Source organism: Budorcas taxicolor, chromosome 19, assembly GCF_023091745.1.
Source record: "Budorcas taxicolor isolate Tak-1 chromosome 19, Takin1.1, whole genome shotgun sequence".
In the NCBI taxonomy this organism is placed as follows: Eukaryota; Metazoa; Chordata; class Mammalia; order Artiodactyla; family Bovidae; genus Budorcas; species Budorcas taxicolor.
The window spans coordinates 15994614-16066702 of NC_068928.1; positions in this window are offsets into that span (position 1 = coordinate 15994614).

The following is a 72089-nucleotide window of genomic DNA, read 5'->3' on the forward strand; positions in this document are numbered from 1 at the left end:
TGCTTTTCCTCGTCCCTGTACTTTTTCTTCTTAAGTCTTTGCTCTCGCCTTCCTTCCAGCTGAATTGCCCTCCTTCCAATAAGCTCCTAACATCTGTCTCTATTTTCAGTGTTCTAAATCAGGGGATAGCAAATGGCCAAATATAGCCCACTGCCTGTTTTTGTCGGTAAAGTTTTATTGACACATGGACACACCCATTCATTTCTGTATCCTCTAGGCCCGCTTTTATGCTGCTATGACAGAGTTGCGTAGTTGTAACAGAGACCATCTGGTCTGCAAAACCTAAAATACTGGCTGGCTGGCTCTTCATGAGAAAAGTTTTCTGACCCCTGTTCCAAGTGCAATGTCATTTTCTCAATGAAACCTTAATGGATCCCACCAAGTAACATTTATCTCACTTTCCTCCCAAACCTCCTAGTTCTTCCTTTTATGATTATGTTACTTGTCCTAATGGTTTTCTGTGTATATATATATATATACATATACATATACATATACATATATATATATATATATATATTTTTTTTTTTTTCCACCGCATCGCTTTGCCAGGGCATACAAAGTTACATTTAAAGACATCCCTTAAAGTCATTTGTAAAGTTCCAAAAGTAGGAAGCAACCTAAATGTTCAAGAGTAGCAAAAAGGCCAAATAAACTATGGTATAGCCTATGAGGTATTGCTGTGTGGCAAATAAAATCAGTTTCTCAAGATTTAATGGTTGGGGAAAAACTGTCTATCACATAAAAAATTTTTAGAAAAGCTTCTAATAATACAAGCCTACTTTGTAAGTTAATAAATAAATATACAAATTAAGAAGACTTGAAGGAAATCTATAAAAATCTTACTCTTCTCTGGGTAGAGGTTTATGGTTGACCTTCATTTTGTTGTTATCTTAGTTTCTATATTTTTCATAATAAGTATATATTACTTTTAAAACTAGGGGAAATCACTTCTTGGCCTTTTGGCTAAGATCAAGTGTAAAACCAGGAAAAAGTCCAAGTTATCAACACGCTAGCAGCTGACTCTCCTCTGGCTTCAACACATTCTAACACCATGGCGTTGAAAATTCACCTAGCCTCAGTTTCTTATCTCTGAAATATGGGGAAGTACAGCTTTCTTTGGAAAAGACCCTGATGCTGGGAGAAATTGAGGGCAAGAGGACAAGGGGGTGACAAAGGATGAGATAGCTGGATAGTTGGATGGTATCATGGACTCAGTGGACGTGAGTCGGAGCAAACCCCAGGAGACAGGAAGGACAGGGAAGCCTGGCATGCTGCAGCCCGTGGGGTCCCAAGAAGCTGGACACGACTTGGTGACTGAACAATCACAACAGTGCTTTTTCTTGCAAGGTTTGTTGAATTTTTGAAACAGTCTAGCAATTTCCAAAATGCCCTCCTCCCCAGCATGCCGCAGCATCTGGGCCATGGTGGTGAGCTGGGCAGTCTGGGAGTTTCCACGGGACCGAGTTGGCTCTTTGAGATCGAGGCGGAGCTGTGATGGATGGAGCAGAATGGTGCTGAGGCTGCCTTGAAGTCCAGGGCCAGCACACGTTTTAGCAGCCCAGCATGAGGAGGGCTGCCGTGAAGGGGGCCTGGTCCCCGAAGCCCCCAGCTTCACTGGTCCCATGCCTTCGTGCCTTTATGTTTCATTTTCACCCTGAACTTGCCGTTCCAGCCGCAGTGGTCTGGGGCCTGCCCGTCCACGCTCCCCACCCTGTGCTGTTTTCTCACTGCCTCCCGTCAGTCTGTGTTTGCCATTTTCTTTCTCCTTCCAAGTCACACCTTTATACTTCCACTGAAGTGTATTACTTTTTTTTTCTTTGCCAAAATCTTTCTGTTCCTTCCTGACTTGCTGAAAAATGTCTTTACTTGAACCTACGAGTAACATTTTTTCTGTATTCCTTTCTCCCATCTTTTTCTCCTCCTCTTCTTTTGTCAACATCCTTATTATCCCCTCACCCAATTATCAAGATAAGTGAGGGAAGGCAAGAGTAGATGATGGAGATCAGCAGAGAGGTTGGTCAGCTGGACTCAGGTGGTGGCAGTGGAGATGGAGAACAGTGGATAAGTTGTGCTAGAAAGAGATAGGCTCCACTGAAGTTACATATGGTGGAGATGAGGGCCAGAAAGGGGCTCTGATACACCCCAAGTGACCAAGGGACAGCTCAGGGAGTCTAGGTCTGTGTTCTTGCAATTCCTGGGAATATCCCAGTATCTGGATATATCACTCATCTGCCATGGCCCTTCCACCATGCGCCCCACCCCCCTCTATTCTATGTGCGCCCCAGGGATGTGGAGACATTGACCCACCTCACCCTATTCCTCCACCCAGGGTGATGTCTTTAACAAGGGCCTCCACATACCCAAGAAGCCAAGAGGGTACCCGCTGACTTCTGGACTTTGGAGAAACCTGTCACACCTGTCTTTGGCTTCGGAACTTGGTATTTCCGGAAATTCATTGAGGACTGGGCCATAAAGTTAGAGGGGTGTGTTTTGGACTGGGGGCAGTGGGGACAACTGTCATTAATTAGGTTAGTTTCTTATCAGCTCCATAAGAGCGGAATAGCAGACTCTGCCTCTGTGGACTGGCCCCAAGCTCAGTGGGAAGTCTGAGCCCTTAGCCCATGAGAATGCCTGAAGAGCAAGCTGGGCCTCATGGATTAAGCAATGAACTAGTGCAAGAGGAGATTAGCATTTGCTGAGCATGAACTATTGTGGTTTGTGAACTGCTTGTGAGTCCTTGATGACCAGGTGTGTTGAGTCTCATGGCCTTGTATCCTGCATGGTGTGATGGTGAATGGCAAACCATCCTGGGAGCAGGTTTCCAGCTCTGATGTCTCCATCCCATGCAGGACTCTGGAGGCCTGCGGAGCTCTCCCCTAGCTCTTGGCTTTCTTGGTAGAGATGTGGAAGCCCCACCTTAATGTGGCTACAGAAAGGTTACGCCTCAGCTCTGATTTCCTTTTTTTCTAAGAATTTTTTTTTTTAACGTGCACCATTTTAGAAGTCTGTATTTTATTTGTTACAATGTTGCTTCTCTCCTTGGACTGTGTGAATTAACCTTCTCTGGTTTCTAGAATGTACCATGAGGATATGCAGCTGTGGCTCAAGAGGGAGGGATAATCACATACCTGAATGGATGGAGCTTTGAAAGGTCTCCACCAGAGCTACCTTGAATCTTCTCTGCAATCTGATCATCTCTCTGGGGATGCTCCCAGATCCTTCTTGCTTAAGTATTCATCAAGCCTGTGAACTGAGGAATTTATGTCAAGCAAAGATGGAAATTGCTTTGCAAACTTTCCCAATATTAAGCTTATTATTCCCAGACTGTCCAAGGTTTATAGATGTCATCTATCAGATACCGTTTTTTTTTTTTTTTCTAGATTTTATTTTTACATTTCAGTCAGTACACCTACTATGGGGGCAAATCCTATTGCCGTTGAAAAAATTAGGAGATTGAGTCCCAGAGAGATTCAGTAATTTTATTTGAGGTTAGATAGACGATTGATAGTCATACTGGGATTCAGGCCTAAACCTAATTTCAAAGCCCCTGATTTTTCTTTTTAAAAATATAATTTTATATATTTAGTTTTGGCTATTCTGGGTCTTCACTGATGAGCTCTGGCTTTCTCTAGTTGGGGTGAGCGGGGAGCTACTCTTTGTTGCCGTGTACAGACTTCTGTGGCTGTGGCATGTGCCCTGAGCCATGTGAGATCTTCCTGGATCAGGGACTGAACCCGTGTCCCCTGAATTGGCAGGCAGGCTCTTAACTACTGGACCACCGGGGAAATCCTAATTGTCCTACCTTTGAAGCTGCCCAGGGTCTTCATATCTTTCTGCAAAATGGTTACCAAGCCGCTTCTTGAAGACTTGATATATTGGAAAACTCACTCCCTCCCCAGGTGGCCTATAGAGGTCAGTGTCTTGCTTAGGCCGATTAACAAGTGGCTGGTCTAGCTATCACCATCTATCACCACTAATAAGTGGTGGTCTTTGTCCTCCTTTTCCTCCCTTCTCTTCTTCTCACTTGACTTTGCATCCTTCTGTCTTGCCCTGGAGGGAGAGGCCCCTTGACTTCATTCAGGAAGGGCCCAGGTTGAAGATGCTGCTGGTCCTCAAGAAAATAGCCTAGGCTGGGAGCTCTTTTCTCCTTCCCTGAGCTAACCAGTCAGTGATATGCCCCCTGGTAATTTTTTTTTTTTCTAGTTTCAAGGCTTATTTTCGAGGTACTGTATTCAAGAAAGTGTAGATTTGCCATAGGAGAAATATAGGTGAGAGAAACAGAATAAAATGTCCATAAATATGTCCACATACCGATGGGCAGTTGATTTGTTTTACTGGAGTAAAATTGCTTTCCAGTGTGGTGTTAGTTTCTACCATACAATGAAGGGAATCAGCTCTATGCACGCATATGTCCCCTCTCCCTTGGACCTCGCTCCTGCCTCCTCCCCTCCACCATCCCACCCTCTAGGTCATCACGGAACACTGAGCTGAGCTCCCTCTGCCATGCAGCCACTTCCCACTAGCTATCTATTTAACACACGGTGGTGTATTTATGTCAGTCCTCTCCCAATTCATCTCACCTTCCCCTTCTCCCCGTGTCCACAATGTTCATTCTCTATGTTTGCGTCTCTATTGCTGCCCTGCCCTGGCAGTTGATTTTTGACAAATTTGCAACAAAATGCCTTGGAGGAAAACTGTACTGTTTTCAACAAATGATACTGGAAAAAGTGGATTTCCTTATTCTCTTTAACAAGAATTCCAATCCATAATTTGCACCATAACTATACAACTTTTATTTAAAAAAAAAAAAAGTATATAGGAGGAAGCGTTTATGTCCCTGGGGTAGCAGTGATTTCTTAAATGCAACACCAAAAGCATAATCCATAAAAGAATAAATTGATGCAATGGATTTCTTAAAACTTAAAACTCCACATGTTAACACATAGGTGATTAAAAAAATAGTGTCAGTTGTCTCAGTAACATTCTCTTTTTGAACAAAGGCAGTCTCCTGTGTTCCCAAAGACATTTTTCATTATATTTCTTTCTGTTGGATATTCTGGAATTATAGTAAATGGTGTTTTCAAATAGAGTTTTCTAATGATAAATCATTAGAAAACAAAGGCATAATTCATAATTGACATTGTTTACAGCAACCTTGCCAGATTGACTTACTCTTTTTAAAAAAGTTTATTGAAGGATATTTGATTTACAATGCTGTGTTTCTTCTGTACGGCATGATCACTTAGCTATGCATGCATATATATATATATATATAATTTTTATATTCTTTTCCATTGTGATCTGCCACAGAATACTAAATATAGTTTCCTGTGCTATATGTTAGGACCTTGTTGTTTATCCATTCTCTATATAAGAGTTTCCCTCTGCGAATCCCAAACTCCCCTTTCTTCCCTCCCCGCAACCCTGACAACCACAAATCCGTTCTCTATGTCTTATTTTTTAAAGAGCCTATATCTTATGTTTTTAAGAGCCTAGGTTTTTAGCATTTGCCTATTTCTATGGTGTACATGTTCCCAGCATAGCCAATATCAGGCTAGAGGCAGCATCACTGAAAGCGGAGTTGGGAGGCATACACGTGTGCTCAGCCTGTAAACTGTGTCTGACTCTTTGTGACCCCATGGACTGTAGCCCTCCAGGCTCCTCTGTCCTTGGGGTTTCCCAGGCAAGAATACTGGCATGGGTTGTCATTTCCTTCTCCAGGGGATCTTCCCAACCCAAGGATTGAACCCACATCTCCTGCACTGGCAGGCAGATTCTTTACCACTGCACCGCCAGGGAAGCCCACTATTGGATGGTGAAAGCAAGCAATCTATGCGGAAATTGTCACAGAAATTCAGCTCTAACAGAGAAGTATGTAAGATAGGAAGTCAAATGTCTTCAGCTTAAGTCACCACCTGGACTAATAACTGACCATTTTTCTTGAAGATAATTTCATCTCTTTCTCTCTAGATCTTCCTAGATCATATTACATATTAATTATGCATATTTTGGTAAAATGTGACCATATTAATCATATTACTTTTTAATCTGGATTTTCATTTGACAGCTTATCATGAACATTTCCACATTAGTCATTTAGAGATTACCTCATCCTTCATCATGGCAGCATATTATTCTACTGTGTGGATGTCCCGTAATTTATTTAATCAGTTTGATTTTTAACAACAGGTTATTTCCATTTTTTTTTTCAAAATCATAAACAGTGCTTTGATTATGTATTCAATAATCTCCTTTGGATATTTTTTTAAAATCAATTATTGGATCAAAGTGTATCCATACTTTTGATTGTCATACAACATGCTCTCCAAAATAGCTTTGCAATTTACATTCCCACTGATAATGTTCCACACTCCCATTAGGACTGGGTATTACTGATCTAAGTCATTTACTAATCTGATGGGTAAAAAGAATACTATTGTTTAAAAATTACTTTTCTTTAAATTTCTAGGAGGATGAAATCTTTTCATATGTCTATTGACTATTTGTCTTTTTTTCTTATTTTTTTTTTTTCTATTTGAAGCCCCATACTTGTGTATGTTCAGGCCTGTGTATCACTAGTTATCACTAGAAAGAGGTTCAGAGAGCAAGTGGTATCTACTCTGGTGTTTATTTTACCCAAGAAACCAGTTTTAGCTTTCTATTGTGTACTAGGTTTGGGATTGTTAAATACAAAGAAACATAATGCAAAGTTCCTATTCTTGATGGTACTGAAAATCACCAATGGGAGGCCGACGTGCACCCAGAACCCCGAGGATGTGGCCCGGCAGTTGCAGTGGCCTGAGGATGGCAGGGGCCAGTCTTCGAATTCGCAATTGAAATTCTGGTGCTGTCACTTCAGTTCTCTCGGAATTGAGGTTAGACATATAGGCTGTCCGAGAGCTAGGACTTGATAGTTAATAATTCTGCCTGTAACCCAGGAGATGAAGACACTGTCATTGTTTTCTGGGTGGTCTTGCTAACCTTTGATTTCAAGTTCCCCGGAAACTTTGCTAACCAGTGCCCTGCATCTCTACCTCCACCCCAAGGCAGTCCCCTTTGGCCATTCCATAGACCCCCCAGAACTCTGAAGAATGCTGCAGAAACACTGAGCACAGTATCCAGTTTGGTCCCCGCCAGTCCCATGTTTCTGTGATTTTCTATGACTCAACGATTCCTTTCAATAGGTGCCATGCTGCTGCTGCTGCTGCTAAGTCGCTTCAGTCGTGTCCGACTCTGTGCAACCCCATAGATGGCAGCCCACCAGGCTCCCCCGTCGCTGGGATTCTCCAGGCAAGAACACTGGAGTGGGTTGCCATTTCCTTCTCCAATGCATGAAAGTGAAAGATGAAAGTGAAGTCGCTCAGTCATGTCCGACTCTTAGCAACCCCATAGACTGCAGCCTACCTGGCTCCTCGTCCATGGGATTTTCCAGGCAAGAGTACTGGAGTGGGGTGCATAGATGATACCAACATAATCGTGGGGACACAACGCCTGCCCTCCAGGTGCTTATGGGCTGAAGAGCCTTTGGAAAATGCCTTGGCAGCCTACATGGAAGGATGTCAGTTGCTGGGCAAAGTTGGCTCTCGGCTCAGTGGTGGCCCCTCCACACCTACCTGCATCACGGTTCCCGGGCCAGGCTGCACATTAGAATCACCCAGGGAGCTTTTGAAAAGCTATGGAGATGAGGCCCTACCCCCAGGAGGTTCTGATTCAATAGGCCTGGCATGAGGCCCAGGCAGCAGTGCTTTGTAAGAACTCCCTGGGTGGTTCTTATGTGCAGCCAGGGCTGGGAACCACTTGCCTGCACAGATTACTGGGGGGATTTTCATAGAGATGGATGACTTCATTAGCTGGTGGTTCAGGACTGTTGCCTGTGTTGGTCACAACATTAACTCCATGGTTTGTCATCTCCTTAAGTCCTTTGAGGGCAGGGACTGTGACTTCACACTTGAGATGTTCATCTCTCAGCCAGGCTATACTCACGGTCCTTCTGTGGTTAAGATCCGGGTCTCAGGTTTCTTGGGCTCAGATGCTGGTTCTGTAATCTGACACCTATAGGACTGTGGGGAAAATACTTAACCTGCGTATGCCTCAGTGTCCTCACCTAAAGTTGCAGAAAATACTGTCTCAAGGGTATCGGTGGATTATATAAGTTTCTTGTATGCAAAGTACTTATAAGAGAGGATGATGGTAGGAAGCAGTCAGCAAACATTATTCTCATGACTTGGGAGAAGGAACTGTATTCAGTTCAGTTCAGTTCAGTTCAATTCAGTCGCTCAGTCGTGTCTGACTCTTTGTGACCCCATGAATCACAGCATGCCAGGCCCCCCTGTCTATTACCAACTCCCGGAGTTCACTCAGACTCATGTCCATCGAGTCCGTGATGCCATCCAGCCATCTCATCCTCTGTCGTCCCCTTCTCCTCCTGCCCCCAATCCCTCCCAGCATCAGAGTCTTTTCCAATGAGTCAACTCTTCTCATGAGGTGGCCAAAGTACTGGAGTTTCAGCTTTAGCATCAGTCCTTCCAAAGAAATCCTGGGGCTGATCTCCTTCAGAATGGATTGGTTGGATCTCCTTGCAGTCCAAGGAACTCTCAAGAGTCTTCTCCAACACCACAGTTCAAAAGCATCAGTTCTTCGGTGCTCAGCCTTCTTTACAGTCCAACTCTCATATCCATACATGACCACAGGAAAAACCATAGTCTCTCTTTTAGGGAAGAGCAAATCTGATTATATCATGGGACTTTCTTTAACCTTTATATTCTTTAGCTTTTGCTACAAGTTAATCACTAAAGGGATATTCCTGATAAGCTTGAATTAGACATAATGGCCCACCTCTGGGAATCCTTGCTCCCACTTGTGAATGGTGGCAGGAAGAAATGAACATGTCCCCTGTGGAGTCTGACCGGAACCAAGGAATGTTTGGTTTTAACACCACCACCACCCCCCTTCATCCCTGAGGCCCTGGATCCAGTATCCCATGCATAGTGGGTGCCCCTGGGAATGAGGACCACAGAGACAAGAGGGCAAGTCAGAAGATCTGGATTCCAGGGCTATCCCTTCTGACCGTTGCTTCATCTTTAAGATGGTTGTAATCTCCTGGTGGTAAACCTGACCAGGCGATTGTGACCGTCCAGGGAAGAGACACGTGCAACAACATACTATCAATCCTAAAAGGTTATGCTGCTCAGAATGTTTAGATCTCTGAAAAAGGCTCAGGGATGAATCTCACATAGGTAGCCTCAAGAAGCTCAGGCTCACTAGATGACATGTACAGAATGGATTTAAATATATGAGAAGTGTAGAGAGAGACATAAAGTAAATATAGTTTAGAAAGATACTATTTTCAGGTGAGGAAAGCTGAGAAGACGTCCTAGACAAGGAGAGAGTTGAATTAGGGTTTGAAAAAAAAAAAATAGTATTTGGCCATGCCTAGGTGGGTAGAGGTGTGCACACAGATGTGTGTCTGTATGTAAATGTCCATAGGACTGTGGGCATTTGTAGAGGGGTTTCTCGTGGCTACTGGAGGAGTGGTGACAGTGGACGTCAAGCTCCCTCGGAGTGTGGAAAAGTGGAAAGAAAATAGGCTTTGGAATCAGGCAGACTTTGGTCCTATTCTAGACATTTTCAAAATACTCTGCCCAGTACATTGTGAGGTTGCTGGTTCCAGCCATGGACACATACACTGTCTCTCTCTTTCCCTCTCTCACATTTGCAGTCTCATCACCCATTTAATCTCTTGTCAATTCTCATTTCCAAACAGCTCCTGAATTTTTACCTTCCCCTCCCTTCCATTGCTACTGCCAAGCACTGACCCTGACCTTAACTTGCAGCCAGACTCCATCACCGCCTTGGTTTCAAGGCTTGCCCTCTTTCTCCTTGCTTCCTCACTTCCAGTTGCTTCCTCCCTGCAGTTTTCTTTCTGTCGTACTATTCCTCTCTGGCAGTCACTGCATGGCCACAAGAATCTTTCTAAAAACCATATATCTGCTCACATTCGTCTCCTGCTAAAAGACCAGTAATGACTTGCCTTGTAGCCGGAATAGCATCAAGTCCAGTCATTAAACAGGCGCTGCCCACCTCCACAGCTTCACTTCTATTTTCCTAGGCATCCTCTCAGTGGGACTGAGCGGCGGCCAGCTTTACTCCGTCCCATGTCTAAATCTGGTCCACGCTGGCTTCTCTGCTTGGAATGCCCTTTCCTAATGTTTCCCTCTGGAATAATTTAATTGAATTATTTTAATAAATAAATTAATTGAATAATTTTAATATAGTAATATTAATATTACATATGAACAAGTAATATATCCATCTCTTCTTGGGTTTATTTACCTGTTTAGGCGAGCCTTTGTGAGGGCAATGTCCATCCATGACTTACCTGTTTCTCTATACAGGTCCAAGTACAAGGTCTGGCATGAATTAGGTGCTCAACAAAAACTTAATGATTAAGTGAATGAATTAATAAATGCATAGGTAGTTTTACTAATAACAAGAACTTCCACTCATGCTTTCTTCTGGAAAGGAAAAGGAGCCAACGATTACACATTGATTATCTGTCTAATCCACTCTTTGACATGTTCTCCCAAGGTAGTTTAATCATTCATCTTTGTGTTCAAAAGGCTGAAATCCTTTGGAGTGGATTTTCATAAGAATGAGTTGTTCAACCCCAAGACATGAAAGGAGCCCAGCTGAAGTTGAGAAACTCAGTATATCCTGCAACTTTTGCAATTTGAGGATCAGGTGAACAGTCAAAACATTCACTGAGGACATATAAGGTACTGATTCAGTAAGTACTTTGGTAGAGGAGTTGAGATAAAGAAGTTAAAAAGGCAGCTCCATTTTCTTGTCCTTCTATGTTTACACAGTGCAGGCCTTTGATCTGTATTGTTAAAACACAATACAGGATTTCCTGAAACAATCAGGGTTTCCCTGGTGGCTCAGTGGTAAAGAATCCACCTGTCAATGCAGGAGACAGGGGTTCAATCGCTGGTCTGGGAAGATTCTAGATGTCATGAAGCAGCTAAGCCCATGCTCCACAGCTATTGAGCCTGTGCTCTAGAACCTGGAAGCTGCAACTACTGAAGTCCATGTGTTTACAGCTTGTGCCCAGCAGCAAGAGAAGACATTGCATTGAGAAGCTGTGCAGCAACAAAGACCCAGCCCAGCCAAAATAAATAAATAAAATTATAAAAAATAAAAACAACAAATTTTAACCCAGTAAATTCAAAGGTCTACTAGGCTTTATTCAATGATTCAAAAATCAGTCACCATCCCCTCTAGTAATAATAGAAGAGTACTTCCATAGATTGTTCATGGGTTTGATCTGTGGTTTTTCTTTTTAACAATGGCCCCCTTTGGATCAGACTCTCAGCCTAACTGAGAGATGTGATCGCAATGTAAGACCTTGGCATCAGTCTCGGCTATGGCTCTGCAGCTCTGTTGATCTTTGGTGTGGTATTCACATGTCATGATGTGTTCGCTGAAACTGTGATAATCACTGGCCATGACTGCAGGTTCACAATTTTTAATTCATTCTCTTTGCTTCTGTTATGATGGTCCAGCCATGAGGAGATCATCACCCTGTTGATCAGCAGCTGCAAACGTGCATTTAAAGCTTTTGAGAGGGAACAGTGTGCTGGGGGATCGTTATGATAACTGTAAGCAGGATCACCCCCAATGTTTGGGGCGTACTGTGGAGCCACAGTGCTCGAGACTCAAACCAGTCAAAAAAAGACCCTGTCGAGGGAGTCACCCTTTGATGCCAAGCGTCTTGCTCAGTGATCTTCATGTAACTGAGTTTCAGCTTCCCCAGAAGGGTTCCTCCAGGTGTAGCAGGTGGTGTTGGCCTCCACACAGACCCCTCTTTGCTCAGCTAGAAGATAATCAAGAGCTGTCCTGTTATCAAGAACAACCTTGGCCAGAGAGTCTAAGGATCTTTGCTGGGCAGCACATCCTTTAGCATTGGTTTCTGCAATATATTCAGAAGTTAGGGAGAGACTTCTGATCATATTCTCACTTGTCCTTATATCTATCCATGGCTTTGCCAAAGGGAGAAATTCCTGAATCATAATGCCTTCTGAAAAGTCCTTTCTAGAACATTTAGCAGCATAGTTAGAAAACCTAAGAAGCATAGCGCAGCTGTGGCCCAGCCATATAGACATTTTTAGATCCCAGGAAAGTGATAACTACCATAGATAAAGACAAGATCTATTGGAGACACAAACAATTTCTGTCAAGGAAGTTCTGTCAGTGGACTCATTCACAGGAATTGCTGTTTACCTGCTCAAGCCAGAGGTCAGTCAGTTTCTTAGTTCATGGTAGAGGAAGTCTCCCGCTCTGAGATAGTCATCCTAAATTCCAGAAGTTACCCCACTTAGCAATGTCCTGGGAAATATGGATGGGGGTGTTATTTTTCCAGGGTATGCTAAAGGAGAAAAAGGAAAGAAGAAAGAGGTTTATGTTTAGCCAAAGTAGGAAGTCTTGATCCATTGTCTGGGATGGATCTGGTCTACCTGGATGTCAGCTACTTCTCTTCCTTGTCAGATTGATTCAGAGGTGTCTAGTTTGGTTCGTGTCCAGATGTCTGATGGGCCCCTTTTCACCTGTGAGATAAATATCCATGGTTCAAGTTCCTAGAGTTTGACTGTCATTTGGGTAGTCAGAAGAACCTGAAGAACCTGGCACAGTCCCTTCCAAGGAGATTTAAGGGAAACTTAGTTTTTAGTGATTCCAAATCACCAAGGTGGGAGACAGTTGGAAACATTAGTTTGGTGAGTCATAGCCAGATGTTTGAGGCACCTAGAAGAATTCAGGACCTAGTCGAGTTTACATGTAGGTAGTAAAACCTCAAAAATAATTAACAGGAAATAGAATGTAATATCTACAGTGGTGCAAACATAATTTTTCTCTCTACAGTTGCTCTTATCTTTTTTAACCAAAGATAATCACAGTAAAGCTAATTTGTTTATATTGAATTTGACCTGATTATTTATGTAAGTGCAACAAGAAAAGTGCCTGATCATGTAAGTTCTGTTTAGGACTGCTTTGCTGAAACGTTTCACAAGGATTCTCAAACTCCACCTGCAATACCATTTCAGTCAAAGCCTTGGTAATATAGTCAACGTCTCCAATTGTGTCAGCATGAAAATAATAATACTCACTGAGAGATTCTGAATTCTGGAGGGAGCCAGTACTGGGGGAAAGTAAACATTGCATCTTTGTTCACAAAAGTGTATCTTACTAAGTCGGTCGATAGCTTGAAAGATTTCCTTAAATGTGGGGGAAAAAAGGCATCAGCAATGCTATAAACCCAAGATCATGAAAATGATAACCACCCTCAGACTTCCCTGGTGGCCCAGTGACTAAGACTCTGTGCTTCCAATGCAGAGGGTGTGGATTCGATCACTGATGGGGGAACTAAGATCCCATGTGGCAGTTCAGTTCAGTCGCTCAGTTACGTCTGACTCTTTGACTCCATGGACTGCACCACGCCAGGCTGCCCTGTCCATCACCAACTCCCAGAGCTTGCTTAAACTCATGTTCATCGAGTTGGTGATGCCATCCAACCATCTCATCTTCTGTCTTCCCCTTCTCCTCCTGCCTCCAATCTTTCCCAGCATCAGGGTCTTTTCCAATGAGTCAGCTCTTCCCATCAGGTGGCCTAAGTATTGGAGTTTCAGCTTCAACATCGGTCCTTCCAAGGAATATTCAGAACTGGTTACCTTTAGGATGGACTGGTTTGATCTCCTTGCAGTCCAAGGGATTCTCAAGAGTCTTCAACACCACAGTTGTGACATGGCCAAAAAAAGAGAACCATCTTCATCAGTTCATTCAACCTCATATTATTAATTCTTGTTCTGCTCAAATCCAGTTTTTCCATTAGTCCTCTCGACCTTGCCTGATGATTGAGGATGATAGAAACAGTGACTAATCTAAAGAGTTTGCAAGATTTTTGTTCAAGTGCATATGATTTTCCCAATGAAGTAAGTTCCTTGATCACTGGAGACTGTGGAAGGTTTACCCTAAGTGAGAAACACATTTTCCAACAGGGTCTTTTCAGTATGAGGGCATTGGCCTTGTGACAGGAAAAAGCTTCAACCCATCAGGAAAATGTACATACAGCAATAAAAGCATATTAATCACCCACACTAAGTGGTAGTTGAATGAATTCCAGTTGCAGGTATTCAGAGGGTGCAGAAGAAGGAGGTCTGAGGGTCCTGTGGAACCAAAGGAGTTTTTCTGAAATGCGCTTGAGTAGGTAAGGAACGCAAAAAGCCAAAATATGGGAGGTTTGCCAGGGAGCTGGGAAGATCCAAGCAGCCGTCTTGGGTTTCTCATAGCCCCAACTGTTCATTTAGTTTACAGCCATTTTTTACCTATCTTGATTTCTCTGACTTGGGAGCAGACTGTTGCCATGTTACAAAGACGTCAGGATGGTAGAATCTGGCAACGAGTGGTCATTTTTTGCAGGAGCAATATGAACTTCATTCACGTGTACCACAGTCCTAATAGAGTCTGCTGCTGCTGCTTTTGCATAAAAGTCAGTGAAGTCATTTCCCTAATATTCAGGCTCAGATGGTAAAAAAATCTGCCTGCAATGTGGGAAACCTGGCTTCAATCCCTGCGTTGGGAAGATCCCCTGGAGAAGGGAATGGCTCCACACTCCAGTACTCTTGCCTGGAGATTTCCATAGACAGAGGAGCCTGGTGGGCTATACAGTCCATGGGGGTCACAAAGAGTCGGACACGACTGATGACTGACAGTTTCACTTCAATTTTGATAACAGCAATTTCAGATTTGTCAGATGTCCCATTAGTCCAATTTTCAAATACCACTTATTTAAAAAAAATTTTTTTTTTCTGATGAGTTTCATTTCAAAGTCACTCTTAGGTCCTGGAGAAGATAGGGGTAGGAAATCTTCATCTCAAAAATACAGACTAAGTGCAAAACACTTTCCAATGGCCTGATCTTTTGAAGCATTTTGAGAGGAATAGGTGAGATTTAGGGATTGGAAAAAAGAAAATGTTGAACTTTGAACTTCTAGAGACACACTTTTGATTCCTCAGAGAATTATAAGACAGAGAACTTGTGTTCCCAGTACCCTCTAAAGAACTGGGTTTTTATCTCTTTAATTTTTCAGTAGCCTTTTGCAACACATCTTTCACTGAAGCTCTTCCAGAATTTTGAAAACTTTTGGAGGCTTCTGAATACTGATTAAAATAGGTATTCCATCTGTTTGTTTGATTTGGGAGCCCTTGATTACCTATTTGGAACATTGCTTATAATGGCCATTGCAATTTCAGGTTATTTTTAGTAAAATGTTCCCATTTTGCTCTTAAAAAATTGTTTTAAAATTTTATTTTTTTAATTTACTTGTTGGCTGTGCTGGGTCTTGGTTGTGCTACATGAGCGTCTCTAGATGTGGCCAGTGGACTCTCCAGAGTGAACGGGCTCAGTAGTTGCAGAGTGCAGGCTTAGTTGCCCTGAGGCATGTGGATCTTAGTTCTCCCACCAGAAATCGAACCAATGTCCTCTACATCAGAAGGTGAATTCTTTACCGCTGAACCACCAGGGAAGCCCCCAAGGGACTATAGTTCTTAAACATAAACAAGTGTGCCAGAAGTTGTATATTCAACTCTTTGGATCCCCTTTAAAAACAAAAACAAACAAACAAACAAAACCTGGGACTTTGGGTTTCTGAGAGCCAAACTAATGATGAGGAGGGACTTGGGGAGCTGGAAGGTGGGTAAGTGCTCTACAGCCTTTAAATTCTTGATTCTACTCACCAATGTTTTCAACTTTTTTTTTTTTAATTTCTGAGAGTCCTATTAGCAACTAACCTTTATTTAATATCCACTTGAAGCCTCCCACTGGAGATCTCAGACTCAGTTCTCTCCCCAGTCCAGTTCAATTCTTGAGTTGGACCCAGTCCAGGTCCAACTGGTTCAGTTCAGTTCAGTCGCTCAGTTGTGTCTGATTCTTTGCGACCCTAGCAATCTCATCCTCTATCATCCCCTTCTCCTCCTGCCCCCAATCCCTCCCAGCATCAGAGTCTTTTCCAATGAGTCAACTCTTCACATGAGGTGGCCAGAGTACTGGAGTTTCAGCTTTAGCATCATTCCTTCCAAAGAACACCCAGGACTCATCTCCTTTAGTATGGACTGGTTGGATCTCCTTGCAGTCCATGGGACTATCAAGAGTCTTCTTCAACACCACAGTTCAAAAGCATCAATTCTTTGGTGCCCAGCTTTCTTCACTGTCCAACTCTCACATCCATACATGACCACTGGAAAAACCATAGCCTTGACTAGACAGACCTTTATTGGCAAAGTAATGTCTCTGCTTTTGAATATGCTATCTACGTTGGTCATAATTTTCCTTCCAAGGAGTAAGCGTCTTTTAATTTCATGGCCACAATCACCATCTGCAGTGATTTTAGAGCCCCAAAAATAAAGTCTGACACTGTTTCCACTGTTTCCCCATCTATTTGCCATGAAGTGATGGGACCAGATGCCATGATCTTCGTTTTCTGAACGTTGAGCTTTAAGCCAACTTTTTCACTCTCCTCTTTTACTTTCATCAAGAGGCTTTTTAGTTCCTCATCACTTTCTGCCATAAAGGTGGTGTCATCTACATATCTGAGGTTATTGATATTTCTCCCAGCAATCTTGATTCCAGCTTGTGTTTCTTCCAGCCCAGCATTTCTCATGATGTACTCTGCATAGAAGTTAAATAAGCACGGTGACAATATACGGCCTTGACATACTCCTTTTCCTATTTGGAACCAGTCTGTTGTTCCATGTCCAGTTCTAACTGTTGCTTCCTGATCTGCATATAGGTTTCTCATGAGGCAGGTCAGGTGGTCTGATATTCCCATCTCTTTCAGAATTTCCCACAGTTTATTGTGATCCACACAGTCAAAGGCTTTGGCATAGTCAATAAAGCAGAAATAGATGTTTTTCTGGAACTCTTTTGCTTTTTTGATGGTCCAGCGGATGTTGGCAATTTGATCTCTGGTTCCTCTGCCTTTTCTAAAACCAGCTTGAACACCTGGAAGTTCACGGTTCACGTAGTGCTGAAGCATGGCTTGGAGAATTTTGAGCATTCCTTTACTAGCGTGTGAGATAAGTGCAATTGTGTGGTAGTTTGAGCATTCTTTAGCATTGCCTTTCTTTGGGATTGGAATGAAAACTGACCTTTTCCAGTCCTGTGGCCACTGCTGAGTTTTCCAAATTTGCTGGCACATTGAGTGCAGCACTTTCACAGCATCATCTTTCAGGATTTGAAATAGCTCCACTGGAATTCCATCACCTTCACTAGCTTTGATCGTAGTGATGCTTTCTAAGGCCCACTTGACTTCACATTCCAGGATGTCTGGCTCTAGCTGAGTGAACACACCATCGTGATTATCTGGGTTGTGAAAATCTTTTTTGTATAGTTCTTCTGTGTATTCTTGCCACCTCTTCTTAATATCTTCTGCTTCTGTTAAGTCCATACTATTTCTGTCCTTTATTGAGCCCATCTTTGCATGAAATGTTCCCTTGGTATCTCTAATTTTCTTGAAGAGCTCTCTAGTCTTTCCCATTCTGTTGTTTTCCCCTATTTCTTTGCATTGATCGCTGAGGAAGGCTTTCTTATCTCTCCTTGCTATTCTTTGGAACTCTGCATTCAGATGCTTCTATCTTTCCTTTTCTCCTTTGCTTTTCACTTCTCTTCTTTTCACAGTTATTTGTAAGGCCTCCTCAGATGGCCATTTTGCTTTTTTGCATTTCTTTTCCATGGGGATGGTCTTGATCCCTGTCTCCTGTACAATGTCATGAACCTCCATCCATAGTTCATCAGGCACTCTATCTATCAGATCTAGTCCCTTAAATCTATTTCTTACTTCCACTGTATAATCATAAGGGATTTGATTTAGGTCATACCTGAATGGTCTAGTGGTTTTCCCTACTTTCTTCAGTTGAAGTCTGAATTTGGCCATAAGGAGTTCATGATCTGAGCCACAGTCAGATCCAACTGGTAACCACCACCAATTCCCATGGAACTTTGGGAGGAAAGGGCTGAAGAAGCAGACCTCAGAGGATGGAGGCAGCAGACTGATTCTAAACAGATGGAGAACTGCAGCTGCCACCAAGAGTTTCCGACATGGAATCTGGGGAAGAATTCCAAATGAGTGGGGAACCACAGCAGTTCCTAATATGCAATCCGGGGACAGAATTGAGGACTGGGGGGTTGCACCCAGAGAATTGTGGCCTGAAAAGTTAGGGCCTTGGCTCAGGGCAGAATCCTTTGCCAGCTCAGTTGGGCTCTGGGTAGAATTGTCTATCAGCTTTAATGACCTTATCCGTAAAAGAAAGCCAATTGGATCAGGAGGTCAAATGCGAAGAGAGCAGAGCTCAGACCACGAGGAAATCTCCAAGGGTCCTCAGAAATGGAGAGGAAGTCCCTGAAGTCAAAAGAGCTCATGAGGCTCCCTGCCTGTGTTTCCTGTTCTCCCTGAATGCTGTTGGAAGTTCACTTTGGATCCCACCACTGCAACCAAATATGCTTAAAAGTCAAATTCAGCCGAGTAAATTTGAAGATCTAATTGGCTTTATTCAATGATTAATGGATCAGGGCAGCATCCATCTAGTATAAAGAAGGGCACTCCGAAGGACTGTGCAAAATGGAAGATTTTTATAGGAAGAAGGGTGGGGCAAGGGAGCTATTAATATTAGCAAAAGAGAGGAAAGGATTATTTTAGGCCAGGGTGTCTTCTTTTTTCAGGGGAAAGGAAAGAATTTTATCTTGCAGATTGCTTCTTCTTTCATGGGGGATGGAGAAGGCTAGTTCCTCATTGGTGCTAACCAGAAAACTCCAGATTGACCAGTTATGAGTGTATTTCTGGGGAAGGTCAAAACTGCATTTAGGCTAGGTGTTAAATCTAGGTTTGGTATCATGGGTTTTGGCACAAGTCATGGCATTTTGAGCCCATGATTTTTCTCCTTAACAGCATTATGAATGCTTGGTTATTCCAGATCATATTCTTCACTTTTCATATTGTTACAGTCACAGATTTCTACTTGATCAGGCAAAGATGATATCTGAATTGATTTCCACCCCACTGTGATTCTTTGTCTATGGAAGACATTGCTTATCAACCACATCACTCCTTCCTGCCTGCCAGCACTGAATGTAGTTTCAGAATTTTCCCTTGCATGGTATATCAGGTCTTGAAAGTCATCATAGAACCATTCAACTTCAGCTTCTTTGGCATTAGTGGTTGGGGCAAAGACTTGAATTACTGTGATATTGAATGGTTTGCCTTGGAAATGAACAGAGATCATCCTGTCATTTTTGAGATTGCACCCAAATCCTGTATTTCAGACTCCTTTGTTGACTCTGAGGGCTACTCCATTTCTTCTTGCCCACAGTAGTAGATATAATAATCATCTGAATTAAATCCACTCATTCTGGTCCATTTTAGTTCACTGATACCTAAAATGTCGATGTTCACTCTTGTCATCTCCTGTTTAACAACTTCCAATTTACTTTGATTCATGGACCTAACATTCCAGCTTCCTAAGCAATATTATTCTTTACAGCATTGGACTTTACTTTCATCCATCAATATCCACAACTGGGTGTTGTTTCTGCTTTGGCTCTGTCTCTTCATTCTCTCTGGAATTAGTTTTCCACTGATCTCCAGTAGCATACTGGGCACCTACCAACCTGGGGAGTTCATCTTTCAGTGTCATATCTTTTTGCCTTTTCGTACTGTTCATGGAGTTCTCAAGGCAAGAATACTAAAGTGTTTTTTGCCATTCCTTTCTCCAGTCGACCACATTTTGTCAGAACTCTCCACTGTGACCTGTCCATCTTGGGTGGCCCTACATGGCATGGCTCATAGTTTCATTGAGTTAGACAAGGCTGTGGTCCATGTGATCAGTTAAGTTTGGTTAGTTTTCGGTGATTATGGTTTTCATTCTGTCTGCCCTCTGATAGATAAGAATAAGAGGCTTATGGAAGCTTCCTGCTGGGCTCCTATGATGATCTACAAGACCTTCTAGAACTAACACCCAATGAAAGATGTGCTTTTCATCATAGGGGACTGGAATGCAAAAGTAGGAAGTCAAGAGATACCTGGAGTAACAGGCAAGTTTGGCCTTGGAGTGCAAAATGAAACAGAGCAAAGGCTAACAGAGTTTTGCCAAGAGAACACACTGGTCATAGAAACCACCCTCTTCCAACAACACAAGAGAAGACTCTACACATGGGCAACACCAGATGATCAATACCAAAATCAGATTGATTATATTCTTTGCAGGCGAATGGAGAAGCTCTATACACAATCAGCAGAAACAAGACTGGGAGCTGACTGTGTCTCATATCATAAACTCCTTATTGCAAAATTCAGACTTAAACTGAAGAAAGTAGGGAAAACCACTAGACCATTCAGATATAACCTAAATCAAATCCCTTGTGATTATACATTGGAAGTGACAAATAGACTCAAGGGATTAAGATCTGATAGAGTGCCTGAAGAACTATGGATGGAGGTTCATGACATTGTACAGGAGGCAGTGATCAAGACCATCCCCAAGAAAAAGAAATGCAAAAAGGCAAGATGGTTGTTTGAGGAGGCCTTACAAATATCTGAGAAAAGAAGGGAAGTGAAAGGCAAAGGACAAAAGGAAAGATACACCCATGTGAATGCAGAGTTCCAAAGAATAGCAAGGAGAAATAAGAAAGCCTTCCTCAGTGATCAATGCAAAGAAATAGAGGAAAACAATAGAACAGGAAAGACTAGAGCTCTCTTTAAGAAACTTAGAGGTACCAAGGGAACATTTCATGCAAAGATGGACTCAATGAAGGACAGAAATGGTATGGACATAACAGAAGCAGAAGATATTAAGAAGAGGTGGCAAGAATACACAGAAGAACTGTACAAAAAAGATCTTAATGATTCAGATAACCACAATGGTGTGATCACTCACCTAGAGCCAGACATCCTGGAGTATGAAGTCAAGTGGGCCTTAGGAAGCATCACTACAAACAAAACTAGTGGAGGTGATGGAATTCCAGCTGAGCTATTCAAATCCTGAAAGATGATGCTGTGAAAGGGCTGCAGTCAATATACCAGAAAATTTAGAAAACTCAACAGCGGCCGCAGGACTGGAAAAGGTCAGTTTTCATTCCAATCCCAAAGAAAGACAATGCCAAATAATGTTAAAACTACTGCTCAATTGCACTCATCTCACAATCAACCAAAGTAGTGCTCAAAGTTCTCTAAGCCAGGATTCAACAGTACATGAACCGAGAACCTCCAGATGTTCAAGCTGGATTTAGAAAGGGCAGAGGCACCAGAGATCTAATTGCTGACATCCATTGGATCATAGAAAAAGCAAGAGAGTTCTCCCAAAAGCATCTACTTTATTGACTACACCAAAACCTTTGACTTTGTGGGTCACAACAAACTGTGGAAAATTCTGAAAGAGATGGGAATACCAGATTACCTTCCCTGCCTCCAGAGAAATCTGTATGCAGGTCAAGAAGCAACGGTTAGAGCCAGACATGGAACAACAGACTGGTTCCAAATCAGGAAAGGAGTACGTCAAGGCTGTATATTGTCACCCTGCTTATTTAATTCATATGCAGAGTACATCGTGCTAAATGCTGGGCTGGATGAAGCACAAGCTAGAATCAAGATTGCTGAGAGAAATGTCAAAACCTCAGATGTGCAGATGACACCATCCTCATGGCAGCAAGGAAAAACTAAAGAGCCTCTTGATGAAAATGAAAGAAGAGAGTAAAAAAGCTGGCTAAAAACTCAACAGTCAAGAAAATAATATCATGGCATCCAGTTGCATCACTTCATGGCAAATAGATGGGGAAACAATAGAAACAGTGACAGGCTTTATTTTCTTGGGCTCCAAAATCACCACAGATGGTGACTGCAGCCATGAAATTAAAAGATGCATGCTCCTTGGAAGAAAAGCCATGACCAAATTTGACAGCATGTTAAAAGGCAGAGACAATACTTTGCTGACAAAGGTCTGTCTATTCAAGCTATGGTTTTTCCATAGTCATGTATGGATGTGACAGTTGGACCATAAAGAAAGCTGAGCGCCGAATAATTGATGCTTTTGAACTGCAGTGTTGGAGAAGACTCTTGAGAGTCCCTTGGACTGCAAGGGGATCAAACCAGTCAATCCTAAAGGAAATCAGTCCTGGATTTTCATTGGAAGGACTGATGCTGAAGCTTTGGTGGTCCAACACTTTGGCCACCTGATGCAAAGAACTGACTCATTTGAAAAGACTCTGATGTTGGGAAAGATTGGAGGCAGGAGGAGAAGGGGGTGACAGAGGATGAGATAGTTGGATGGCATCACTGACTCAGTGAACATGAATTTAAGTAGGCTCTGGGAGTTGGTGATGGACAAGGAAGCCTGGCACGCTGCAGTCCATGGGGTCGAAAAGAGTTGGACATGACTGAGCGACTGAACTAGGAACTATACCGGGTAGCTATTGGTCTTCTGGTACCAATTTATCAGAGTAAATAAAGTACTATGAAATAAAATCCATTTTTCCAATCCTCTAGCACATCTTGAGGTATTTTTTTGGAGAAATCTGGGTCTTGGGAAGGTGGAGGCTGAATGCAAGGGTCACAGTGGAGCTGCTCTTCCTTGAGGTCCAGCCTCTAAGTGCTTCCTTAATGTCTGCTCACGGATGCCTCATGCCATGCTCTCTATGATGAACCCTTGGATGCCTTGTAGATTGTTGGTGTTTTTCTTTCTCTACATTCTCAATTGCAGTAATTTCAATATGCACCCAGTTTAAACACGCTAGAGACCTATTAGTCATCCCTGACACATCCAGTTTCTTTACCTGCACATTTACTTCACCAACAAATAGTATTAATTGCATTAATCAATACATCTTTCAAATATATGTCCTTCCAGTCTTACTATGATGCCTTCCCAGTGTAAGCCTTTATAATGTCTCTTCTCTTAACTGGTTAATATAATTACATCTTAGCTGGTTTTCTGGCTACTGTCTGTGCCTCTGTCTACTCCACTGCCAATACTTCAATGAGGTATCAGCTAATGGTACTCCTATGTATTTATCCATGGGTAACAAAATCATGTGTCCATGGAAAGAATGGTACAACATTCACAGCAGGTTTTTTCACAATGGCCCTAAATTGGAAAGAACCCAAATGTCTATCTACAAGTTAATTGACAACATATTGGGCATTTATCCAATGGAATACCAATCAGCCAAAAAATAAAAAGGCAAATTACATGCATAGAAATTTATCGATCTCAAAAACAACACGCTGAGTAAAAGCCAAACATAAGAAAAACATAAGAAAGCCAAACATAAGAAAACTGTATGATTTCATGGATATAAACTTTTAGAGCAATTAACTAAACAGATTTACAATTAAAAGGTGGCAAGAACAGTGTTTGCATCTTGGAATGGGGAGTGGGTGGTGTTTGACTGGGAGGGGACATGAAGGAACTTTCTAGGAAGTTGAAAGTGTTCTGTGAAAGGAATGTAGATTTCATTTGTCAAAATAATACAGCTAAGATTTATACACTTAATTGTAGTAAATTTTACCTTAAAAAAAGGAAACTAGAACTGTAAAAAATAATAAATTTGAGGAGAGTGGAGAGTGGGTGGAAGTATAGATGATTTAAGAATGGCAAAATGCTGATAATTATTGAGGTTGGGTGATGGGTGCTTAGGGGTTCATTATACTATTTTACTTACTTTTTATATGTTTGAAAATTTCCACAATAAAAGATTATTTGAAAGAATAGGTCAAATCATATCTCTTTGAAGTTTGAAGCCCTTTAATGACTTCTCATTAGACATAGAAAAAAAAAAAGCCTAAGTTATATGATTTTTTATGTGGTCCTGCCCACTTAGCATTCTGAACTCAACATTCAGAAAACTAAGATTAGGGCATCCGGTCCTGTCACTTCATGGCAAATAGATGGGAAAACAATGGAAACAGTGACAGACTATTTTTCTGGGCTCCCAAATCACTGCAGATGGTGACTGCAGCCATGAAATCAAAAGATGCTTGGTCCTTGGAAGAAAAGCTACGATCAACCTAGAGAGCATATTCAAAAGCAGAGACATTACTTTGCCAACAAAGGACTGTCTAATCAAAGCTATGTTTTTTCCAGTAGTCATGTATGGATGTGAGAGTTGGACCATAAAGAAACCTGAGCACTAAAGAATTGATGCTTTTGAACTGTGGTGTTGGAGAAGACTCTTGGACTTCCAACCAGTCCATCCTAAAGGAGATTAGTCCTGAATATTCATTGAAAGAACTGATGCTGAAGCTGAAGCTTCAATACTTTGGCCACCTGATACGAAGAACTGACTCATTGGAAAAGACCCTGATGCTGGGAAACATTGAAGGTGGGAGGAGAAGGGGACGACAGAGGATGAGATGGTTGGATGGCATCACTAACTCTATGGACATGAGTTTGAGCAAGCTTCGGGAGTTGGTGATGGACAGGGAAGCCTAGCCTGCTGCAGTCCATGGGGTTGCAAAGAGTCAGACATGACTCAGCGACTGAACTGCCCCCACTTGACTGCTGGCCACCTCCTATCTTCTTCCTCTCTCCTCTCTCCCTGTGCTCCAGTCCCACTGGTCCATCTGAGAGATACCTGAGTATACCAAGATTTTTCCAAAAGTGGGACTTTTGGATCTCTCCTCCCAGTTTTCACATGATTGTTTCTTCTCATCCTTCAAGTCTTCAAGAAGCACACCAAACTGACATCTTTCTTTCTTCTCTGTCTCCTCATTAGAAGACTGACTATGTAAAGACAGACCCGATGCTGCTCTTAGTTGTCATTTTATGCTGAATTCCTAAAACTGTGCCTTGTTTTCCGTTTTGTGAGTTTGCATGCACCAGTGAGTGTGTCCTTCAATTACCTCTTCTCGTGGAGCCCTGGAGTGAAGTGTGTCCTTTTATGTTGCTCTGACAGCAATAATTCACAGGCTCTGGGGCTGAGGATGTGGAATTAGTGCAAATGTCAGGTAGGATGAGACAGCTATCTGGGACATGTTTTAGGGTCTATCTGGCAGATGAGACTCTGAACTGAAACTCTGTGAGATTTCTCAGGTAGGAAAGTATTTGAATGGGATGCCGCTAGTGTGGGTTAATCAGCCCTCCCTTCTGCTGGGCATAATTTAGGAAGAAAGGGTGCTTTTCCCTCCCTGCTTTTCCACATTGCTTGGAAGGAGCACTGTCCTGGGAGCTGGGAGTACAAACCTTGCCCACCCTCTGCACTAACAGGCTTCATGTGTGCGTGCTGAGTCGCTTCAGTCATGTCCAACTCTTTGTGACCCTATGGCTCCCCTGTCCATGGGATTCTCTAGCAAGAATACTGGAGTGGGTTGGCCTGCCCTCCTCCAGGGGATCTTCCCGACCTGCATCTCTTACATCACCTGCATTCTTTACCACAAGCACCACCTGGAAGGCCAGCAGGCTTTATGGCTCTGGGTAAACAACAGCCTCTGATCTTTGATTTCCTTGTACTTTAAAAGGGGTACTTGACCCAGTTGTATTCCTTTTTATGGCTGAGTAATATTCCATTGTGTATGTGTATCACATTTTAATTATTCATTCATCTGTTGATGGATATTTAATTGTTTCCATGTCTTGGCTATTGTAAATACTGCTGCCATGAACACTGGGGTACATGTGTCTTTTTGTTTTGATTTGTTTTTTTAGTACAGCTACTATGGAGAACAATGTGGAGATTCCTTAAAATATTGCAAGTAGAACTGCCTTATGACCCAGCAATCCCACTGCTGGGCATACACACCGAGGAAACCAGAATTGAAAGAGACACGTGTACCCCAATGTTCATCGCAGCACTGTTTATAATAGCCAGGACGTGGAAACAACTTAGATGTCCATCAGCAGATGAATGGATAAGAAAGCCGTGGTACATATACACAATGGAGTATTACTCAGCCGTTAAAAAGAATACATTTGAATCAGTTCTAATGAGGTGGATGAAACTGGAGCTGATTATACAGAGTGAAGTAAGCCAGAAAGGAAAACACCAGTACAGTATACTAACACATGTATATGGAATTTAGAAAGATGGTAACGATAACCCTGTATGCGAGACAGCAAAAGAGACACAGCTGTATAGAACAGACTTTTGGACTCTGTGGGAGAGGGAGAAGGTGGGATGATTTGGGAGAATGGCATTGAAACATGTATACTATCATGTAAGAAACGAATCACCAGTCTATGTTCGATACAGGATATAGGATGCTTGGGGCTGGTGCACAGAGATGACCCAGAGAGATGATATGGGGTGGGAGGTGGGAGGGGGGTTCAGGATTGGGAACTCATGTACACCCGTGGCAGATTCATGTCAATGTATGGCAAAACCAGTACAGTATTGTAAAGCAAAATAAAGTAAAAATAAAAATAAAAATTCTGAACTGTCTTTTTGAATTATGGTTTTCTCGAGGTATATGCCCAGTAGTGGGTTTGCTATTTGCGGGGCAGGAATAAAGACACAAATGTAGAGAAAAGACTTGTGAACAGAGGGAAGGGGGAAGAAGGGTGGGACGAATTGCAAGATTAGGATTAACATATATACACTACTGTGCGTAAACCTGATAGCTAGTGGGAAGCTGCTTAACACAGGGAGCTCAGCTCTGTGCTCTGTGATGACATAGAGTAGGGGATGAGAAGGTGTGGGAGGGAGGTCCAAGAGGAAGGGGATATATATATATATACATTCCCTGTGGCTCAGCAGGCTTCCTTGTGGCTCAGCTGGTTAAGAATCTGCCTGCAATGCAGGAAACCTGGGTTCGATCCCTGGGTTGGGAACATCCCCTGGAGACAGGAAAGCCTACCCACTCCAGTATTCTGGCCTGGAGAATTCCATGAACTGTATCGTCCATGCGGTCACAAAGAGTTGGACATGACTGAGCAACATAGCTGATTCAGTTCGTTGTACAGCAGAAACTACACAACACTGTAAATCTATTATACTCCAACTGAAATTTTATAACGAGTATTCATTGATATCAGTGTTTCCCAAGTGAAATCATATTGTAGACCACGCATGCCTTGAGAGAGGAAACAAGAGAGCAAAGAGGGGAAGGGATGAGTGAAGTGCAAACACTGTTGATGAAGCAGGGGATAGAGAAGCAATGGAAATCATTTGGCTGATCGATCCATTATCCGCCGTTAGCAAACTGGACTAGAAAGCACAGAAGATTGTTTACAGAGCTAGTATTCTGTGGAGGGAACATCAGACTTACTCTTCTTTTTTCTCTGCAGGTCTGCAGCGCATACAGCTCCCTCAGTACAAAGAGATTAGCTTTTTTTTCTCTGAGTCCTTAGTTTTATTGTCCATTGTCTCCTAGGTTGGCAGATATAGCCTCTTGGGGGTGGAGGTCTTGTAGGTCCTTGAGTCCTTGTCAGAGAGTGATAGAGAAGGGACTTGGGGCAGAGCTTTTGTAGAAGCATATCTACAGCATCCATTCCATCTATCACATTTGTCTTTGACTCATTTGAGTTGCCCGACCTTAAAGGTGGATCGCTTCTGATGCTATGTCTGTGTATGCTGAAGCAGGCAGGATCTGGGACCAGACAGCCTGGGTTGGAATAATTCCAGTCTTCCCACCTCTGCGCTGTTTGACCTTGAATTGGTTACTTAACCTCTCTGCGTTTCAATTGCCTTCTTTTATTAAATCCTTCTGAATTAAATACTATCTGTTGCACAGGGCCATTGGGAAGATTCTGTGGGATGGTGCATATAAAATGTTTAGTAAACGATCTGGTATGCAGTCTGTACTCAGTAAATGTCACCTATTGTTAATATCGCTAATACTGTAGGATGTGGCCCAAACGGTGGTAATCAAGACTTTGACTCTGCTTATAAGCTGGGAAATCTTTTACTTCTCTTCAGATGCTGTATTTATCATCCAGAGTAACACAAGCAACAACAAACAACCACCCCCAGCTTTGCACATTTAGAGGCCATAATGGCAGGCGGTTCCCACCAGCCAAGACCAGGGAGGCTATTTCCATTGTCTTCAGCACAGGAGCTCTTAGAAGGTCTCATTTTTATGAGTGTGTAAAATGCCTTGTGGACACATTAAACTTAATATATGATTATAATAACAACAGAGCCTCCAGTCTGAGATAGAGGCAGCAACCCAGGGAGAACGAAATTTAGAGGCATAAAACATGGGAAGGAAATGTTATTTCACAGGGGTTGAGTGGTGGCTGAGACATGAAGGGAAGGGGAATAAAGGGCAGGGAGTGTGGTGAAGAGTTGGAACAGTAAGCCCTGCATAACAGTCTTATCCACCCCAACCTGGGGCTGGCACATGAGAACTAAGTATAAAATTGGAATAGACATGAGAGAAGATGGAGTGGGGAGGAGAAGGGAGAGGGGATGAGGCATAGAAAAGTGAAGTTATAACTCCTGGGCATATACCTGGAGAAAATCATAATTCGAAAAGATGTGTGGGCCCCAGCGTTCATTGCAGCACTGTTTACAACAGCCAGGACATGAAAGCAACCTAAGTGTCCATCAACAGATGAATGGATAAAGAAGATATGCCATATATATGATGGAATATTACTCAACCATAACAAAGAGCAAAGTAATGTCATTTGCAGCAACATGAATGAACCCAGAGATTATCATAAGTAATGTCATTTGCAGCAACATGAATGAACCCAGAGATTATCATAAGTAATGTCATTTGCAGCAACATGAATGAACCCAGAGATTATCATACTGAGTGAAATAAGTCAGACACAAGAAGACCAATACCATACCATATTGCTTATATGTGGAATCTAAAGAAAGGGTACATATGAACTTATTCACAAAAGGAGTCATGGATATAGAAAACAAACCTTTGGCTATGGTGGGGAGAAGGGAGAGAGAGGGATAAATGGGAGACTGGGGCTGACATATACATACTGCTGTCTATAAATAGATAAATAATAAGGGCCCACTGTATATCACAGGGACTCAATACTCTGTAATGACCTATATGGCAAAATAATCTAAAAAACAGTGAATATATATCTGTAACTGATTCACTTTGCTGTACACCAGAAACTAACACAACACTGTAAATCAACTATACTCCAATAAAATTTAAAAAAAAAGAAAAGTGAGATTAGAGGCAGAGTTAGACCTAGGGATGGGAAAACGGTTGTGTTGGGTAGTCACAGAAAGTGGTTGTGGGGATGCTGGGGAGGTGATAGACACCTTATCTGTGGGCTCCAGTGTGCTTGATTTACAGCCCAAAGTTTGGATTTAGGACCAACACAGTCACTGCCATTCTCTGTGTAGACTCTGGGTGGATTTACAATGAACAGTCTTTTAGGGGGCTTTTGGGCTTTGGGGAGGATTCTGGAGGCAGTATATCTGAGCAACAGAAATGATGTCGATAGAGGAAAAGTGTCAGCATTTTGGTCTTTGAGATTCTAAAACTGAGGATAAAGGATGATGGTTAATACCACATGCAGAGACAGTAGTAGAGCTTAAAGTGGTTCAAGGCTCAGAGGCAGCGAGGTCTGGAAGGGTCAGTAGGAGTTTATTAGCCGAAAGGCTGGGTTAGGCATTTTCCCCCTTATAAGCAGGCTTGGCTTTTGCACAGGACCATTTGCTGCCAGTGAATGAGTGAACACATGAACAAATGAATGACTGAGTTAAGAAGGAGAATGAGAGCATGACCTATTAGCCCAATTCTGTTCTCTTGATCCTGAGAAAGATATTTACATAACCAAGAGCCGGAAGTTTCTCAGGGCAATGATATTATTCAAATTTAATGCAGATTTCCAGCCACAGAAGGAATAATCAGCACACACACACACACACACACACACACACACACACACAAATGTGCGCTCACATCCTATCCAGAAAATACTAAATATTTAAAAATTCATCCTGAGGATTCCAAACTTTCTGTGGATTAAGCTTCCTCTCTCATTCCTTTTAACTTAGAGGGAAGACAGTCACCTTAACCTCTAGGGAATGATCTTCCAATTTGTTCACTTATTAATTTACCACGTATTCATTGAAGTGCTTGCTCTTTAAGAGTCAGGCATTGTGTCAGGTTCAGGAAATCCAAAAATGAAGGAAATAAGGACCTTCCCATTCACATGACACCCAGCTTTTTAAGAAGACTGTATCTGCATAATCACAAACCAACTGATAATTAGTCCTTACTGACATAGATCTTTAGAGTTAACACGGTGATTTCACATACATCGTCCTCTCTGATCCTTAGACCCTCAACCCCATTTTACAGGCAAGGAAATTGAGTCAGACAGAGGGAGGTTGTGAAACCCGAGATGCACAGCTAATAAGCGGCAGGGCTAGGACCACCCACGTGTTCTGATAACAGAGCCTGTGCATTTCCCATCTCCCGGTGAGTGTTGTAGGCTGCCAAGCTCTGGCGCTGGTGTTAAGTTTGGATTCACTAGAGGGAGATGAGCTGAGGGGATTAGAGCATTGCCAGTTTGCTTGATGCCATGAAGCTCCTCAGAGAAAGGGATTAGTCATGATGCTGCTAGTATCAAGCAAAATTTCGCTCCTCTGCTGTTCTCAGGAATTTGACTTCTCTGGATAAAGTTTCAGAAAAGAGATTACACAAAATGAGGAGTGTGTCTTTCCCTGAATCAGTAGTAGAGAGAGCAGGTTTGATTCATGAGAGTAAAGGCCCATCTGTAGGCTTCTCTGGTGGCTCAGTGGTAAAGAATCCACCTGCCAGTGCAGGAGACGTGGGTTTGATCCTTGGTCCAGGAAGATACCACATGCCACGGAGGAACTAAGCCTGTGCACCACAACTACTGAGCCTGTGTCTAGAGCCCGTGCTCTGCAGCAAGGGAAGCCGCAGTAATGAGGAGGCCAGGCACTGCAGCTGGAGAGCAGTCCCCGTTCACTGCAACTAGAGAAAAGTCCAAGTGGCAAGGAAGACACCGCACAGCCAGAAACAATACATAAATAAATAAATACGTAGCATAAAATAAAATCTCCATCCGCAAGCCCCAGTCACAACGCATCTCATCTGAGCCGGGAATCCAAGCATTTCACGGGCTGCCCTCCCCTGGAAATAGGAGGGGCTGACTGATGGAGTTCTACACGTTTTTTCATGTGTGTGTGATCATGAACACAACTCACATGTGCTCCCAGGTCATCTGGAAGCTACTTGAAGTTGGAGAGATGGATTCATACTTGCTCTTATGTCAAGAAGGAAACTCTTGACCAAAGACATAATCATTTATTTGCTCAGTCATGTCCAGCTCTTGCAACCCCATGGTCTGTAGCCATCCAAGCTCCTCTGAGATTTCCCAGGCAATAATACTGGAGTGGGTTGCCATTTCCTTCTCCAAGGGGGCATTTCTGGTGGCTCGGTGGTCAAGAATCTGCCTGCCAATACAGGAATGCAGGTTCAATCCCTGGGTCAGGAAGATCCCCTGGAGAAAGGCATACTATGTACTCAATAAAAGTCTTTTATGTTTAGTGAAATAGGAACTAAAAATGGATCGATTTTAGGAAAATTAAAATTCCTAAGTGGGCAGGAATTTCCCAACCCAGAACAAGTCTACAGGCCCCTGACATCTGAGCTCTGTATTCTGGTATTCAGACTAAACAAACAGGTTACTCGAGGAGTCTCTGTAGCCAAGCAACCTTGTGAATGACTGCATCAGCCCTCACACCCAAGGAGAAGGCCATTTGACAGTTTCATTATATGCACATGTTACAGACCTGGCATTTCCCCCGTGCATGCATCTAAAGCTGTGAAAAATAGCTCCGTTTTCTGCCCTGTTCTGATCTGGTGATGAGTAATCTGTCCTGCTATTTACACATTTCCTAGCAGTCATAATGTCCTGTCTGACAAGGAAAGGAGCTGAGTTACATTCTCTGCTTTGTCTTTTTGAATCCATTCTTTGCCTTCGAGGGCTCAGGCCCACGGAAACGTTACAGTGCTCAGTTTTGGGGTGGGGGTCCAGAGTCTAATCACGATGATACAGAATCCTTTCAATACCTTTGCTTCTTTGAGATACTTCTACCCAATTCTCATCCGTGTTAGATGCTTTTCTGTGGGCAGAACACTGTCAGGTGCTGGAGACTCAGATAGTTGGGGTCTCGACTTTGCTCTCCTGGTTCAGAAGGCAACAGGCAGCCAAACAGAAAATCTCACTGCGGAAAACACAGTGCTATTTAAGGTTAAAAATGATCACAGAAGAGGAAATAATTATGCGTATAGGGCTGATTTTCTGGAGGTTATCAGCATGGGATTCCTGGAAGAGGCAAATTCTCTCCTGTGTTTGAAAGGGTGAGTTGAATTGATCAGATGAATAAAGGTTGGGAGGAACTTTGTGCTTTATATGGGTATGAAATATTATGGTGGGTTGGATGGAGGAGGGACAGTCTAGGATTGTCCAACTGTCGGATCTGACTAGGGGATTGGAAGAACAGTGTTCTCAATGTGTGAGTCCTGCTGGGGGTCGTGGGTTTGCTCCTGCAGGAGTGGGAGGCGAGGGAGAGGTGGGAAGTGGGGAAGGATGGCGTGGGGGAGTGTGGAAGGAGGACTGGAGGAGGGCGAGATGTAGGGCAGGAGACGGCCCTCTGCCGACGCATCTGTCCCTGGGGTGCAGGGGCCGAAACTGTGGATCATCTGTCACCACCCTGGGGTTTCCTCTTGCCAAAAGCTATTGCCTACGAAAATATTTACCCTGGCATTTTCCTAAATAGCTTTCTTTTCTTGAAACATCACAGAGCACGATGCCCTCATTAGGAGGGACAATTCTGACCACACAGTCCCTTTTCTAGAATAATTTAAATTGGATTGAATTTTCACATATAATTGGAGTTCCCAGGTGCACTGGAAGTGTGCTAACTAAATGTATCGAAAAACAAGAAAAAAAACATTGGGTTGGCCAAAAACGTCATTCAAGTTTTTCTGTACCATCTTCTGGAAAACTCAAACAAGCTTTTTGGCCAACCCAATAGAATGATGTCCATGGTGCTTCTGGTCAAAACAGCAACCGCATGTCATCTCTTAACTGGACAGCATGCTGATGGAAGAGTGCACTCACCTAAAGCATCCTCACCTTCACCTGCAGCCTCCGTGACAACTCTTGCCAGCCAGGAGGGAAAGGAGTGATGCCCCAGATTTACAGGTGATGAAACTGAAACAGAGCAGTTAAATAATACACCCAAAGGCACCTAGCTGTTAATGCCAGAGCTGGGACTCAGACCCAGGTCTTCTGATTTCACATCCCTGTACTGAATGGTAGGACTTTACAGGTAAAAGGGGTTATGGGATGATAGGGGGTGGGCAGACTTAGCAGCAGTGATGGAAATAAATGAAATTGAACATCTAGGATTCTTTCCATTACTGTCTCCTCTTGGAAGCTGTATAATCCAATTTCTTCATTTTAAAATTGAGGATTCTTGAACTCAAAGAGGAGACATCATCTGTTTGAGATCATGCATGTTGGTAAGTTTTGAGTTTATTTCTTTGAACCAAGCCGGGGAAGTGTATAGAAAAATAATGTAGCAAGTTCAGGAGAGAGAATAGCAGGAGACCTCAAAATCATGACATTGGGGAACAGCTAAGGACACAAGGAAGATTTATCTGGCGGGCGAGTTATCTCAGGACAGATACGTGGTTAGACACGCTGTATGTGGCCCTGAGGAGGGTCCGCAAATCAAAACATGGACACTCCTGATGGATGGACTTGGAGTCACTGTAAGGAAAAGCTTTCTAGGAGTGACTGCCATCTAAACCCAGACCTGTTACATGGACACATGGTGAGTTTCCTGTTTTTGGAGGGATTCAAAACCTTAGTGGGAATACTATGTAAGATGTAAGCATGACTTGAGCTTGTCAAATGGCTTTTTCTAACCTGAAAAATCCCAGATTCTCACCTATCATTCATTGATTTACTAGGATATAAGCTCACTCCAGGGGCTTCCCTGGTGGCATAGAGGTAAAGGACCTCCCAATGCGGGAGACATAAGAGACACAGGTTCGATCTCTGGGCCAGGAAGATCCTCTGGAGGAGAGTGTGGCAACCCGCTCCAGTATTCTTGGCTGGAGAATCCCATGGACAGGGGAGTCTGTCAAGCTCCATAGGGTTGTAATGAATTGGAATGACTGAAGTAACTTAGCACACACACACATAAACTCACTCCCACTGGGGACCATGCTTGTTCCTTTAAAAAAAAAATTTATTTGTTTATTGGGCTGTGCTGGGTCTTGATGTAATACGATGTAACATAATGTGCATGAATCATCCCCAAATCATCCTCCCACTCCCGACCTGTGGAAAAATTGTTTTCCACAAAACCAGTTCCCGGTGCCTAAAAGGTTGGCAACAGCTGCATTAATGTATGGGCTCACCTGGTGGGTCAGCTGGTAAAGAATCCACCTGCAATGAAGACTTGGGTTCGATCCCTGGGTTGGGAAGATGCCCCGGAGAAGGGAATGATTACCCACTCCAGTATTCTGGCCTGGAGAGTTCCATGGACAACTACAGTCCATGGGGTTGCAAACAGTCAGACACAACTGTGTGTATTCTGTTCATACACACAGTAGGTGGTCATTAAATATATGCTGAACACATAGCTGTCTGTCTGTATAAGTGAGCAGTCCTGGTAATGGTCAGACTGGGAGCTGATTCGGTTTAAGGGGACCATTAAGAACATGGGCTTTGAGGCCCTGAAGACGTCAGTGTAAAGATCAGCTCTACCACTTTTTTAGTTTTAAAACATTGTTTAATATCTCTGACCTTTAGTCTTCTAATGTGTAAGAATGGGGGCAATAATTATGACCTGAAAGATTTGTTCTAAGGACTCAGTGAGGTAGCATAGATAAACTGTGCAATTCAATGACTGGCATAGAGGGTTTTCAAAAATTAGCTGTTTATGAATATTGAAGGGGGATTTGAATTGTGTGTGCAGTTTATAGGGGAGTAAATCCTATAGACCCTGAGCTGGATAAGGGATGCTGACCCCTCAAGCCTGGAGAAACTACTTGAGTCTGCTTCTCTTCAACAATAAAACACAACACAATCACCCATGAAAAAATGGTGTTAGCAACACAGGAGTTTTTGCTCTTGTAAGCCCCAGATGCTGTGTTTCCCATTCAGAACTACACAAAGCCCGTTTGTTTCCATGGTTTTCCATCTCTGGTCCTTTGAGTGAGAGTAGGGATGGGGAGAGTGAGGAGAGGAGGGAAGCACCAAAAATAATTGGGCATTTTTGGATGAAATTTTACTCTTTCGTGTTGGGAACCAAGCTGGTCTGGAGCCTGTGTTTGAGAGACACCTGCATGGACTCAGCCAACCAGCATTGACTAATTCCTGGGACAATACAGGCCATGACAATGAAAGGTCTTTGTAACAATAGATTTTCAGTGATCTGTTCTTCTCAGGTCCTGCTTACTCAGTACCCGAAGTCCCTAACCGTCAGCCAGGTCTCTCGCTGCTGGTGCTGGTCCTAGTAAGGTTGTATGCCTGCAGCTTTCCTAACTGGGACCTGTTTTGATTATCTGTTGCTGTGAAAATAAATAAATAAACCGCCCAAAGCATAGTGACTTAAAGCAATACCCATTTATTTACTCATGAATTGCTATACCAGGCAGGACCCAGCTGGATTTCTGCTCATCGTATCTGCTCATGTGGCTGCAGTCATCTGTCAACTCCTTTGGGCTTGGAAATCTCAGATGGCTTCTTTCACATGTGTATTGCCTCTGCTAAGATGGCTAGGACAACCAGGGGCTCACAGGCTCCTCTGTCTCCCCATTTGTTCTCTTGACCTCAGGAAGTGGCTCGGGGCTCCAAGGGGGCTGAGTTGGGAGCTTTCTGGTCTCCAAGACTCCAGACCCCACAATGGCATTGTCACTCCCTTCGCATTCTTTGGGAAAAAGCAATTCACGAGACAGTCGAGACTCAAAAGGAGACATGAATTCTTGATGGGAGGAGTAACCTGTGTATTCAGGGATATAAAGAATCGCCAGTGACCTTGCTGACACAGGAACTCCCCCAGTCCTCCCTTGATGCTTCCTTGATGCTCTTCTCACGTCCACGGCCAACCCTGCTTTCAGATAGTATAAATTCGTCCTTGCTGATGTCTTGCTCAGTGACCCTTGGAGCTTCACTTCTGAGTACTGTGTGATCTCTTCCATCCCCTCATTGGTAGCAGATCAAGTAGGAGTCCACAGTGAGGAAGCAGCTCGCCTAGAGGCGTGTAGATAGACTGGAGCCGCGGGACTGGCACCTACTCCTCTGGACTCCGCATTGCGTGGCAGTTTTGCAGTCAACTTCCTGGGAAAGGCTGAAGGTCAGTGAGTCCAAGATGGAGTTCCAGGACAGTCTCAGGAAGCAGAAATAAGACTCTCATCTTGGTCTTCATCTAAGAGTGTTAGTTCCTCTAGAACAAGCTGCTTCAGCATCTGGGTGTCTGACAGCTCAGAGCAGCCGTGGCTGATGTCTGAGCTTGCTTTGCTATGAGAGGGGAGGTGTGCTTCAGGAATAGGACCTGATGAGTCTGGTTGTGAAGGGGGATAGGGCGATGAAAGTGGCAGGGCCTACTTGGAGGCGGGGTGGTTTTCCCTGCTGTGATGGTGGCTAAGGCAGGGTTGTGTGGATTCTCAGGATCTAGAAGTATAAACGATGACTTCCTCATTCACCCTGATCCGCAGTCTCATTACCTTTGTTGTTGCTTAGTCACTTCAGTCGTGTCCGACTCTGAGACCCCGTGGACTGTAGCCCACCAGGCTCCTCTGTGCATGGGATTCTCCAAGCAAGAGTACTAGAGTGGGTTGCCATTTCCTTCTCCAGGGGATCTTCCCAACCCAGGGATCGAACCCATGTCTCCTGCATTGGCAGATGGGTTCTTTACTGCTAAGCCACCGGGAAAGCCCAGTCTCATTACCTATTTTTCTATCAAAATACTTTGAGCACTTTGAGAATCTTACCCTTGTCTGGCTTCCTGTCTGGCTGTGAGCTCCCTGAGGGCAGGGACTGCAGTGCTGTCCATCTTTGGACCTTCCTGTGCATCTCAGGACAGATTGAATGAATGGATGAGAACAACCCCAGAGATCGAGAGTGTGGAAAGGTCAGAAAAAGAGTGGTGGCCCAAGAGGAAGGCCCGGCTCAGTTGGCAGGACCTTGTGGCTGAGCACAACTCATTTGCTTCAAAGTGCATAGAGGCTCCTGGCCATGTGCTGGGACACTACTCTTCCAACCTGACGTGGTCTGCTAAAGGCCACATCCTCCAAGGCCTCCCCAAGTGGACATGGGGTGCAGAAGCCAACAAACAGTTTGAATTTCCCTTTCTGAGTCTCTTCCTGGCTCCCTTCAGCTAAGGCTCCCTGCTCTGACTCCAAGGAGGTATGCAGGTCAGCTGCAGGAACTGGGTTGAAAGCTCACCCCACTCAGGGACCCAGCCAGGAACGCTTGGCCCCTTTGGAAATGGGGCCCTTCTTTCCCCACTCCCCTCTCTGCCTCTAAACCTGTCACATCCTATTTGTAGCCCTGGAGATTAAAGACAGAAATTTGACTTTTTAATTTTATTATTCTTGTTCTCCCTTCCTGCTTCATTAGAACCATGTTATTGGGCCAAAAATATTGTGTGTGAATGATGCTCTGAGGCCCATCTGGAAGCCTGGATTCTCTGGGGATATAATTATGCTAAGCGACACTCACCAGGGACACTCACCAGGGACGGCGTGATTTCACTTCTACCTAGGCATCCTCAGCAGCCTGTCCCTTGGTTGTTGGAGTGGGACCGGCTGCTGCTGCCCCTTTTGGCCTTCTTCTTGGTGTGTGCGTGTTTTCACGGGTTTGACCCACTTTCATTTTGTCGGAGCTGTTGTGATAATTTACCGCATCTTTGTGTGTCTTCAGCAGGGAGGGTATGCATGCCTTTGAAATAGTAAAAGGTCACCCATAACCGAAGAGAAAGAGCCACTGCAGGTGAGGCGGGGCCTTAGCACTGTGTGCCTCTCTACCCCCAGGCTTAGGGCTTGACCCACTTCTGCTTTCACAACTAGACAGGGGAGGGAGCCTCAGTGGGACAGAGGGCACTGGGTTCTTGGTTCCAGCCCTGTCTGAAGGCAGAGGGCCCAGAGACATCACTGCTGCTGCTGCTAAGTCACTTCAGTCATGTCCAACTCTGTGTGACCCCATAGACAGAAGCCCACCAGGCTCCCCCATCACTGGGATTTTCCAGGCAAGAACACTGGAGTGGGTTGCCATTTCCTTCTCCAATGCATGAAAGTGAAAAGTGAAAGGGAAGTCACTCAATCGTGTCCGACTCTTCAAGACCCCATGGACTGCAGCCTACCAGGCTCCTCCGTCCATGGGATTTTCCAGGCAAGAGTACTGGAGTGACCATTGCCTTCTCTGAGAGACATCACACCAGGACCCAAACCACACCCAGGCTTTGGTCCATGCTCTAAGAAGCGTCTTACCTCCTGGGAGCCTCGGCTTTCCCCTCTAGGGAAGGAAACCAGTACCCCTCTCCTGGCACATCTTTTGAATGCTTGTGAGAAACCATTGCATTACTGAACATGAAAGTGTTTCGTGTCCATTCAAACACATGCGGGAGGCCCCAAGGGCTGTGCTTGGGTGAACAGGTCTCTCATTCTTGCCAGGACTGCCACCTTGCAAACCATAAATTATGAAGCACTAAACAAATGCAAGGTTGTAAAAATGTCTATATTTGAATTCATTTTGCATATGCAGGATGAGGAAAATTCCTGCCAAGCAAGAAGTGCCCAGGTGTACACTCCTAGGTGCACAACCTCAACCACCCTTTTTCCTTGTTCCTGATCATGTTATTGCTTGCCCCCATCCCACTCCATCCCACCCTGATTCCCATCCCCCATCTTCTGCCCTCTCCCCGAAACTGACATGACATTGTAAAGCATTATACTCTAGTAAAAAAAAAAAATTAAAAATCTGCTATAAAAATAAAGATATGCATTGTACACTCAAAACCAATCTTATTTATTAAAGCAAAGCTTGCAGATAGAAAAATGGAGAAACCATACATCTACAGTTCTAATGCATCATCACAAGAGGACACAGACATACGTAAATCATCGAGAGCAAGGAATCCAGTATCACCAGCATCCCAGGAGCTCAACCCTGTCTTCACTTCCTTTCTTTCTCCCTAAAAGTCACCAGTCCCCTGCGTGTGTGCATGTATGCTCAGTCACTCAGTCGTGTTCAACTCTTTGTGACTCTATAGACTGTAGCCCTCCAGGCTCCTCTGTCCATGGGATTTTTCAGGCAAGCATACTGGAGTGGGTTGCCATTTCCTCCTCCAGGGGATCTTCCTGACCCAGGAACTGAACCTGCATCTCCTGTGTCCCCTGCATTGGTAGGCAGATTTTTTACCACCTGGGAAGCCCACCGCTCTTCAAATGTATACTATTTTTAGATCTATTTTTAAGCTTTCTATATGCTGTGGATTTTTAAGTTTTCTACAAGCTGTAGATTCTTTTGTACCTAACTTATATATATTGTTGTTCCTTATTTGTGAGGATGGTCCATGTTGCTGCCTGTGACTGCAGTTTGTCATTACTGGGTAGTATTCTGTCACAGGAACGTACCCATATTTATTAATTCTACCATTGATAGACGTTTATACTATTTTCAGTTTGAGGCTATTATGATTAAAGCTGCTGTAAACATGTCTTCAAAAAACAGATTTGCTGAGTTCTAATTGGTGTAAATTATCAATAAATGGCACATATTTCAAGTGCACAATTTGACAAGTTTTCACACATTAATGATTCATATGTATAAAATCAGTGTGTGTGTATATAGATATATATATGTGTGTGTGTGTGTGTGTGATGAAAACATCACAACAATCAGGAGATTGGAGATATTTATAGTCCCACCCCTCTCAAAGTTCCTCATGTCTTGTAGTAATTCCTCTCTCCTGTCTACCCACTGCCAGGCAACTGCTGGTCTGCTATCCCCATATATTAATTTGCAGTTCTTGAATGTTATATAGATCAGTCAGTCCAGTTGCTCAGTGGTGTCCAACTCTTTGTGACTCGATGAACTGCAGCATGCCAGGCTCCCCCGTCCATCACCAACTTCTGGAGCTTGCTCAAACTCATGTCCATCGAGGCAATGGTGCCATCCAAACATCTCATCCTCTGTTGTCCCCTTCTCCTTCTGCCTTCAGTCTTTCCCAGCATCGGAGTCTTTTCCAATGAGTCAGTTCTTCCCTTCAGGTGGCCAAAGTATTGGAGCTTCAGCTTTAGCATCAGTCCTTCCAATGAATAGTCAGGGTTGATTTCCTTTAGGATTGACTAGTTTGATCTACTTGCTGTCCAAGAGACTCTCAAGAGTCTTCTCCAACATAAAATTTCAAAAACATCAATTCTTCGGCACTCAGCTTTCTTTATGGTCCAAATCTCATATCTGTAAATTACTATTGGAAAAACCATGGCTTTGACTGTAAAGTAATGTCTCTGCTTTTGAATATTCTATCTAGGTTTGTCATAGCTTTTCTTCCAAGGAGTAAGCGTCTTTTAATTTCATGGCTGCAGTCACCATCTGCAGTGATTTTGGAGCCCAAGAAAATAAAGTCTTTCACCATTTCCATTGTTTCCCCATCTATTTGCCTTGAAGTGATGGGCATGATGGGCATACCATGATCTTTGTTTTTTGAATGTTGAGTTTTAAGCCAACTTTTTCACTCTCCTCTTTCACTTTCATCAAGAGGCTCTTCAGTTCCTCTTCACTTTCTGCCATAAGGGTAGTGTCATCTGCCTGTCTGAGGTTGTTGATATTTCTCCTGTTTGTGCTTCATCCAGCCCAGCATTTCGCATGATGTACTCTGAATATAAGTTAAATAAGCAAGGTGACAGTATACAGCCTTGACATACTCCTTTCCCAATTTGGAACCAGTCCATTGTTCTATGTCTGGTTCTAACTGTTGGTTCTTGACCTTCATACAGATTTCTCAGGAGGTAGGTAAGGTGGTCTGGTATTCCCATCTCTTTCAGAATTTTCCACAGTTTGTTGTGATCCACACAGTCAAAATCTTTAGTGTAGTCAATGAAGCAGAAGTAGATATTTTTCTGAAATTCTCTTGATTTTCGATGATCCAATGCATGTTGGCAATTTGCTCTCTGGTTCCTCTGCCTTTTCTAAATCCAGCTGTAGCATCTGAATGTTCTCAGTTCACGTACTGTTGAGGCCTCTCTCAGAGAATTTTGAGCATTACTTTGCCAGCATGTGAGATGACTATAATTGTGCGGTAGTTTGAGCATTCTTTGGCATTGCCTTTCTTTGGGATTGGAATGAAAACTGACCTTTTCCAGTCCACTGGCCACTGCTGAGTTTTCCAACTTTGCTGGCATCTTGAGTACAGCACTTTCACAGCATCATCTTTTAGGAGTTGAAATAGCACAGGTGGAATGGAACTCATATAATGTGTATTGATCTTTGTGTAGATAATTGCCCTTAGGGTAATTATTTTTAGATGTACTCCTATTGATGTGTGTGTGTGTGTTTGAGTGTTCATAGTTTTTTGTTTTTGTTTTTGTTTTAATCCTCTAGTAGAACTCCGTTGTCTGGATATACCACAATTTGCTTATCATTCCCATGTTAAAGTCTATTTGGATTGTTTCCAATTTGGGGCTATTACAATTCAGTTGCTCATTTGTGTCCGACTCTGCAATCCCATGGACTGCAGCATGCCAGGCTTCCCTATCCGTCACCAACTCCCAGAACTTGCTCAAACTCATTACAGTTTGTGGCTGTTAAAGCTGCTATGAATATTTCTTACTAGTCTTTTGGGATATATGCTTTCATTTTTTCTAGATAAATACATAGGATTGACATGGCTGGGCCGTATGATAGGTGTATGTTTCAATTTTCAGAAACTACTAGTTGGTTCCAAAGTGGTTATGCCATTTTCTATTCCCACCAGCAGCGTATGAAAGTTTTAATGGCTCCCCATCCTCACCAACACTTTTTATGGTTAGCCTTGTTAATTGAAACTATCACAACATTGATAACTGGCTATGTTGTTGTTCAGTCACGAAGCCATGTCTGATTCTTTGTGACCCCATGGACTGCAGCACGCCAAGCTTTCCTGTCCTCCACTATCTCCCAGAGTTTGCCTAAGTTCATGTGCATTGAGTTGGTGATGCTATCTAACCATAATCGGCTATACTACAGTATAAAATAGAATGTTTTAAAAAATAAATATTCTGATGACTATGCAGTAGGTTCTTACTGTGATTTTTCCTGACCCTTCTCTACTATGGATGGTGTTGAGCACACTTTCGGGACTGCTCATGAACATGTGGACACATTTCTGCTGAGCGTTTGCTTGGGAGAATAATTCTTTGGTCACAGGGGACATGATCAGATTGATGTTGAAAAGATGGACTAGAGGGAGCAATGTGGAATGCAGGCAACCCCCCAGGAGACTGAAGTATTTATTATCTTCTTCTCTTTGTTCCTTTCTGTCTTCTGATATCCTGCCTTCGAAACAGATTATAAGCTCCTGAAAAACTATTAAAAGCATTCAAACTCTTTATTTTCTCCTTCACACCAAATGGTTTCCCATTTGGGAGGAGGGAGACCTAACCTGGTTTGATGATCACCCATGTTCTCTGTCCCTTTCCCTGTCTTATATCATTTTTGCTTTTGGCACCTTAGGAGGAATGGTAGCATCCCTGTATCCCAGCTAAGGATCTGAGGCTCTGGGAAATGAACAAGTCCCCAGGCTCTTGGAGCTGAAAATCAGGGGAGATGGAGCTCATAATAACTCCATCTGATATCAGAGTTCTCATTCTTTTTCATGTGTGCCTTGCCTGCCTTTTACCATACTGTATTTCAGGACTTCCGGGAGACACAGCTGAGTGAGTGAATGGAGGAGCACCTGAGGATTCTGCTGAGAGGCTCTTCTTCTGCATCAGGATGGTTGGTTGGTTCCATACTCAGAGGCTCTCCTGGGCTCTCCCTCCAGTTTATTCTTCTGCCTTCAACCCAGGATGGTTGGGACAGAATCCCCAGTAGTCACATTAGTCCAGCACTTGGAACCCTAAAAGATGCCTCGTCAACTCCACTCCCTGTGGCCCACATTCAGCTCTTGGGTTGTGATTTCTTCCTCTGACTCTGCAGAGTACCTTAAGCTCCCCTTTCTTATTCAGTAACCCCCCACCATCATGACCCCTGCTCCCCGTTAGAGCCTAGCTTTTCACTTCATATATGGTAGCCCCCTTTGATATTTGTCATTGTTGCAGGTCCCTGTTTTCCCACTTCCTCTTTAGTCCCAGTTGCCTCTTGGAAAGACCAGTATTTGAATCTCAGCCCTGTCATGTAGCGGTTTCAGGCTCCTCTACAAACTACGTCCTCTCTCCAACACTCTTCTCTATCATCTGTAAAATGATGGAAATGGCAGGAGCTCCCTCCTTGGATGATTGTGGCAATTGTATGATGAGGAGCTTATGGTGTTAATTAACTCTTACTATGTTTTGGTGACTGTTGGTATGTCAAGTCTTCCTTAATCCAACTTGCCTTCTTCAGTTATGGCAGGAATCCATCAATTCTAGAAGAATGAGAGGTGTGACTGGGGAAGGCAGGAGATGAGGAAACTGGATGCTACTCCTGAAGGCATGAAACTACTCTTCCAGGTTCATGGTTCTCATCTGTGGCACCGTGTGATGGAGAAAACTCAGGTTGCAAAGCCCAATGATGAAGGCTCTGCTACCATACCCTTGGGCAACTTGCCTTACTCTAACTCTTGATGACTAAGTGAGATCAAAAATTCAGATATCAAAACAGTACCTGGCCCACAGGCAGCCTTTGAAGAATGTTCATTGAGCCACCTCTCCTTGCTGGTCCCCTTTGACAAAATCAAATTTGCGCAGATGGTGTTAACTCATATAGTAAGCACTTGGAAATGTTGAATGGATGGATGATGGATGGATGGGTGAATAGATGGATTAATCAGCAAAGATGGCTGAAAGTGGTGATGGAAGGGTGGTATAGATTTTGAAGAGCAAGGCAGAAGAACGTGACACCCAATTAAAACGTGAACTCTGTCTTGGGCCAGTATGCAGATGCTCCTGAGAAGCCCTCACAGCTTCCATGTCATAGGGGATCTGTTTGAAACGCTGTCGTTTTCTTTGCCAGGCTCCTTGCAGATAGATACTAGTCGTAGAGCATCATCTTGAAGGAAGAAGGTAAGTGAGTGGGGTTGGGCTCTGGAGGCAGATTATGCTCTGAGTCAGGCAGCCTGATACAGTGAAATAAGAGCAGGCTCACCAATACTTATATGAACTTGAGGAGAATCCTTCTGTTTCCCTGGACCTCAGCTTTTGCATCTTGAGAATGGGATGATCAAATCTACCTAAGAGGATCTATTTTGTGGAATATTTTAGTATACTTGAGCTGCCATAACAAAATACCATAAGATTGGATAGCTTAAACAACAGAGATTTATTACTCACAGTTCTAGCGGCTAGAAGTGTAAGCTCAAAGCTGATTTGGTTTCTGATGAGCGCTCTCTTCCTGGCTTGCAGATGGCTGCCTTCTTGCTCTATCATCATAGGGCTGGGAGAAAGAAAAAAAATCTCTCTTTCTAGCCTCTTCTTAAAAGGCCACAGTCCTATTAGACTAGGGCCCCACCCTTATGACCCCATGTAACCTTAACTATTTCCTAAAGCCTTGCATGCATACTCAATCACTCAGTCGTGTCCGACTCTCTGTGATCCCATGGACTGCAGCCTGCCAAGCTCCTCTGTCCATGGAATTTTTCAGGCAAGAATACTTGAGTGGGTTGCCATTCCCTCCTCCAGGGGTTCTTCCCAACCTAGGGATCAAACCCAAGTCTCCTATGTCTCCTGCATTGGCAGGTGGGTTCTTTACCACTGAGAAGCCCCTTGCCAAAGCCCTTACCTATCTCCAGATAGAGTCATGTTAGGGTTTGTCAGCATATACATTTTGGTGAGACACAGTTCAGTTCATAGGACAGAGAATACATGGGATGCTTATTACAAATATGCTTCATGAGCTATGAAGAGCTATACCCATTTGATCATGGGAGGTAGTCATCATTTTTTAAATTTTGGTGTTGTGAGACCTTCCTCAGGGTACCCATTTATTCATGTATCAATAGTTATTGAGTTCCTATTTTGTGCCAGCTATCATTCTAGACATTGGGCTGGGAATGATAGAGAAAAGATTAAAAAAAGAAATCCTCGTCTTTATAGAGCCTACCTTCTAGAATGCAGGCAACAAAACACAGATAAATAAAATATATAATTTATAAGATGGGAACAGTCATGTGGAGGATGATAAAGCAAAGAAGGGTGGTTCGGAGTACTAGGGAATAGTTTGCATTTTAAGTAGAGGGTGTTCTGGGAGCACCTGGTTGGAACAAAGACTTTAACGTGAGGAGGGAAGAAGTGAGCCACGTGACTACCTGAGAAAAGGATTCCAGGCAGAAGGTAGAGCCTGTGCAAAGTCCCTGAGGTAGGAAAGTACTGGGTATATTTTGGGAAAGGCAGTGAGAGCTGAATAGCCGGAGCTGAGTGGGTGGTGGAGAGAGCGGGGAAGATGGAGTCAGATTCAGTCCAAGAAGAGGACTCACTCTCTGGTTGTATAGAGGGCTGGAGAGCAGTAGCAAGAGGAGCAAGAAAACATCTCAAAGGAGCAGGGGAATATTTCCTTTATTCCCTGAAGATCTAGGCTCGTCTCCAGGAATGCCTGTGGGAGTCAGTTGTCATCTGCTCCAAAACTCCTTTCAGTATTTCTGGGACCCCAGACACCTCCCCCTGTGAAGCTGTGGTTAACGGCTACTGACAGAAAAACATTCCTCGTTGCATATGTAAATGAGATAGCATCCATGCATTATTAAAAGAGTAAATTCATAGCTGAAAGCGAATGTGTGTGAAGCAAGGTTCATACAACACACACCTTCACACACCAACAGGACCAGAAGCAGGGCTCCTGTTTGAGTCAACCACAGCTACTAACTGGACAGTATAGGTTCTGAAAACACACTTGCTGAAAGATATAATTTCGCTAAGCGGCATCGATCAGGACTGCAAAGGAAAAGGAGGGGATGCTCTTGATTTGAGGCATGGATGAGAATTTCCAGTCCTGCTAATAATGCCCAGGGTTCAGCATCAGCCCTGGTGGAGGTGGAGGGGGCCATACATACCTGTGCCCAAGGGGGTTCTCTCAACTGAAAATATCTCCTCTTCTGATTCCAGAGAATAATAGATTCCTTTTTTCTTCCATTTTGAAAGGTAATACCCACAGGCACACCAAATTCGGTATCAGTGACTCTGCTTTACTATTTTCAGGTTGTGTTAACTCACCTCCAAGCTTCGTTTTTTTCATCTGAAAAGTGGAATACAATAGTAATCCCTGCCTCCCTGTTTGTAAGCTTGGATGGTCTCGTGGATGTAAAATAATGACTATAAGGAGTGGTATGTGCATGTGTGCTAAGTCACTTCAGTCAGACCCGACTCTTTCGACCCCATGGACTATAGCCTGCCAGGCTCCTCTGTCCATAGGATTCTCTGGGCAAGAACACTGGAGTGGGTTGCCAGGTCATCCAACCCAGGAATGGAACCCCCGTCTCCTGAATCAGCAGGAGGGCTCTTTACCACTTCCCTGGTGGCTCAGCTGGGAAAGAATCCACCTGCAATGCCAGAGACCTGGGTTCGATCCCTGTTTGGCAAGATCACCTTGGAGAAGGAAATGACTGCCTACTCCAGTATTCTGGACTGGAGAATTCCATGGACTGTAGAGCCCATGGGGTCACTAAGAGTCGGACACGACTGAGCAACTGGCACTTACTTTACCACTAGCACCGCCCGGGAAGCCCCACATGGAACAGCAGTTATTGTTATTCCCACTTTAAAGGTGTGTGTGATGTCAGGAGGCACCAGGTCTTGTGTCCAGATCTGCACCTGCCCTTGGGAATCCAGTTGGTGGCTACTGTGGGGCTGCTTTTAGGTCCGAGGGCTACAGCATTTCATGAAAGAGAGGAGACTGCTGCCCTGCAGTGAGACAGAGATAATAACAAAGCACACACACCCCCCAGCGAGAAACCAGTGGCTATGGACGTGCCAACCAGGAGGCTGGAACTCATGACTCCGCTGTCCCCTGGAGTGGGAACCAGGCATGCCTGCAGCCCTGAAAGGGCTTTCAGTAGTGAAAGACGTGTCCATGAGTTCATAAGTGTCGCATTTGAGACCCCACACATAAGTGATATCAGCTGGTATTTGTCTTTTTCCGGCTGACTTAGTGTGGAATCTCTAGGTCCATCCACATTGCTGCAATTAACGTCACATTGTGTATCAACTATACTTCAACAAAAGAAATGTTTAAAAACTAGTGTCCGAACTGAAATAATATACAACCAGTCCTTAGGATTCCTAGAGAGTTACAAATAAAGGGCTCAGGTTGGTCCAGGGAGGGAAAGACAACATCCGATTATAGAAATCAGGGGAGGCTCTTTCACAAGCATGGACTCTGAATGTGTAGAGAGGAAGAGTACCCGTCTGTAAAAGTCTGGATGGCGATGGTATGATACCCGTGGCCGTGTAACCAGGCAAGTGTGCTTGGAAAGATGCCGGTGAACTTGAATGACCAGGAAAGTGGAGGAAGCTTCAAAACATTGTTTCAGGCGGAAACTTGGGGGCTGTTGAGATATTTGAAGCCGGGGGTAAAGTTTGCTGATACCTAGTTCTCCCGGGAGTGCTCCCAGGACTGCTCCTTGGTCAGAGGGAGGACGTTAGGAAGCTGGGTGAGGCAGGAGATAAAACTGCCCACGTGACATGAAACGGTGTTGGGCTGCATGATCAGGCTTCTTACTTTTGCGTTATCATTTTCATTTCTTTATTTATTGGAATATAATTGCTTTGCAATGTTGTGTTAGTTTCTGTGGTACAAGAGCATGAATCAGCTGTTGGTTTAATCTTTTCAGCACCAAGTATCGTTAATAGTTTCAGGGTCCTGATTAATATTTCATTGGAGTGCTTTCGTTTTCCTCTAAAACATGTATTTAGAGTGGATTGCCACATTCCCGGGTAATTTTATTAAATCCAGAGGCCAATTTCCTTTTTACAACTGTCTGCTGCTTTGATTTTATAAAGAAAATCAATGGGAAGAAAGGGGTAGCTGAAATAGAAATTCGCTTTATAGCAAAATATGCAGGAACTCCTCTTTTCATTTTTAAGTGGACGAATAACTCCAGCTATAAAAATGATCACCCTTATGTATGCGTTGTGTGTGTGTGTGTGTGTGTATATATATATATATATATCCATAAGCACGCATCTGTTTAAATTAAAACAGAGTGGCATCAAGCCGCTTTTGTTCAAGCTCAGTTATTGGGGAACCTGTTCTAGTTTGGTCTGTGAACAACTATCAGATGTCACCCGCATCACTGAGCCTTGTCTGTCTGGGCTTGAGTCTCAACTCAGCCACTAACTCGAGGGGCAGCTTTGAACAGATCACTGCCTGTCTCCAGGCCTCAGTTTCCTCATCTATAAATGAGATGACCCAAACATTCTCTGACATCCCACCTGCCTCTAGCATTTGAGAAGTTGATGGAAACTGACAAAAACTTGGCAAGAACCTACAAGAGCCATGGAGGGGATAAAAGAACATTTTTATTTAGTCCCAAGAGAGCACATCGAGAAACAACAAAATTAATGAAAAGAACCACTTTTATTGAGTTAGCACTGAGTAGAGAAACAACGAAATGATTGTTTTTGGAAATCTTTCCAACCTAAGCTGGAAACAAACCCGAGATAACAATGAGCTTCCTTGGGCTCCAGCACTGTCGCAGTGGGAATGAGACTGCTGGCTTTGGGAGGACTATCCCTCCACCCTTATCATTTCCAAGGCAGAGCATGGATCATCTATGCAGGCCAAGCCTGCCTCCTGTTCCCCGAACCACCAGACATTTACAGAAGCTAAAGTAACGTCATGCCCGGCTAGCGGCTGGACCTTCTGAGTGCTGCAGGGCTCCTGGCTCTCATTAAGACTTCAGGGCAGGCGAGCATGCTGCTGTTGGGACTACACGCCTTGACATCGAGTCTGGAGGTGAAGGTGACTGATAGAGGAGGATCACCCTTCCAGTTGGCCAACAAATGTCCATCTAGTCAAAGTTATGGTTTTTCCAGTAGTCATGTACAGATGTGAGAGTTGGACCATCAAGAAAGCTGAGCTTGATGCTTTCACACTGTGGTGCTGGAGAAGACTCTTGAGAGTCCCTTGAACTGCACGGAGGTCAAATCAGTCCATCCTAAAGGAAATCAAACCTGAATATTCAATGGAAGGACGGGTGTTGAAGCTGAAGCTTCGATACTTTGGCCGCCTGAAGAGAAGAGCTTACTCGGTGGAAAAAGGCCCTGATGCTGGGAAAGTTTGAGGGCAGGAGGAGAAGAGGGTGACAGAGGATGAGATGGTTGGTTGGCATCATTGACTCAATGAGCAGGAGTTTGAGCAAACTCCAGGAGATGGTGAAGGACAAGGGAAGCCTGGCATGCTGCAGTCCATGGGGTTGCAAAAAGTCGGAAACAACTGAGTGACTGAACAATAACAACAACTTTCTACAGGCTCCACAGGAAATTCCTGCAAACAGTGAGCCGTCATAAATTAACCTCTGCATAGGCTATGTCTAACCCTCCTTGCCCATTTCATAGATGAGGAAACTGAGGCTGAGAAGTAATGCCTCTTGGACACAGTTTTACAGCTTCTATGATAGGCATGTTCCTGGTAAAGGCAGTACCAGCATCCCTTTATGTGGGTTTGTATACTCTCTGAAGCCCTCATAGCATCTTGCTGACATACACGAGGGCAACATTTTTATCCCCACTTTATTGATGAGGAAACTGAGGCCCTTAAAGCCCCAATGTCCAAGGCCATGGCTAAATGGTTAGCAAGTCATCTCTAAAACTGACTCCTTGCCTCCTACCACCTTCGCTTCATGCTGTCTCACTTACAATTAACAGTGGGGAAATAAAGAATATTTAATAAGAAAAGCATTTTCCTTTAACATACATTTTTAGGGCTGGCGAGACCCTTAGAGATCACCTAAAGGAGAAGTTGGTCATCTGAGGAGGGACTCGGTGGATCCAGAGTCCTCCTGAACGTTTATACAATTTCAGGTGCGTGAAAGGCTCACTTTGTAACAGGTAAGTACATTGGGCAGGATAATTGGTGGTGGGAGGGTGTGTGAGTTTCCAGGGCACAGAGACGCCTGGCCCTTCAGCATGGCCCTGGCACACAGCCCAGTGCTCAGGAAACGTTGGTGGAATTAATCATTTCCTTAAAAAGGTCCCTGTTGGAACTTCCCTGGTGGTCCAGTGGTTAAGAGTTCGCCTCCCAACACAGGGCGTGAAGGTTCCATTCCTGGTTGGGGAACCAAGTTCCCGCATGCCTCACAACCAAAACACTAAAACCATGAGAAACAGAAGCAGTATTGTAGCAGATTCAGTAAAGACTTTACAAATGGCCCACATCATAAAAAAATCTTTAAAGAAAGACCTTGTTGGTTATCTATTTTATATACAGAGGTATGAAGGTTAAAGTTAAGTCGCTCAGTCGTGTCCAACTCTTTGCGACCCTGTGGACTGTAGCCCACCAGGCTCCTCCGTCCATGGGATTCTCCAGGCAAGAACACTGGAGTGGGTTGCCATTTCCTTCTCCAGGGGATCTTCCTGACCCAGGGATCGAACCCAGGTCTCCCACATTAGAGGCAGACGCTTTAACCTCTGAGCCACCAGGGAAGCCCCATATAGTAGTATGGAGTTGCCTTTTTTGTAGTTACCTTTTTGGGCTTCCCTGGTAACTCAGCTGGTAAAGAATCTGCCTGCAATGCAGGAGACCTCAGTTCGATTCCTAGGTTGGAAAGATCCCCTGGAGAAGGGATAGGCTACCCACTCCAGTATTCTTGGGCTTCCCTTGTGGCTCAGACAGTAAAGAATCCGCCTGCAATGCAGGAGACCTGGGTTTGATCCCTAGATTGGGAAGAACCCCTGGAGGAGGGCATGGCAACCCACTCCAGTATTCTTGCCTGGAGAATCCCATGGACAGAGGAGCCTGGCGGGCTATAGCCCTTGGGGTCGCAAAGAGTCGGACATGACTGAATGGCTAAGCACAGCAGTGTCTAGTTGCCTTTTTATTTATTTTCTGCTATGTTAAGTTTATTGATGGATGAATAACTTCATTTACATAGCTTTTTGATGTTTGAGGTTATTTACCAAATATTCAAAATTGATATTGCTAGATTTAATTATTGTAATACTCATAGCTCTTGATACATATTGTCAAGTTTTTTTAAAATCTTTCTGTTTTATATACAGTTTTGTATAAAACATATAAATACATAGCTTTCCTAGGCCCTCCATTCAAACTAAATATTATCATAAAGTTTTTGCTAATTAGCAAAGTGGCATCATTATTTTGGTTTGCATTTCCTTGAATAATAGCAAGACTAGCTTTTTGGTTATGTTTCCTTACCATTTAGTATTTTTTCTTTTAGGAAATTGTCAGCCTATGTCTTTTGTCTATTATTCTTTGATATCTTGCTATATTCCTTACCAATTTTATGATCCCTTACATAATAACAATATTAACATTTTGTCATATTTGCTAAAAAAAAAAATTCTGTGATGCCACAAAATAACTGAGTGCATTCAAGGGTAGCCATGGATCTCAGAAATCATCTGTTCAATTTGCTCGCTTTCCACTTGCAGACCCTGAGGCTTAGCATGTCAAGGCGGTAGCCTTGGGTACACGTGGGACAGAGCGGGATCTAGGAGCTGGGCTTAGTCTCCTCTGGGGGGGCCTTCTCTCTGAGCAGTGCTGCCCCTCCTAGGGTCTTCTGCAGTAAGAACGAAGTGCTGCCCATCCGAGGCCCCAGAGGCCCCTCATTGGCCAGCTTGGTATGGCTTGTATTCAGCAAAAGACATTCTCTTCCTTGCAAAAGAAGGTGCTAAAGTGCTTGAGAAAAGAGATTCTCTTAAGTAGGTTAAACACGCCCCCACTCCCCAGCCTCATTTACACTCTTCCTTTGCTCAGCAGACTGTGGCTTCTCAGATAGTTCTGGGTAAATCGCAGCCGCATCCAGGTGTGAATGATTCCACACCCAGGTGTGATGAACTACAGCAGATCCGGGTCTGAGCTCATCGCGCTGCATGGAGGAGACGCAGTCTGGGTCCGGATGGGCCTTGGGCCTGCGTCGCCTGCATCCCTCCACCCTGGCCAGGTTTTGAGCTGTCTCTGGAGGTCACTGCAGGTCCAGCCTGCTAGGAAACAGGGAACGGAAGCCCAGAGCAGAATTTCTGGGAAACGAAGAGTTTCTCTTCCCTACTCCAGCCATTTCTCTTCTGTCAGAGCCCTAATGAGCTTTTAGTGCCGGGAGGGGAAAGCAAATGGAAAGAAAACAGCCCGAAGTTGCTAATGCTATTGACAGTAACCGCGCTGCAGGAACCCCTTCCCCTGGGGCCACCTTCCTGCCCGCGGTCTGCCTAAGAGGAAGAAAGGGAAGGAAATAAATAAAGTCCTTTTAAGTATAAAGAGGGAATTGCATGCAATCCATTTGTGCAAGTACTGAATTTGTGCAAGGATCCAGAGTTAACCCTTTCAGCTTCATTAGTTACCAAGTAGGGCTGAGATTAACCGCCTCTCTGGCAGTGCTGCTGATGGGCGGAGAGACTGTTCTGTAAGGCGCGAGAGCGGGGGGCGGGGAGGAGCGGGGCGGGGGCGTGGCGAGGGGGGCGCGTCTTTGGCAGTTTGCTTCCTAGTAAAGAAATCAGAGAAACAGCCGGTGGGTGCTGGGCGATGCAGTCCTAGTGGATTTCTAGCTCTTTACATACCAAGCCCAAGGTCTTTGAAATCCCTCTCTAAAGATGAAGAGGAAGACACGGCTTGGGTTCAAATCCAGCCTCCACTAAACTGATCAGTCTCCCTCTGCCTTAGTTTCCCTGTCTGTAAGGACGGTAGCACCTGCCTCACAGCCTCTCCTGGGGGTTCAGTGAGAGAATATCTATATGTTATAGGGATGAAACTAGTGAACTAAACTGTGTGTTTGCAGTCTTCCATCCTCCCCCACCCCTCTGTTTATCTACTAAAGAAATCGTCTTTGCAGTCTATCAGTTCATATCGTGAACTTTGACCGTGGTTCAGAATCAGAACCTGACTTGTATGTGTGTGTAAGAGAGGGATGGGGAGAGAGAGAGTGATGGGGGGTGGGGAGGCAAAAAGTATGAAAATTATATCCCAGGAACCAAGGATTACTCAGAAAAGAGAAATAGAAGCAGAAGGAGACGGGAGCGGGGATGGAGGAGAAGGGCCGCATTAGGGTCAAACTTGGGCTGAGGAGTTGACCTGGGTAGAGAGGCTACAGGAAGCTATGAGGCATGGCTGGGGGCTAGAGGAGTGTAAGCAAAGGTATTTAGCAAGTGTTGCTGTGGCTGATACTGGGTGATAGTAATTTGATGGTGATGGTACTGAGTGGAGCGATGGTGACTGTATTAGCTTTCTGTTTCTAGGGACAGTAACATATTACCACAAACTTAGCGACTGAACATAATGCCGACTTTGTGTCTCAGTTTCTGTGAGCCAGGAGACTCTGCTGAGGGTCTCACAGTGCCGAGATCAAGGGGCCGGCAGGGCTGCACTCCTTACTGGGGCTCTAGGGAAGAATCTGTGATCAAGGTCCTTTGGGTTGTTGGCCGAATACAGTTCCTTAGGGTTGTAGGACTGTGGTCCCATTTCCTGCCAGCTGTCGACCAGGACTGCTCTTTGCTCCTACAGGCATTAGGACCCTTCTCCTGCTTTCCATAGCATCCCCTCCAGCAGCACAGGCTGAGTTCTTCTCCTGCTTCAGACCTCTCCTTTCCTGCCATATCTCTGACACCCAGTGGAAAAAAGTTCTTTGCTTTTAAGTGCATGGATCTTTAGAGTGGGCCCATGTGGATGGCCCAAGTTGTTCTTCCTATTTTGAGGTCTGTAACCATCATTGCATCAGCAAGACCCCTTTTGCCAGGTGATATGCTCACAGGTTCTAGGGATCAGGGCATGGGCATCATTGGGGGAGAATTCTGTAGTGATGGTGATGGTGGTGCAGTGGTTTCTCTCACTTCTGACAAACACATCCCTACCCCACTGCTAGATCAGGTTCTCACTGGCTCAGGGGGGAGCCTGACTGCACCTGTGGGCAATAGAGCACTAGGGAACATGACTGGCTAGCGAGGACTGGGCTGCAGGTTCCGGGAGTAGGGAGACCACGCAGGAAGGTGTGAGGATGGTGGCCAGCGTTATGACCTTCACCTTCACCCCGAAGGCTGTTTTCACACATCTGTCTCCCTTTCCCCCAGGCTCCTGAGGACAGAGATTCCTCTCATGTTCTCCTTCTTCACAGCCCTGAGCTCAGAGCTCGCTCTCAGTAGAGGAAAAAGGATGGGGAATTCATAGTTGTTGAGTGGTACTATGTGCCAGGCATGTTATATTAATATTTTTTTTTTCTGATGTGTGTACCAGTATGCCTACTTCATAGCAAGGAAACAGGCGCAGATAGGGTGGCGATGGCATTGGTGGTAGAGTCACACAAGTTATGGTCGTGAGACTTGTGAAGTGTACAGGGCAAGCAAGCTGCAAAGCCAGGTTACAAACACAGCTGATACTTTGTTCTGCGGCAGTGTGCTGCCTTCCACTGTAGGTCTCAAATGAGCCCAGTCACCAGCTGCCCGAGAGAGAAGAGAGAGCATATAGCCAGGGAGCTCCCCCACCCCGCGGCTTTCCTCGGTGCTCTTCTGAGGCTCCGAGATGGTGTGGAAGGTGGGCGGTGGGCTCCAGGAGCGCTCTGTTCCTCTGTAACCAAGTCTGTCAGTGCCTTGATTTGTTTCAACCTGTTTCAGAGAGGTTTTCTCCAGATTTAATACATGAAACAAACATCGTGTTTGGCTGTGGGTCCTGGGAGAGGGATGGAAGGGAGGTTTAATCACTCAACATTATTTGCAAAGAAGGCTGTGTGTGTGTGTGTGTGTGTGTGTGTGTGTGTGTGTATGGCGGGGCGGGAGGGGACCTGGTTCTGGCAGCTGCCACTGCTGTGGCTGCCATTAGGAGGCCAGCCACCCCTCACCACTGGAGGGCATGCCAAGCAGCTGGTTCTTCTCCCAGACCCTGGCATCCCTTTCCCCGCCCACAGGCCCCAGCCTAGCTCCCACGTCCAGTGTACTCTCCCCTTCCTCCTCCCATCACCCTCAGAGATCACCCAGACCCCAATGTGTTATGCTAAAAGGTATGTTATTAAAAGCTGTCTTTTCTGGTGAGTGCTCTAAAATTTGTTTCAAATTATTATTATGGTCATACTGTCAGATAAAGCCTGATCCTAGACCAGAAGGCTTATCTCCAGACTCCTCGTATGTTGGTCTTTCCCTTAAATGGGGTGACTTCCCCATTTAAGGCGGGAGGGACAGGTGACCAGCTGAACCTGGGGAGACCTGGAGAGGAGAGGAGAGAGAAGAGACTCAATGTGAAGAACTCACGGCCTTGGGGATTTCTCAAGGGATGCTCCATAGACTCAGCCCAAGGCCAGGAGCACACGTAGGAATTCTTTGCAATCTGGGTGGTGAGGAGGGCAGGTGGTGATGAGTTCAGTGGAAGCTACATCCCCGTGACCCATCTCACCCATCACAGAGCCCAGCTCAGCCAATCTTGAATGGGGACCTCCAGGGAAGGCTGACCAAGAGTTGATGATGCCTGAAAATCTAGGATGTCAAAGAAGTTAGAGCAAAGAGACTGCCAAAGGGGCTGAAGCTGTTCATTTGATCATTCATTCATTCACTCAACAAATTAAAAGTCAGATCTACTGGCCCTAGGACTACTGGACACTGGAAAACAGGGCAAAATGCATAAAATGATAAAAATGGTGCTTTTGGTCACGCAGATTTCAAGGAAGCTGATAATATTAATGCAGTGGATTAAGTATGACCACAAATTCTTTACAAAATTCTCCCATCGAGAGGTGAGTTTTTTTTCCCCATCCCTTTGGTCTGGGCTGGCTTTGTGACTGGCTTTGACCAAAGCGTGTTAGGAATGACACGTTCTGGGGTCTAGGTCTTAAGAGTCATTGCAATTTCTGTTTCACCCTCTTGGAACTTGGAGTCCATACCATGAAGAAATCAGAAATGATCTATCACAGAGAGAGGGAGGCCCCTCATCTCACTGGTCCTAGCTGAACCCAGGCCCCAGGGAACCCTCAGCTGAATACAGTGGCTTGAGCAAGACTAGGTTAGCACTGCCCAGCCAGCCCGCAGAATCGCTACAGATAATGAGCCACTGTTGCCTCATGCCACTGTGTTTTGAGGTGGTTTGCAGCACAGTAATAGATAATTGGAACAATGAGGTACATTTCAGGTTTTCCTTTTTTTCCTGATAAGCTAAACTGTTAAACTTTCAGATAAGTACCTTAGGCTCTGTAAATGTTGAAAGGCACTTGCAATTTGTATGTGCCTGTGGTCCAGCCTCCCATTTATTTTAAAGTAACATACAGACATAGTGCAAAGACTCCAGCACTCAGGAAGACAGACAATAGAGAAGTCAAGGTTTTCTTCCACATCTCAATCCCAAATCTACTTCCTCTAAAGGAAAAGCTGTGAGCAGTTTCTTCTGGATCCTTCCAGTAAAGACAGATTATATGTGTATTAGCATACAGCTATAGCCAGTATCTAAAGGCAGTATCTAGGCTTATCTCCGTTTTTTTACTTACAGCAACTGTATTGTATGCACTGCTCTACATTTTGGTACATTTTGATTGTTTGTTTTGTTTGTTTTCTCTGCTAATGATTAATCTCAAACGTGTTTTCATCACCAGAGACCTATTTCTTAGTGTCTCACTATAAAGATGGATTCATGAAGGGGAGTTGCGCTGTTTCTAGTTTTGAATCTACACATCTTGATGTACTTTTGCTTAAATAGCCACAGATATTGCTTATATATTCTGGTTCAAAGAGCATGTTCATTTGACATTTTGACAGGTACATTTATTTTTGAACAGCCGTATGAAAAGGGTTTTCTGACCATTTATGACAATATCTACCTTTGTACGCTTACAAATGTATTATTCCATTTGAGTCCCACACTAGCATGAGAGGTGGTCATCTTAACATTTCATGGAAGCAGAAACTGAATCTTGGAGAGGCTGAGTGCATGCCCAAGGTCACGCAATTAGTAATTTTTTTTTTTTTTTAATTTAAAGGCATTAACCTTCCACAGGGACCTGAGCAGCTGGTAAAATCCAAACTGAACACATACTAAGATAATTTCATTATGAAAGGAGTTGTTACTGTTGTTTAATCACTAAGTTGTGTCCACCTCTTTTGCGACCCCGTGGACTGTAGTCCACCAGGTTCCTCTGCCCGTGGCATTCCCCAGGCAATACTGGAGTGGGTTGCCATTTCTTTCTCCAGGGGATCTTCCTGACCCGGGATTGAACTTGCTTAGCACTTGGATTCTTTACCACTGAGTCATCTAGAAAGCCCACAAAAGGAGTGCAGAGTTAAAATTGTCTAATCTATGTGGTCCTCTGATAAATGAAAATCTGATCTCTCCAACACTTGAGATTCTGAAATTGCGAAGATGTAGGCAAAAGAGCCTGGCGGGCTACACAGTCCATGGGTTTGCAAGGAGTTGGACACAACTTAGTGACCAAACAACAACAACAAGGCTCATTGTGGATGGGAGTAGCAGGCTCACAGAGGCAAGGAGAGGATGCTTCATGGAAGAGTCCCGCCCCGACGCCCCATGAAGTGGAGATGAGCCAGGCAGATCTGGCCAGATGGCTCTCCTACAGGAGCCATCTCCCAGTGTTCCCTGGCCTGGATTCGGGCTGGGGCTCAGTTACAGGAGATGCTTCCCCTGAGAGGTACAGCTGGGAGCTCAGTTTAAACTGAAGTCTCTGCCCTGACCCTTTGGCCTCTCTGCCACCCCAGTTCCAGCCCCAGATTTAACTGGGTGAAGAGCAGAGGTATTCTCACCAGGGGAGATCAGGGGGAGGGATGTATGGGGATAAGAGAACTACCAATGCTGAGTACCTGCTTTGTGTCCAGTGTTCTACATGCATTCACATCAAGCATAAAGAGTGATCATTATCCCATTTCAGAGATAGGAAGGCTGAGGCTCAGCAGCCTAGTTTTTAAAATTATTTCTCAACGTCGGGGCCAGGTTGGCAGCTGGGGTGTTGTATTGTCATCGTGGACTGCTATCACAGATACCAGAGACTGGGTGACTTAAACAGCATATATTTTTTCCCCGCAGTTCTGGAGGCTGGGAAATCCAAGGTCACGAGGATGCAGATTCAGTGTCTGGTGAGGGTCTGCTTCCTGGCTTGCTGATGACCACTTTCTCTCTGTGTCCTCCCATGGCAGAGAAAGACATCATCTCTCCATGTCTCTTCTTATAAGGGCACTAATCCCATTATGGGGGCTCCACCCTCAGGACCTCATGACCTCCAAAAGGCCCCACATCCAAACTATTCCCTGGAGGGTAAGAACCTCAACGTGTGAACCTAGGAGAACACAAACGTTCAGTCTGAAGCAGGTGTTCTGTTCAGGGATTCTGTGCTTGAGCTGTTAACCCCTGCCTACCTGGGGCTGTATTTGCTCCTTAGGAGGAGAGTAGGCCAGAGCCTGCACCTGGGCCCCTTTGGGCTGAGACTGGAAACCAACCAACAGCTGAGACAAGCTGATCACATTTTAGGGCATTCTTCCTTCCTCTGCCCACTGCCCTGAGTTCTGCTCAGTAAGCTTAGGTGATATATCCAATGTCTCTATCTTTTGAAGGGAGAGGCCAGAATTGAATCTGAAGCCCTAAACTTTCTGCTAGATGAACCCTGTGGTGGTTGAGACGAGCTCAGGCTTGAGCTGCACCACCTGAGTTCACACCTGGGGTTTTGCCACATGGTAGCTGTAGTGACTTTGGCCAAAGTAACCTCCCTGTTCCTTGGAAAGAGGATGAGGACAGTACCTTCCTCATTGGGTTACTGAGAGCATGACATAGGTTAATACACATAAAGGCCTGAGAACAGAGCCTGGCACAAGGCGGATGCCCGACCCCATCAGGCATGCCAGGGATGGAGAGAGACAGCTCTGGGGGAGGAGAAAGGGAAGGAAGAGTACCTTTATGAAGCTGATTCTCCTCTCTGTGGCGGGGAAGACTGTCCCAAGTCTCATCGCTGGAGACCTGTCACTGTCTCTGCTATGAACCTGCCTAGGGTCCCTCTGGCAATAATGCACTCAGCTCCTCTGTTCATCAGGGCCAAATTCTGACGGTGACAAGGGCAAAGAGAGCAATAAATCCTCCCACCCAGAGGATTTGTTTTCCTTAAAAAAAATTTTTATTTTATATTGGACTGTAGTTGACTTACAGTGTTGCATTTGCTTCAGGTGTACAGCAAAATGATTCACATGTATACATATTCTTTCCCATTTAAATTATTGCAGGATATTGCCTGGAGTTCCTTGTGCTATGCAGTAGTCCTTGTTGATTATCTAGTTTATATATAGCGCATGTGTGCTAAGTTGCTTCAATCGTGTCTGACTCTTTGCCATCCTGTGGTCTATAGCCCACCAGGCTCCTCTGTCTAGCGGGATTCTCCAGGCAAGAATACTGGAGTGGGTTGCCACGCCCTCCTCCAGGATATCTTCCCGACCCAGGGATCAAACCCCTGTCTCTTATGCCTCCTGTACTGGCAGGCAGGTTCCTTACCACTAGTACCACCTGGGAAGTCAAGATGCTGTCTTAAAGGTCATGGTTGTTTGATCCAGACTGTGGTACGTGTGTGTTAAGGGGCTGTCCCAATGGCTCAGCAGTAAAGAAAATCCGCCTGCAGTGCAGGAGACATGGGTTTGACCCCTGGGTCAGGAAGATCCCCTGGAGGAGGGCATGGTAATCCACTGCAGTATTTTGCCTGGAGAGTCCCATGGACTGAGGAGCCTGGAGGGCTACAGTCCACAGGGTCACAGAGTTGGACACGACTGAAGCAACTGAGCATGCGTGCACAGGTGTGTATGTTAATCACAAATTCCTAACTTATCCCCCTACCACCTTTCCCCTGTGGTAACCACGCATTTGTTTTCCATGTCTGTGAATCTGTTTCTGTTTTGTAGGTTAAGTTCATTTGTATCATTTTTCAGATCCTGTATATAAGCAGTATCTTTCTCTTTTTGACTTACTTCACTTAGGATGGTAATTTCTAGGTCCATGCATGTTGCTGCATGTGGCATCATTCCATTCTTTTTGGTGGCTGAGTAATATTCCACTGTATAAACGTACCACATCTTCTTTGTCCATTCATCTGTCAATGGACATCTAGGTGATTCTATGTCTTGGCTATTATAAATAATGCTGCAATGAACATTGGAGCATGTGTCTTTTTGAATTATGGTTTTCTCTGAATATATGCCCAGGAGTGGGATTGCTGGATTGTATGGTACCTTTATTTTCAGTCTTTTAAGGAACATTTTCCATAGTGACCATACCAATTTACACTCTCACCAAGAGTGTAAGAGGGTTCCTTTTTCCCTATACCTGGAGGACTTCTTGCTTCCAAGTACTAGCCAGGACTGACCCCACTTATCTTCCAAGATAAGACGAGGTCAGGTGTGTTCATGGTGCTATGGGCTGTAGACCATACCCTGAGGACTCTGACCTGTGGGAGTGAGCCGTAGGGTTAGGTGTGCCCTGCCTGGACAGTATGTGGGGGAAGGGGGTGGCGGTGGGACACTGGCCGCAAGGTGTGTGGCATCACTTCTGCTCCAGTGGCTCTGGTTCGGGGCAGAGTGACGAGCACCAGCCTTGCAGCCAGCTGCTGCAGCTGCTGCTGCTAAGTTGCTTCAGTCGTGTCTGACTCTTCATAGACGGCAGCCTACCAGGTGAGCCCTCCTCAAATCCCAACTCTACCCCTTCCTCTGCGTGACCTTGGCAAGTGGCCAGCCCTCTGGGAGCCCCCGTTCCCTCTTCTTCCAGAAGGATGTCCATCTAAGCAGTGCAGCTGGCATGGAACAGGCCTCCCGGGTTTCTTCTCCTGACCACCCAGCCCTGGGACCGCCCCCTTCATGTCTCAGCGCAGCTCTTCATTCATTCGTAAACCCCCTATGGATCATCTGTGTGCCAGGCACTGGGAGGCTCTGGGGATGTGGTGGTGATTAAAACAGATGCAGCTTCTCCCTTTAGGATCACACTGACCTTGAACTCCAAGTCCAAGGGTGGGGAATCACACAGCATGGTATTGGGAACATAGGGGCATGGATGGCCTAGAGCTGACCAAGGAAGGGCACAGTCCTTGAAGGGAGTGGGTCTGGGGGCAGAACATTTTGCTCAGCCCTACAACCTGTGTTCTGGACGGAACCCTCAGGCCAACTTCTGCACCCGCCCCTCCCCACCCTGGGACAGCAACTCCCTCCACCCCCCAGCTCCCCAATGAATGGAGACCCCTCTAATAAGCTTTCCCTCTGGTTGCCCCCAGGTTCCCACTGCCAGTTGGCCCCATCTGTCCCTCCTCCTAGATCGCGCAAGCACAGCTGATTCCATCAAATCCGATTTTCTGCATATCCATCAGGACCCCTGCCCTGGGGGGTTTGAGCCAGGTTGCCTGATCAGCTGTCTCAGGGAGGACATTTTCCCCCACCCACTGCTTCCTGAAGCAGGAGGTCTGCCTCCTCTGATCTGCTGAGCCAGGTGGGGAAAGGCATCGGGAAGGGAGGATTGCCCTGGGAAAATGGTGCTTTTTAGTTGTCATGGCAACAGTTGCTAGGTGTCATCCAGAAGCCACGCTAAAGGTTGACCTTCCCCTGGGGAAAAAGGCAGAGCTTTGAACAGGACCTCAACTCTTTTCTCGGCTGAGTTAGTCTGCCTCATTCATTCATTCTTTCATTCATTTCATAAATATTCTTTTATTACCTTCTATGTATGGGGACTATGTATGTCTCTGGGAATTCAAAAATAAATGAGTCTCTGTCCACAAACAGTGGGGGAGAAAAAAATGCAAACAGAGGATAATAATGGACTGTGTAAGGGCTTTATGGAAAATGTACACAGGGCACTAAGTGAGCAGGGCAAGGGCTCCTAACCCTCCTGGATGCTGAGCAGGCTCATCAGGCAGCTCTTCATAGTGGGGGCAATGTTGGGACCAAATATTTCAAGAGGGTCAATAACCAGAGGAAGGCTGTTCCACCTCTGAAAATACTTGGCCAGTCCTGGAGATGTGCAACAGCTTGGGAATTTGGGGGTGAAAGTCATCCGGAATATTCACGGTATTGGTTAGGTATGAGGGAGGGACAAGAGAGAAGGCTGGCGGTTGGATCGCCAAGTGTCTAAGCTCTGGGGACTGTATCCTTCAGACAAGAGGAGAAGCTGCTGTGGGAATTGAAAGGAGGGAGTGGCAGGTTACAATTGGAGGCAGAGAGATACAGCTCTGGACATGGACCACGTGGAAGGGTGGGGCCTGCAGGGTTTCCTTGGGAGAGTGTGCAAGTTTCTGTGACCACTGGAGTACGATGGGTTAAAGGAAATAAGAGGGAAAATCTGGACTTCCAGATTCCTAACTTGGGGTCAGGCAGGTGTGAACTCCTGAAATAAGGGGAGAGAGAAGACGGGGAGGTGGTGGCCCAGTAGGGAAGAGGCGGTAAGTTCAGTCTGGGCTCATACAGGTGCCTGCAGGATGCTTGGGGAAGACGCAGGCAGACAGCCATGGACCTGGGGTGGCCGATGAGTGAGGCCCAGCTGTGCTGAGGCCAGGACCTTGGGCCGTAGAGCTGGTCACGGGTAAACAGATGGAGGCTGAGAGGACATGCTCAGAGGAGGAGGGTGGACTGGAGCGAGTGGCGTCACAGCAGCCGGGTGGGAGTGGGCCGCGAGGTCAGATGCTACTGAAAAGGTTGGGAAAATGAGGACTAAAAGGAGTGCATTAGATTTGGCAATTAGAGAGCCCCTGCGTGACTCTGCAGCCGAGATTTCTGGGGAGCAGTGGAAGCAGAGGGCAGAGGGGAGGGTGGGGTGGTGGGGTCACCCTGTTAACCTCTCGTTCAAGGAACTAGTCCTCCCAGGGAAGGAGAGCCAGGCTAGAGAGGAGGGCAGGGTGCGAGGATTTCTGATATGCAGGAAACTCCAATAGGTTTGTGGGTGAGAGAGGAGGGTGTGCTGGAGCAGAGGTTGAAACTTCAGGGCTGTGGGCAAGGCTGGGGAAGAAGCAGGGTTGCCAGCCACCCAGAGCTGTTGCTGTGGGTTCCCAAGCCAGGCAGCAGAAGTTGGACTTGCCTTTGGGAGGGAGCTAGGGTGCAGAGTATGAACCATGGCGGAGGGGCTGGAGGGTCGCGGGGAGATGGGAGGGGAGCAGGTATGAGGAGACAGTGAGTTGTGAAGACAGAAGGGACTGTGGTGTGTCTGTGTGTGTTTGTATATGTGTGTGTGTGTGAGTGTATACCTGTGTGTGGCTGTATATGTGTATGTGTGTCTAACTGGAAGCATCATGACATCCCTCTGGCAGTAGATGGTGGTAGATTTTTCAAACCAATATTGTCCAGATTGTTTCATTAGTAAATTGTTCTGGTCTCTGTAATCATTTGAAAGAAATGGATTGTATAGTGTGATGTATGTTTGTGTGTATGTGTATCTGTGAATGTGTTGATGCATCAGTCCTTAGTGTATCTCTGTGTGCTTGTATGTTTCGCTAGAGGTGTTTGTTTATGTGTGTGCACGTGTCTTTGTGTTGTGTGTGCTGTGTTTCTGTGTGTATATGCTTATGTATGTGTTTGTGCGTGGGTCTGTGTGTGTGTGTTTGTATGTGTCTGTGTGGGTGTGTCTGTGTGTCTGCACCAGTGTGTCTTTGTGTCTGTATCAGTGTGTCTATCCATATGTCTCTACATGTCTGTTGGGTAAGTGTGTCCATGTATTTGTGTATGTGTTCATGCATGTGTATCTGTGGGTGTGTCTGTGTGTTCCTCTGTGGGTATGTCTGTGTGTCTGTGTGTGTGTTCGTATGCATCACCTGTGTGTGTTGGAATGAGGTCATAGAGCATGTGTCAGAGCTAGACCCTGAAACGTCATCAAGGCCAACGTCAACCCAGTTACTCAAAAGGAGGGACTAGCCCCAGAGATTAGAGAAACACCCTCAGTGTCAGAGCAAAAGACAGAATCAGTTGGACCCTGATCTCAGGTGGAATTTGCGCATCATATGCTCATAACATAGGGCCCATAACTGGGATCGTGGGAAGGGGAGGCCACCAGAGGCCTTGCAGCCTCCTGGCACCCCAGGAGCTGGTGTTTTTCTCTCCCAGAACTTACTGGTATTGAATAAAAAAATTGTCCCCCAGTCTGAACCTGGAGGCCCAGCACAGTGAACTACTGGTGCCTGGGGACTTGTTCTCATTTGGCCTGGACACTGAGAAATACTCAACTTGAGTGGAAAGACTGGTTGACCAGCGTCCCAGAGCTCAGCCCCCTGTCCACTAGCCCAGCCACAGAGGGCTGACTCCCACCTACTCAGGGAAGGAATTGGGTGCATGGAGCTTCCTGGAAACATGAGTGCTCCAAGCTCATGTGAGATGAGCCCTCTCCACACAGCCAGTCAGAGTGGCTTTATGCTGCCACTACAGCTGGAATTTCATTTCCGCCTGGATGTTTCATTTTGCCATCTAATTTGGTGACAAATCAAGGTGATTTATAGGGAGCAAGCCTGCATTTAGTGTGACATTCTCATCCCAAATACTGGCCCGTTTTGCACCCTGCCATTCCTGCCTTGACCCCACTCAGTGGATATCTGTGGATTCAGAAATACAGTGGGGGTGGGCTGTCTGAAAGCCCTCACCCACTCTGCCCCCAGATTCAGGTTATTTCCATTGCCTTGGGCAAGAGTGGATCTAAAATCTTCCAGGCTGTTTCTAAAACAAGTAGCAGGAAAGCCCCCTGCTGCAAAATTAGCCAGCATGTACTTGGTACTTGGGATAAACGTCCTTACTTCCCTCAGAGCAGTGTCAGCCAATAGAAATATAATATGAGCCTCATGTGTAATTTAAAATTCGCTAATAGCTGCATTTAAAAGAGTGAAAGGGACAGGCAGAACTCGCTTTCATAACGTATTTTATTTAGTCATTGTATTCAAAATAATATTATTTCAGCATGTAACAAATACAAAAATTATTCCTGAGATGTTTGGGGTATTGAACATTCCTTTTTGTGTTAAAGCCTCGGAAATTGACATGTATTTTACATTGACAGCCTTTCTCAATTCAGACCAGCCACTTGGCCAGGGCTCAGTCTCCACCTGTGGCTGGTGGCTCCCAGTTTGGACCAACCAGCCTCTGATGCTGCCAGCCATGGGGAACGAGGTTGTTTTAGATGATTCTGAGCCGGGGGCTCTGAATCTCAGTTTTCCCATCTTTGAAGTGAAGGTGGTACTCCCTCTTCTTTGGTCTTCTGGGGACTGTGTGCAAGGTCTCTCAAAGTCAAGTGCCCTGAGCACTCCCCGTTTTAGAGCTCTTCATCTGAGAAATGATACAACAGGGTTTCAGAATGGTGGACGGTGTTAAATATTTGCATTTAGTGAGTTAACGTTTCCAACACCTTAAAATAGTAACATGTGTTTATATAATCTCATTTGGAAAGCAAAAGTCGACATCTGAGGCTAAATCTGAAGATGAGGTCCCAGCTGAATGTTCCTCCGGCTACTCCTCTCCTTGGCCCACTAGGATAGGCTCTTAGTATATGAAAAATAAATATGGGGACTTCGTTGGTGGTCCAGTGACTAGGACCCTGCGCTTCCACTGCAGGGGCCCAGGTTGCTCACTGGTCAGGGAAACTAAGATCCCGCATGCCATGCAGGGCAGCCGAAAAAAGAGGAAAACAAATATGCCATATTCTTTGCAAACTGTAAAGTGCAGTACACAGGCTTTGGGTGGGTGGGAGAGGTGGGGTCTTTACATTTGCTAAGAAAGGACAAGGGTACTGGAGGTTTGCTTCTGGGTTGATACTAGGGCCAGGTCCCCTCCATGCTCCACTCGGAACACTCTGGTTTCTGAAACTCGTGAAGCATGGAGGATTGGAAAGAGAGATATCCAGACTGGGGGCTAAGTGCATGTGTGCAGGAAGGGGAGACCCTCTCCCGGTCCCAAGAGCAAGTTTCTAGACAGTTGTGGTTCCTCTGGCCCATTTCTTCATTCTTTGGAGGAAATGTCAAGGTAGCCTGGGTCTAAGCCCCAGTTGGGGCTGAGCCACTGTCTCTCTCCCTCCTTTTCTCCCGCGCTCTCTCACTCATACACACACACGCGCGCACACACACAAGTTCAGCTTGTTGATCTTTTCCTCCTTCCTGCCTGTTCCTGGCATGGTTTCCAGAGAGCTGCTGCATGCCAGTCACCTGCAAAGGGAGATGACTCTTGTCCTAGAATCACTGTAAGATTCAGAAGGACAGAGAAGACAAATGAGTTTCTTCTCTGGGGATCTTCTTGTCCCAGCTTCAATCTTTATTCTTAATGAGATAAAACTCAGTGCCATAGAAAAAATATGAGATTTGAAATAAAGGGACTCCAGTCCAAGGCTTGACTTCTTATTGACTTTCTACTTTACGGTCCTCAATTTCTCCATTCTGATGCTGTGTGGACTCCGGGAGGATAGGGGTCCCACTGAGCACAGTGTCTGGCACATAGTCATGGCATAAATATTTGAGGACTTGTGAAATGTATGTATCTGGGCTGAGTAGTAATACCTGCCTCATGTGATGGTTCTGAGAGCTGATGGAGGAAGCATCGTGCACGTGCATGCACACACACACACGCGCGCGTGCGCACGTGCTTTCCAAGCCCCATTCAGCTAAAAGAGAAATTAACAGATTGGCTATTTAGAAGCTTACATTCAAAGGAACAGGATGGTTGAAGACTGAACTAAGATCATGGAGTGTGGTGCATATAGCGATGGGAGAGGAATTCAGGTCTTGGATAGAAGGTCTCACCTTTCTTATCCTGTCAACTATCTTTGAGTGTTTATGTGTGTGCGTGTATTTGTGTGTGTGTTTTGGAAATGAGAGGTCTTCCTGTGTGAAATACCGCAAATACCCTTTCACTGGACATTTATCTAAGAGTTACTATCGGTCTGTTGTAAAGTGTGTTTTCCCCCAGAATCAGCAAACTTTTATTGAGTGCTTCTGGCCGCCCCCAGAAGAGGGGAGAGGAGGAAGAGATAGAGAAGCTGTGATACCAGCCCTGAGACATTCGTGGTCTAGAAGGAGGCCAGTATGTGGATTCATAGCACCGCCCCCACCACCACCACCACTCTGATCAGGGGAACTGGCGCAACATACCGGAGAGAGCTCTGAGCCAGAGCTCAACCAGAGAGTGAGGGTTGGCATTTCCCATCCCAGAGGACATCTTCGGACCCCTTAAGCATGACCTTCAGTTTAAGAGGAAACAACTCATCCCAGTCCTTTCCAGCCTAGACAGCTACCTGCTGATTCTACCTGGCCCCTGAGCAGCACTGGGGGCCAGGCTTGGTGTTGAAGGGAAAGGAAGAAAGAAAGAGTCAGTCGTTCAGTCAGTTAGTCACAGAGTGTCTGACTCTTTGCGACCCCATGGACTGTAGCCCACCAGGCTCCTCTGTCCATGGGATTTGGCAGGCAAGAATATTGGAGTGGGTTGCCATGCCCTCCTCTAGGGGATCTTCCTGACTTATGTTCAACTCATAAGCTCATCCTCTGCCCAGGGCAAGTCACTTACCAATAGTGAAGATGCTGAAGCTTCAGTTTGGTCCAAGATGAGGTCAAAGGCTCCCCAGTGGGGCTCATCTTCCAATCTTGGAGCCACCCTTGTGGGTGAGTTGATGTAGAAGGAACTCCAGGCTTATGCTAGGAGTCTGGACATCTAAGACCCTGCATGGTGCTGGTTATTCTGATTTCTTCCCTCTGGGCTCTGGTTTACTTTCCATGAGACAATACAGCTTGCTTTGATGATCTGAGTCCTTAGCACAGTGACCTTCCATGTCATCTCCTTCAGTGAGTCAAAGTCAAACCAGGCTGGGGATATGTGGCTGGTGACCTCCGTCCATAGACAGCGTGTTTGCCTCTGCGAAAAATCAGCGCTGAATGGTCAGGCTTCTTTAGCTGTCAGAATAAACAGAGATCACTCCTATAGAGTAGACCTCAGGTGAATCTCAAACTATTCAGCCATGTATTTGCAAAACACACAAACAAAAGTGATCAAAGAAAAATGACCAAATAGAAACCCATTTATTGAGTTGTTATTATATGCCAAGCAGTAAAAGTTTGGCCTCAGTCTCCATAGGACTGTGTTCTTTCAGCTCTCACGATTTGGCTCAGAGATGAACATCTTTAGAAGGGCTCCCAATTTAGCCCCATTTTCAGGTGGGAAGCCTAATGGTTGGAGGAACTGTTTAAAACTTAAATTCAATTATGTCATTTCCCAGCTTGAAACACATCAGCAGCTCCCCCTACACCTCAAGTGAATCCACACTCTTGCCCTTCTCGCTCCATCTCTCTCTGCTCCCAGCCTCACTTTTTTCTATGCTGCAGACACCCTGGCTTCTGCCAGAGCCTCACATGTGCCAAGCTCTTTCTGTCTCGTGAACCCTGCACCTGCTGAGTCTTCCTTCTGGAAAGCTTTCCTCAGCTCTTCAGCTGGATGGGTCCTTCAGATCCTGAAGATTTCAGCTTAATAGCCATCTCATCGGAGAGGCCTCTTAGGAGAATGTTAAGTAATCCGCTCCTATCAATTGGTCTGTACAGGCCCCGTTTGTATCCTTCTTCTTTTTTTTTTTTTTTAAGTTGAGCTTTTGATTTTGAGATAACTGTAGCAAGATATGCTATTGTAACAAATAATACAGAGAGATGGCACATATCCTTTACACAGCTTTCCCCAATAGTAACATTTTGCACAACCATACTGTAGTATCACAGTGTGGCAATCAGGATATTGACAATGATATACAGCATTGATCTTATTCAGAATTCCTGTTTTGCTTAACTCGTGTGTGTGTGTGTGTGTGTGTGTGTGTGTGTGTGTGTGTATCCTATTCGATTTGATCACGTGTAATTTCACGTATCCACCACCACAGTCAATCCCTCCTAATACGTTTTGTGATTTAAATTTCTTATTTAGTTGCTTTCACTCTTTTTCTTTTCTTTCTTTCTTTTTTTTAAATGTCTGTCTTTCTCACTTGACTGTAAGCTCCAAGGAGGCGGAGCCATAATTTTATTCACCTAGATGTACAGAAGGTAATACAGTGCATGCACCTGTGGAAAGCAGGCATGTTTGAAAGGCCCCAGAGATGTAAAGACAACTGACAAGAAGGTCCTTGCTTTCCAAAATCTCATGATCTGTTCCCCGAGGGACACACACAGAGGTGATCACAGTCAAGATCCATCTTTTCTCTAGTAGATGTAGTATGTCTGATGCTATGGCACCAGAAGACACAGTTGCTAACTGCAGACATGGGCCACTGTGCTGAAGTCAGGGAAGGCTTCCCAGGGGTAGTGATGTTTACCTAACATCTTGAAGGCTAAGTATGGGTTTATCAGGTCAAGACTTTCCAGGCAGGGGGCTAGGGATGAATAATGCAAGCAGGAATGAGACATTTAGAGGAAAGCAAGTGTCTTCATGTGATGTATGCACAGGGGCTGTTGGAAGGAGCTTCAGGAGATGAGGCAGTAGTGGCCCCTTCTGAGCTCAGGAAATCCAATGACGTACTGAAGATAATGGGAAAAGAGAAAAAGATGTTAAAGGGAGGAATGATTGGATTTGAATTTATTAACAACTTTAAAAATCATTTTAAAATATTAAAGTAATACACATCCATTGCTGAAAACACTTGAAAATAATAGAAACATCAGGAAACAGGTGAGCTATGGTCAGTATGTAGGGGAGTTACGCAGGCAGTGCTGTCTGGCAGCAGGCTTGGGGAGGGGCTGGAGCTGGCTGGGACTGGAGGCACAGGAGCCCTTTATGAATAAAGAGGGAGGGATGATGAGCGCTGGACTTGGACAGAGGGGATAGAGGTTGAAAAGAGGCAACCAGTGGAAGATTAAGGAAACATATGGGGACCAGTTGGGTGTAGGTCTGGGGGAGAGGATGGGGTCTGAATGATTATCCTGATTCTGGCTTCATTATGTAAATGACTGATGGACCCTCTCATGAAGATGAATCTCTTAGGCAAGATGGGCATTGTGTTGTGGAAGAGATTTGGGAAAGGTGAATGGGAGAGGGCACTGTTGTCACACACCCCATCCCTTGAAAAGGGGCCGAGCGACCTGTTTATCAGCATCAGGCACAGACATGGATATCTGATGGCTCCTCTGGACACCTCCTGTGGTCCCATGTCATATCACAGGAACATCATTCTGGGTCGGGGAGGTTGAAATGAGGTGGCCCTGGGAACTCTGTCTCTCTAACCCCTTTCCATCCCTCATGTTTCCATGCTCAGGATTATCAGTAAAGCAGGGTTCATTCTTGTGTGCAGAAATGCTTCTAGTGCCACATGGACCTGACATGCCATCCATGTGATCAGAAGAGCAGGTATGGAAGGGACCTCAGAAATCGCCTAATCCACTTTCCTCATCCAGGAAGAAGCAGGAAGCTCACACCCACTCCAGGCCTGGCACTTCGTCTTCATCATTAGTCTGTGCAACAGGTGTTCCCACTGTTCCCAGTTTACAGTGGAGGTAACTGAGCCTAGGAGAGATGAAATTTTCTCATGGAAGGTCACAGAAAAATATCACCTCTTGGATTCAAAGTCAGTCTTTCTGACTCTCCAGCTCATGTCCCGACTTCCTTGGAAACACCAGTTCTTTTTCAAGGGAGAGAACTAAAATCCAGAGAGATGGAGGTTGGCTTGTAGGGGAAGAACAAACCAGTTCTCTTCACCCCTCCCAGCCCACCACTTCTTCCTGGGCTTTTTCTATTCAGTGTCTGTTCAGTTCAGTTCAGTCACTCAGTCGTGTCCAACTCTTTGTGACCCCATGAATCGCAGCATGCCAGGCCTCCCTGTCCATCACCAACTCCTGGAGTTCACTCAGACTCGTGTCCATCGAGTCAGTGATGCCATCCAGCCATCTCATCCTCGGTCGTCCGCTTCTCCTCCTGCCCCCAATCCCTCCCAGCATCAAAGTCTTTTCCAATGAGTCAACTCTTCACATGAGGTGGCCAAAGTACTGGAGTTTCAGCTTTAGCATCATTCCTTCCAAAGAAATCCCAGGGCTGATCTCCTTCCGAATGGACTGGTTGGATCTGTTAGGAGGCTGGTTCTTCACTGAGTGGAGTGGTAGGAGAGAGTGGTGACCACAGGGCTCGAAAAGTGTGTTTTCCTGTCCCCAGAGAGAGCTTATGTTCTTCCTAAGGAGCTGTTTTCAAAGATGGTGTCAAAATGATGGGGAGAACCTGGCAGCTTCATTCCTTTCTTTTCTCCTATCTCCAGTTGCCAACTGGGCATCTGGGCTGAGAGTGGGGGAAAAATGTGTTCGATAAAGTCTGACACAAAGAGTTCTACCCAAACTATTAACCTGAGCAGGAAAGAATGGGAGAAGGAGGTCTTTCAGGAAGATGCATGTTCATGCACTTAGACCACAGAGGCTAGCTTATCTCTGTCTACTGCAGGGGGTCAACCATGAGGTTGACAATTGCATCTTGGCTGTGCTGCTGCTGCTGCCGCTAAGTCACTTCGGTCGTGTCTGACTCAGTGCGACCCCATAGATGGCAGGCAGTCCACCAGGCTCCCCCGTCCCTGAGATTCTCCAGGCAAGAACCCTGGAGTGGGTTGCTATTTCCTTCTCCAGTGCATGAAAGTGAAAAGTGAAAGTGAAGTCGCTCAGTTGTGTCCGACTCTTCACGACCCCATGGATGGCAGCCTACCAGGCTCCTCCGTCCATGGGATTTTCCAGGCAAGAGTACTGGAGTGGGGTGCCATTGCCTTCTAATGAGATGTTATTGCCTTGGGTATAGACAGGCAAAGTCAAAGACAGTCACTCAAGCCAGTGAGGGCTGCAAGTCAGGCCAA